The sequence below is a fragment of the Brachyistius frenatus genome, unplaced genomic scaffold (assembly GCF_029030835.1).
Source record: "Brachyistius frenatus isolate BFR_SWC_R1_liver_20210118 unplaced genomic scaffold, ASM2903083v1 Contig_525, whole genome shotgun sequence".
NCBI classification, from domain to species: domain Eukaryota; kingdom Metazoa; phylum Chordata; class Actinopteri; family Embiotocidae; genus Brachyistius; species Brachyistius frenatus.
Window position 1 is genome coordinate 1 of NW_027211124.1, and position 69,124 is coordinate 69,124.

General features: G+C 46.1%; 5 protein-coding genes across 7 annotated transcripts in view; 3 read left to right on the plus strand and 2 right to left on the minus strand.

Moving 5' to 3' along the window:
- Nucleotides 1–290: 290 nt before the first annotated feature.
- On the plus strand, nucleotides 291–18,643 carry nt5c2a (5'-nucleotidase, cytosolic IIa). Of its 2 annotated transcripts, XM_069688095.1 has the most exons (19): nucleotides 291–385; nucleotides 2,794–2,907; nucleotides 4,821–4,859; nucleotides 5,896–5,969; nucleotides 7,609–7,726; nucleotides 7,817–7,912; nucleotides 8,890–8,981; nucleotides 9,103–9,160; nucleotides 9,280–9,373; nucleotides 9,477–9,530; nucleotides 9,832–9,915; nucleotides 10,035–10,076; nucleotides 10,286–10,393; nucleotides 10,489–10,555; nucleotides 11,389–11,559; nucleotides 12,254–12,305; nucleotides 13,303–13,363; nucleotides 15,258–15,434; nucleotides 16,495–18,643. In XM_069688095.1, exons 2-19 carry the CDS (start codon nucleotides 2,807–2,809, stop codon nucleotides 16,726–16,728), a joined length of 1,722 nt encoding a protein of 573 aa, XP_069544196.1. In that variant the 5' UTR covers nucleotides 291–385; nucleotides 2,794–2,806; the 3' UTR covers nucleotides 16,729–18,643. The 2 variants fall into 2 exon arrangements, with proteins under 2 accessions (XP_069544196.1, XP_069544197.1); XM_069688096.1 differs by lacking the exon at nucleotides 4,821–4,859.
- Nucleotides 18,644–20,365: 1,722 nt separating this feature from the next.
- On the minus strand, nucleotides 20,366–21,619 carry borcs7 (BLOC-1 related complex subunit 7). Its single transcript, XM_069688097.1, has 5 exons — nucleotides 21,488–21,619; nucleotides 21,046–21,108; nucleotides 20,883–20,926; nucleotides 20,724–20,744; nucleotides 20,366–20,597 (listed from the first exon to the last, which is right to left on the minus strand). Exons 1-5 carry the CDS (start codon nucleotides 21,617–21,619, stop codon nucleotides 20,546–20,548), a joined length of 312 nt encoding a protein of 103 aa, XP_069544198.1. The 3' UTR covers nucleotides 20,366–20,545.
- Nucleotides 21,620–21,628: 9 nt separating this feature from the next.
- cyp17a1 (cytochrome P450, family 17, subfamily A, polypeptide 1) lies at nucleotides 21,629–37,722 on the plus strand. The gene is made up of 11 exons (XM_069688098.1): nucleotides 21,629–22,797; nucleotides 22,889–23,027; nucleotides 24,304–24,539; nucleotides 24,648–24,734; nucleotides 26,213–26,431; nucleotides 27,731–27,900; nucleotides 27,982–28,085; nucleotides 28,710–28,936; nucleotides 31,064–31,193; nucleotides 33,294–33,845; nucleotides 36,794–37,722. The coding sequence occupies exons 1-11, from the start codon at nucleotides 22,483–22,485 to the stop codon at nucleotides 36,970–36,972; spliced, it is 2,358 nt and encodes a 785-aa protein (XP_069544199.1). The 5' UTR covers nucleotides 21,629–22,482; the 3' UTR covers nucleotides 36,973–37,722.
- Nucleotides 37,723–49,837: 12,115 nt separating this feature from the next.
- Nucleotides 49,838–58,982, minus strand: LOC138614569 (E3 ubiquitin-protein ligase RNF166). The gene is made up of 6 exons (XM_069688090.1): nucleotides 58,491–58,982; nucleotides 56,071–56,227; nucleotides 55,734–55,846; nucleotides 54,563–54,677; nucleotides 52,286–52,393; nucleotides 49,838–50,555 (listed from the first exon to the last, which is right to left on the minus strand). The coding sequence occupies exons 1-6, from the start codon at nucleotides 58,673–58,675 to the stop codon at nucleotides 50,490–50,492; spliced, it is 744 nt and encodes a 247-aa protein (XP_069544191.1). The 5' UTR covers nucleotides 58,676–58,982; the 3' UTR covers nucleotides 49,838–50,489.
- A 1,468-nt stretch (nucleotides 58,983–60,450) lies between these two features.
- ctu2 (cytosolic thiouridylase subunit 2 homolog (S. pombe)) overlaps nucleotides 60,451–69,124 on the plus strand; it is a 10,959-nt gene continuing 2,285 nt past the window's right edge. The window contains exons 1-11 of one of the 2 annotated variants that reach the window (XM_069688092.1): nucleotides 60,451–61,836; nucleotides 62,819–62,893; nucleotides 63,827–63,905; nucleotides 64,000–64,059; nucleotides 64,342–64,402; nucleotides 64,483–64,592; nucleotides 64,813–65,048; nucleotides 66,555–66,690; nucleotides 66,836–66,967; nucleotides 68,591–68,682; nucleotides 68,769–68,866. In XM_069688092.1, the coding sequence (XP_069544193.1) occupies nucleotides 61,781–61,836; nucleotides 62,819–62,893; nucleotides 63,827–63,905; nucleotides 64,000–64,059; nucleotides 64,342–64,402; nucleotides 64,483–64,592; nucleotides 64,813–65,048; nucleotides 66,555–66,690; nucleotides 66,836–66,967; nucleotides 68,591–68,682; nucleotides 68,769–68,866 (1,135 nt within the window). In that variant the 5' untranslated portion in view covers nucleotides 60,451–61,780. The remainder of the gene's footprint in view (nucleotides 61,837–62,818; nucleotides 62,894–63,826; nucleotides 63,906–63,999; nucleotides 64,060–64,341; nucleotides 64,403–64,482; nucleotides 64,593–64,812; nucleotides 65,049–66,554; nucleotides 66,691–66,835; nucleotides 66,968–68,590; nucleotides 68,683–68,768; nucleotides 68,867–69,124) is intronic. The other variant, XM_069688093.1, reaches the window with a different exon arrangement.

Consider the following 69,124-nt stretch of genomic DNA (forward strand, 5'->3'; position numbering starts at 1 on the left):
ATAATAAATAGATTGGATCAGACTGCAGATCTGAGCTGATTCTGATTTATTTGGGGTGTTATGTCTTCATGTGGTCCGACTGAGAAATGTTTTGACAGTACGCTTACATCGTTGTTTCGGCAGATAGCCCACCTGTGTGTGGTATTACCTCTTCTTTGCACCAGGTGGAGCCAAACACTACAGTCTGTAACAGAGTTTTACTGACTGCCCGTCCAGTAGGTGGCGGTAATGCACCTGTAAGTTTGTCGACAAAGAAAAAGAAGAAGAAGGAGAAGAAGGAGGAGGCGTCCCTCCCGCTGATCCACTCTAGCACCAGCCAAGAAGAAGGTGAAGGAAGAAGCTGCACAGATCTGCGCATGCTCCGTACACTCGCACAATAAAGACGGTAAGTCCAGGTGGTGTCGTGTGTGCATCGATTTTAACGAGTGTTGTCGGGTGTGTTGAAGTAAAACGGACTTCCGGTTCTATTGTGCCCTGCTGAAGTGAAGCTAACTTCCTCCTTCAAACACAGACAGGTGTGTCGCTGGAAGTCACTGATGTGTTTTGGTCAGGTGTGTTTTGGTCAGGTGTTTCCTCACCATGTGTTTTGGTCAGTGTGTTTCCTCACCATGTGTTTTGGTCAGGTGTGTTTTGGTCAGGTGTGTGGTTTCCTCACCATGTGTTTTGGTCAGGTGTGTTTTGGTCAGGTGTGTTTTGGTCACGTGTGTTTTGGTCAGGTGTTTCCTCAACATGTGTTTTGGTCAGGTGTGTTTTGGTCAGGTGTTTCCTCACCATGTGTTTTGGTCAGGTGTTTCCTCACCATGTGTTTTGGTCAGGTGTGTTTTGGTCAGGTGTGTTTTGGTCAGGTGTTTCCTCACCATGTGTTTTGGTCAGGTGTTTCCTCACCATGTGTTTTGGTCAGGTGTGTTTTGGTCAGGTGTTTCCTCAACATGTGTTTTGGTCAGGTGTTTCCTCAACATGTGTTTTGGTCAGGTGTTTCCTCACCATGTGTTTTGGTCAGGTGTGTTTTGGTCAGGTGTTTCCTCACCATGTGTTTTGGTCAGGTGTTTCCTCACCATGTGTTTTGGTCAGGTGTGTTTTGGTCAGGTGTTTCCTCACCATGTGTTTTGGTCAGGTGTTTCCTCACCATGTGTTTTGGTGTGTTTTGGTGTTCCTCACCATGTGTTTTGGTCAGGTGTTTCCTCACCATGTGTTTTGGTCAGGTGTTTCCTCACCATGTGTTTTGGTCAGGTGTTTCTTCAACATGTGTTTTTTCATGTGTTTTGGTCAGGTGTCATGTGTTTTGGTCAGGTGTGTTTTGGTCAGGTGTGTTTTGGTCAGGTGTGTTTTGGTGTGTTTCCTCACCATGTGTTTTGGTCAGGTGTGTGTTTTGGTCAGGTGTTTCCTCACCATGTGTTTTGGTCAGGTGTGTTTTGGTCACGTGTGTTTTGGTCAGGTGTGTTTTGGTCACGTGTGTTTTGGTCAGGTGTGTTTTGGTCACGTGTGTTTTGGTCAGGTGTTTCCTCACCGTGTGTTTTGGTCAGGTGTGTTTTGGTCACGTGTTTCCTCACCGTGTGTTTTGGTCACGTGTGTTTTGGTCAGGTGTTTCCTCACCATGTGTTTTGGTCAGGTGTTTCCTCACCGTGTGTTTTGGTCAGGTGTTTCCTCACCATGTGTTTTGGTCAGGTGTTTCTTCAACATGTGCTTTGGTCAGGTGTGTTTTGGTCAGGTGTTTCCTCATCATGTGTTTTGGTCAGGTGTGTTTTGGTCAGGTGTTTCTTCAACATGTGTTTTGGTCACGTGTGTTTTGGTCAGGTGTTTCTTCAACATGTGTTTTGGTCAGGTGTGTTTTGGTCAGGTGTTTCCTCACCATGTGTTTTGGTCAGGTGTTTCTTCAACATGTGTTTTGGTCATGTGTGTTTTGGTCAGGTGTTTCTTCAACATGTGTTTTGGTCACGTGTTTTGGTCAGGTGTTTCTTCAACATGTGTTTTGGTCAGGTGTGTTTTGGTCAGGTGTTTCCTCACCATGTGTTTTGGTCAGGTGTTTCTTCAACATGTGTTTTGGTCAGGTGTTTCCTCACCATGTGTTTTGGTCAGGTGTTTCTTCAACATGTGTTTTGGTCACGTGTGTTTTGGTCAGGTGTTTCTTCAACATGTGTTTTGGTCAGGTGTTTCTTCAACATGTGTTTTGGTCACGTGTGTTTTGGTCAGGTGTTTCTTCAACATGTATTTTGGTCAGGTGTTTCTTCAACATGTGTTTTGGTCAGGTGTTTCCTCACCATGTGTTTTGGTCAGGTGTTTCTTCAACATGTGTTTTGGTCAGGTGTGTTTTGGTCAGGTGTTTCCTCACCATGTGTTTTGGTCAGGTGTTTCTTCAACATGTGTTTTGGTCAGGTGTTTCCTCACCATGTGTTTTGGTCAGGTGTTTCTTCAACATGTGTTTTGGTCACGTGTGTTTTGGTCAGGTGTTTCTTCAACATGTGTTTTGGTCAGGTGTTTCTTCAACATGTGTTTTGGTCAGGTGTTTCCTCACCGTGTGTTTTGGTCAGGTGTTTCCTCAACATGTGTTTTGGTCAGGTGTTTCCTCAACATGTGTTTTGGTCAGGTGTTTCCTCAACATGTGTTTTGGTCAGGTGTTTCCTCAACATGTGTTTTGGTCAGGTGTTTCCTCAACATGTGTTTTGGTCAGGTGTTTCCTCAACATGTGTTTTGGTCAGGTGTTTCCTCAACATGTGTTTTGGTCAGGTGTGTTTGGTCTCTATTCTGCCTGACTCCAGCGGTTCTGGGTTTAATCAGCACCTCTTTTCTTCCCAGGTACACTTTGAAGATGACGACCTCGTGGAGTGACCGTCTGCAGAACTATGCTGACCTGCCGGCCAACATGGACGGTGTGGCCATGAAGAAGTACCGACGTGAAGCCCACCAAAGGTACGTGTCACCTGATGTTTCTCTGCTCCCAACACTGAGCTTACAGCCTGTTCGCTGCTCCTCCAGCTGTGAATCATTGAATAAAAACACATCCACACACACTGAAGCAGTGTTTAAATCTGACACATGCTGCAACATGCTTTTGTTTTCTGTGTTCAGGGAGAAACGAGAAATCTTTTTAGTTATTATGAAAATAAACTAACTAATAAATTGTAATAATCTGGGAGAAATGAAAAGTCATTCCCAAAATGATTGCAAGAAAGGAGTTTTTATTCTGTGGTTTACTTTTAATTCTCAAACACAACTTTCCTGACTTCCAGTGTTCCAGTGCACTGCACGGCATGTTTTCTGTGTATTAATTCCAGCTGTTCAGTATTCCACTGGAAGTCAGGAAAGTAAAGAACCAGAACAGATTTATTATTCAGATTCAAAAGAGGAACTTCACTCAGGCTTAAACTTGCCGTGGTGAACAAAGTGTTGTTGTGGAAATTAAAATGTCACGTGTGGAAAACAAACATGTGAAATTGTGTTGGTGTGTGTTTGGGGCACCTGAAACTACACACAGCGGTGATGTCACTGTCCACAGACCTCTCGGGGTCACATGCACGTCACTGCAGGAGGGTGACGAGTGAAAGCTCTGGAAGTCGGCTCAGACATTTGACAGAGGGCACTGCACTGCATGTTTTCTGTGAAATAATTCCAGTTTCAGCTCATGTTTCTCGTTCGGCTTCTCGTGTTTTGCCGTCTGTCTTCTGTTGTTGCCATTTTTGCGTTGTTAAATTAATACGAGTCCAGTTTTAGTCCACTCTGAGAGACGCTGTTTGTTTTTGATCTGCAGCGGTTCTGCAGAAAATGAATGCGTGGAGATTCCCAGCAACTAAAGACTTCTACGTCACTGAGAGAGAGACGGTGGAGCTGTGCGGTGTGAGCACACAGTGCAGCTGTTCAGCAGGAACAGCAGCTTCAGGGGTTTTAGTTTTCAGGCTGTCACTCCAGTCAGCTGTTTCCTCACCACAACGATTCTGCAACAGGAAACGCAACAGGAAGTCAGCGTCTGACTGCTGATGGCGATAAAAAACAGGGAAAACCGTGTGCACGCTCTTTTATACATCTGTTTATTTGACAGATTTCCCTTCGGTGGTTTTATAAACGACATCCAGTCCGTTTATATTTTATCACTTCAAAATCATCAGCTTCACTTTTTCTTGAATCGGTTTTTCAGCAGTTTTTGTGAAGAAGAGTGAAGGTGACAAACGGTTTCCACTCAAGGTCCACTTACTGAACTTCTGGATCTGAGCACAGAGCTTGGCCGGACTCGGTTATCATGGAACAGCAGACTGAAAAATGTTTCTTGTGTTTCTCGTGTGCACCTTCAGTAAAAACTGATCATGTCACTGAAATGAAAACTGTGTGATGATAGTGAAGAACAAGTGGAGCTTTAGTGAGGATGCAGTGTCTGTTCAAAGAAGCAGGGAGGCCCATGAGGACAGGAGGCGGAGCCTGATTTAGTTACATACAGCGGGTAGGGTCCTGGTCTCTGGGTCTCTGGGTTCTGGATCCTGGTCTCTGGGTCCTGGTCTCTCGGTTCTGGATCCTGGTCTCTGGGTCCTGGTCTCTCGGTTCTGGATCCTGGTCTCTGGGTTCTGGATCCTGGTCTCTGGGTTCTGGATCCTGGTCTCTGGGTCCTGGTCTCTCGGTTCTGGATCCTGGTCTCTGGGTTCTGGATCCTGGTCTCTGGGTTCTGGGTATCTCTTGAAAAAATGCTTTGAAATGTGTGTTGTGTCTGTTGATTCTATTTCTATGTGCATGTGTGTATCAGCAGCAGTAGAATTTAGAGCAGCAGTGCATTGTGGGTGTTGGAGGCAGCAGCTCTGAAATCAGTGGTAATCCTGCATGTATTTTCTATTACAAAGCTGTCCAAGGGATCTGGCTCAAAACCACCCAGCAATGAGGTACGCCGTCCTTGTGTTGTTGAACCCGACTACTGACTGAATGACTCTGTTGGTGTCCATCCGACTCTCATGGCCTCCATCCGTTACTGATCCTGACTGGGAGCCGCTGTCATTCCTCCCCGTCGATTCCCCGTCTTCCTTCATCTTTCCTTTTAATCCTCATCCATTCCTGTCCAGTCCCAGATTATGCCGTCCGTTTCCACCGTATAATCTGCACCATGTGTGTCAGTCTGTTTTTCATCAGTTTAATGTGTCGGAAGCAGCACTTCTCTGAAAGAGCAGGACAGAAGTGATGGAGATTAAAACAGAAGGTTTCCTCCCGGCTGTTTGCAGCTTCTTTAATTGGACAAGCTGAGAGGTCATGTGATCGACGCTAGATGTGAAAAGTTTCTCAGTATCGGTTTCAGAAAATAAAACATTCTGACAGAATTTCAATTAGCAAAATATCTGAGCCAAATAAAACCTCCTGTAAAGATAGATGAGACAGACAGACAGACAGACAGACAGATAGAGAGATAGACAGATAGATAGATAGTTTCTCCTGATAATCTCTTTAAAGACTGTCCTCCCAGAAGACTCACTGACTGGGAGAAGACAGACTGACAATTGAAGATGTGTTTTGTCATTTTATCATTTATATTCTACTATTTATGTATAAGTTTATGCTTTGGCAACATGTTGAATCCAAACGTCGTGGCAATAAAGAGAATAGAACTGAATAATATGCTGATTTATTGACCATGAGAATGTGTTTGCAGCTCTAGTCAAATCTATACTCCGATTTTGATCATTGGTTGATCTGTAATTTTTTATGCCGTAGGCGGCAGAGATGATTTTATTACTCCACATCTGGAACGTCCTGATGTTGTGAACTCAAACAGCCCGACCTCCTGTAAGCTGCAGCTCTGAGCAGAACGTTTCCACGGAGACATTTCTGCAGAAGTAGAAGTGTGCTGCAGGAAGTCTAGACAGTGTAGTGATGATGTCATCTCCCAGCTGCTCCGGATGGATTGATGAGGTGTTTCTCCCGTTGCAGAGTGTTTGTTAACCGAAGCCTGGCCATGGAGAAGATCAAGTGTTTTGGTTTTGACATGGATTACACTCTGGCAGGTGAGTGCACTCATTCTGTCTAACTCCAGTTTCCTCTGCTGTCTGCATGTTTTCTCCCAAATTAATGAATCACATTGGATGTGATGAAAAAGTTGCAGGGAGTGAACATTGATATCGTCCATCCATCTGGTATTTTCAGTCCTACTTGATTTGTATTTATTGTTCACACAATAAATCCTCACTGCAGGCTCACAGGTCTGTAAAATGGTTCCGATACTGAAGTGTCTTCAGCTGCAATACCAGCGAGTGCCACTAGAGGTCGGCTCCAAAAAGCCTCCGGCTCCATAGACTCCCATTCAACTTCTCTCATCAAATCCAAAGTGAATAAAATGTGTCCATCAGTTATCTCGGTGTTGTTAGCTAAAGTCACTCCTTCTTCTTAGTTTTCTGGAGGTCCATCTGAAAATAATCCCTCATTCATTAGAAAAGAAGATTCAAGAAGACCTGTTTTTGGGGGCGTGTCTGTTTGATTGACAGGCCTGCGGTGCAGTCAGGTTACAGCTATCGGTGGGCGGGACGTAGTATCGTCAGGTTTCCGATCAGATCGGTCAGATCCACCGCTGGCTCCTCCCCCAGCTCGTCCAAATATGGTCACTTCCTGCTTCAAACCGCTCCAAACTAACAAGATGGTGACGGACAGAATCTGAACTGGAGGATTCATAACGTTCACAAACCAACGATGACATCACTGATGGATGATGACATCACTGATGGATGCTGATTGGTCCTCAAGTCTACAAACAAGACAAGCTGAAAATATAAAGCTTACATCCAACACAACTTCATGAAAACCTTCCTTAAATCTTTGTGATCACATTCAGTTATGGTGACGTCTTAAATTAGTTTTACAATGAAAAAAGTTTTGAGATCATACGGACCGGGTTCCTCTCTGTTTACTGGAGCAGCTGCCGTACGCAGAGCTGCAGCTGCGTGGGGATATTCCCGGCCTGCAGCCAGTCTGTGATCCCTCACATGATGGAAGGCTTTAACACCTGATACCCGTATGTTCCAGTATTCATCCAGCCGCCAGCGTCACAGCTCAGAGAACCACTGGTTTTCTCGATGAGCTCGTGGACAGCTTGTGTGTCGGCTGTATTTAAGAGCTGACACATGAGTCATATGTCATACAGAGGTGTCGGTATAATGCTGGAATGAAATGAAATAAAAAGTGCAGCATTAATCCCAACAGAGCAGTTTGAGCTTTTGACGCGGCCGTCGGGTTTTTAAACCTCCGGTTCGGTGTAAGCAGAGCGGCGTGCAGGAAGTCCGATGGAGACGCCTCGTGGGAGTTAACGGATGGAGAAAGATTCACCAGCTGATCGAGGCCAACGCTGCACGTCGTAGCTGATAGGAGGGAGCTGGTGCTCCTGACAGAAACTTTCTGGGTGGAATTTGCTCTAAAATTTCTGTTTCCAGGAACGTGTGAGCACGTAAATAGACTTCTGACAGGAACAGTTTGGATCAGAGCAGCTGTTTGACAGCAGCCTCATACCGAACCAAACGGCCCGATCAGTCCAAGTTCTGAATGCTATGAACTGGTGTCTGATCGGCGTGTTCAGCTGGCGAACATGACAGGACGTTTCTGCACAGTGATCTCTGGATGTGTTTTTTGGTGCACTACCTGTCCGTCTGTCTTCAGTGTATAAATCTCCTGAGTACGAGTCGCTGGGCTTCGAACTGACGGTGGAGCGCCTCGTCTACATCGGATATCCACAGGAGCTGCTGAACTTTGTGTACGACCCCTCCTTCCCCACCAGGTACGTCCTACATATCCCACGTCCACAGGTTCTCCCTCTGACGTGTGCTGTCAGCGTTTCCGTGTTCACTCGCCTGTTTCCTCTCCTCAGAGGTCTGGTGTTCGACACCATGTACGGAAACCTGCTGAAAGTGGACGCCTACGGGAACATCCTGGTGTGTGTGCACGGCTTCAACTTCCTGAGAGGGTGAGGTCAACAGGAAGTTATCCACGCTGTTACATCTTTCCTCCGTCTCTCCTTCCTTCACATTCATCTTAAACCAGACTAGTGCTGTCTTCCAGATGTTGCACTTGTGTTCCAGATGTTGTACTTGTGTTCCAGATGTTGTACTTGTGTTCCAGGTGTTGTACTTGTGTTCCAGGTGTTGCACTTGTGTTCCAGATGTTGTACTTGTGTTCCAGATGTTGCACTTGTGTTCCAGATGTTGTGCTCGTGTACTAACACTCATCAGTGTGTTCTCACTGTCAGTACAGAAACATCAGTTCACTACAAGTACCAGGATGATGCACTTAAAACGGTCCAAAAAAGAAATGTGAAACCTACGTGTATCCTTTAGGATTTTCAAATTAAAAGCGTGTGAGGAAGCTGCAGCTGTTCCTGAACACAAAGTGTTTCTTTTCCACTGCTGCTGCTGGACAGAAGAATCAGTGTGTTTATTGAGTGTTAAACAGAGGACACAAAAACACACTGATTTCTGCTGCAGATATTTTGGAGGGTGACATGTTCACATGCTGATGTCATTTTCTGTCAGTGCGGAACAGACAGTGAGATTTAAAACAACACTACTCTGTCAAAATTCCTGCACTACACAAGTATGAGTACTATGTAGTAGTGTACTTGTGTACCAGATGTTGCACTTGTGTTCCAGATGTTGTACTTGTGTTCCAGATGTTGCACTTGTGTACCAGGTGTTGCACTTGTGTTCCAGATGTTGCACTTGTGTTCCAGATGTTGTACTTGTGTTCCAGATGTTGTACTTGTGTTCCAGATGTTGTACTTGTGTGAGATCGGACCAACGTGTGTAATAAGCACAAGCACGGCAGAAAACCCGATTTGTGAGCGCTGCAGACGGAGATCATAGAAATGTAGAACATAAAGCAGGAAATGAATCTGTGAACGGTGGAAGTCACGTCTCCGTTTGATTCGTTCCCGTCTCTGCACAGACCCGACATCAGAGAGATTTACCCCAACAAATTCATTCAACGCGGAGACACCGACCGCTTCTACATCCTCAACACACTCTTCAACCTGCCGGGTGAGTGAACAGTCACGACACCGCTGTGAATACGATGCAGCTGCTTTCTCTACACTTATGATTCGATGCGTTGGATGCATGTGGACGTCGTTTGCAGTCACTCGGTGTCCTTTCTCCACAGAAACATACCTGTTTGCCTGCCTGGTGGATTTCTTCAGTAACTGTTCCAGATACTCGAGGTACTGCACACTCGCTGTTTATCCTTTCTGTGACTCTTTCAGAGGAGTAACTCCAGGAAACACAGCATCTTTGTCCTCTTTGACTCGGACGCTAACATGACTTTTAACTGTCTCCGTAGTTGTGAGAATGGCTTCAAAGACGGCGACCTTTTCATGTCCTACAAGAGTATGTTCCAGGACGTCCGAGACGCCGTGGACTGGGTGCATTTCAAGGTACAATCTTTTCTCTGACCCGTGTCCAGGCAGCTGCAGGTCATCTGTTACGTCAATGTTTAATTCATTCACAGCCCTCAGTCACCTGTTTTTTATTCTGCAGGGCTCCTTAAAAGAGAAGACGGTTGAAAACCTGGAGAAGTATGTGGTAAAAGATGTAAGTGGAGCAGCATAAGAAGGTCTGCTTAAACCACTGAGTAGATATAAAAGTGTTCGTAGCTTCAGGTCTGTAAAATGGTTCTGATCCAGAAGTGTCTTCAGCTGCAATACCAGCGAGCGCCACTAGAGGTCGGCTCCAAACAGCCTCCGGCTCCATAGACTCCCATTCAACTTCTCTCATCAAATCCAAAGTCAATCCAACTTCTACCTGATAGTTTGGGAGACAAACTGAATTACGGTGTTGCATTTAAGTTCTTTTCTACATAGTTGATGTTTGTTCTGTGTTTTTTTCCCCCAAGCCGAAGCTTTCTCTGCTGCTCAGCCGCATGAATGAAGTAGCCAAAGTGTTTCTGGCCACCAACAGTGACTACAAATATACGGAGGTGAGGTCATCGTCGACAGTCAGGCATGGCTGCGCTGGCTACTCCATTATAAACAGATTACCACCTGACTGGAAGGTCTTTTCACTGTGTTGATGTTAAACTCTCCTGTTTTCTTACAGAAAATTATGACCTACCTGTTTGACTTCCCTCACGGTCCAAAGGTAACTCTGAGGATTTATTAGTGTGTATGTTGTCAGGTGTTAATCATGAAAGATGAATGAGATGTAGATGTAGCATTTACTTAAAAACCATTGATATCCTAAATTGTGTGTGTGTGTGTGTGTGTGTGTGTGTGTGTGTGTGTGTGTGTGTGTGTGTGTGTGTGTGTGTGTGTGTGTGTGTGTGTGTGTGTGTGTGTGTGTGTGTGCAGCCGGGATCCCCCCACAGACCCTGGCAGTCCTACTTTGACCTGATCCTGGTCGACGCCCGTAAGCCTGTGTTCTTTGGAGAGGGAACCGTGCTGCGGCAAGTCGACACGGTGAGTGTGGAGATCTGCGTGGACCAAATACTCCAAACTCCTCCTCCTACCTGCGGTGTTTAACCACATTTTTATCGTGTCCCTTTTTCTCTCAGACCACAGGTCGGCTGAAGATCGGCACGTACACCGGACCTCTCCAACATGGTATCGTTTACTCTGGAGGTAAATAAGAAACCCTCGCACGGAGCAGCAGGAAGATAAAACCCTGACGAGTCACTGCTACAAACTTCATCTCCTGATCATCATCAGTTCCTGAGTTACTCGTGTTTGTGATCCGTGTTCTGGTGCGTCTGGGATGTTTCACACCTGAAACTTGATCAGAGAGCGAACATCAAAGTTTGTGAAACATTTCTGGGGAACAGAGAGACGTCTCAGAGAGACGAATCCGGTGAGGAGCTACGATTGTGTTGTTGTGGGTAGAAACTTGTGTTTTCATTGCGCTGTTGTCGTGTTGGAGAACCCTGTTACCATGGCGACACAGTCCGGGTCATTATAAGTGAGCGTGTGTCCTCAGACCCTCAGAAGGTCCAGCAGAGCTCCGTGGTTTCACTCCGACCCTCAAATAGAAGCCAGCTGGTTCTCCTGATGTCTTCTTCCAGAGTTGGACGGAGACGTCCTGAACGTCTCTAAGAACACGTCTCCAGGTGTCTTCGTGGTCTCAGACCTCCTGAAGCATCGTCAGAGTCTCCGTTGATGATTTCCAGAGTTTGATAGTAAACCTGACGTGTTCCCTCTGGTCATGTTCACGGAGAAATCAGAACCAGAACACTGAACAAACATGAGGAACTCAGGAACTGATGAGGATCAAGAGATGAAAGTTGTAGCAGAGTTTTATTATTTTATTATTATTATCTTTTAGTTCTGATAAGTTAAGAAACATCAAAATAACCTCAGTGAAATTATTTATGTGAAAGTATCTGCACGGTGTTTATGGTTTGAAGAGGTGTTGATGGTGTCGATGAAAGATTTGAAAATGGCACGTTGTGTCCTCCCAGGTTCTTCGGACATGGTCTGCGACCTGCTGGGTGCGAAAGGAAAAGACATCATCTACATCGGAGATCACATTTTCGGTGATATTCTCAAATCCAAGAAGCGTCAGGGCTGGAGGACCTTCCTGGTCATACCGGAGCTGGCCCAGGAGCTGCACGTATGGACCGACAAGAGCTGTGAGATGAGGCACACACACTCATCACGCATGCACGTAAAGCTTCATACCGCCTCTGTTTGAATAGAATATAGATGTGTTATGAAGCAATAACAAATAAATAGTTGATCTGCACAAGTAAAAATCGAATTTGTTACATGTTTAGGTAAAACTAGAAATACCACTTGAAGCTGTAGTTTACATTCACATCCGTCCAAAGAAGCTATAAATTCTAAAACATGGATGTTACACACAACTTCAGTCCTGACCTCACAGAAGATCTGTCCAATCAGCAGTTTAAAGATGGACACCCCAGGATGATGTCACCAGTTTAATATCTGTCATCAATGTGAAATATGATCTCAGGCTCCTCTTCTGCTGCATGATGGACAGAAAAGAATAATAATAATCATTTCATCCTCTTAGACATTTGTGTGAAATGTCTAAACCCCCAAAAATCGAATCAGTGCATCATTAGTAGAGAGAATGTTTTAATCACCTCGAGGTGTTCTTGAGATGTTGCGTTCACGAGAACGGGACGGACGGCCAAACCAGAAACATGATGCGACGGTGATCCTTCTTATTCTGATTTGTTTTATTTACTAGGTGTGAATAAATGTGACGACGTGACCGTGAGATAACTCAGTGAGCTGTTGTGATGTTCTGGACGCCGATGAGTGTGATGTGGTTTGTTAACGCCAGTGTTTGTTTTTCAGCCATATTTGAGGAGCTTCAGTCGCTGGACTGTTTCCTTGCTGAACTTTACAAGTGAGTTCCTCTTTAAAACAGCTGTTTGTCATGTAATGTGTTCTTTAAACAAAAAGAACGCTCTAACACACATTGAAGAGATTCTGAAATTAGAAAGATTCAAATAAATGGTGATACATTCATTTATAGAAATTGTATCCCGACAAAAAATGCAGTCGGTGGTCAACACTTAAGCAATATCACACTCAAGGTTGCTCTTTAATATCGTTATCGGTACATCAGTGATGTGATCAGGACTGAGGCGCTTAAAGAACACCCTCCAGTGTAATACTGGGATCATACAACAAGTTAGCAACTGAATAAAACATGTACTCTAAATGTGTTCATCTTGTGGAGCGATTCACCCTCAAAATATAAAACTTTTTGTTAGTGTGATCTCTGTTTCCATGGCAACACATGGGGTACAACTAAAAACTGAAAAAAAAATCAGTAGACTCTTATATAACATACGTAATGTTTACTACTCCAGGAAGTAGTCCGGCCCTTAGCAACCACCTAGCAACAGAGAGGATTTCTAGTCTCCAACTGAATAAATACAGAAAATAGAAACACTAAACTGATCAGCTAGTTCAGTCTGGTTGGAACAAAGATATCTGATGAACAAAGATATCTGATGAACAAAGATATCTGATGAACAAAGATACCTGATGAACAAAGATACCTCATGAACAAAGATATCTGAAAAACAAAGATATCTGATGAACAAAGATATCTGATGAACAAAGATATCTGAAAAACAAAGATATCTGATGAACAAAGATATCTGATGAACAAAGATATCCATGGACTCTATGTTTTTAACATTCTGTGTATAAAGTGTCGTCCCCCTCCTGAAGCCCTTCATGGTTCTGAGCCGTACAGTTTGTGTCGGTGTGATGCTTCTGGATCTGTACCGATGGCAGCGTGTTGGTTCTTCCCGCCTTGCAGAGCGTGTGCAGCTGATGTGGGAGCTGTATTTGAACTCGTGGGTTTGCGTCCATCTGTGTTTTGTCCTCAGACATCTGGACAGCAGCAGCAACGAGAGGCCGGACATCAGCTCACTGCAGAGACGCATTAAGGTACAAACTCCTCCAACACACACATTTCTGCCCCGTCCTCCTTTTTAACGGCTCTCCACCTACAACACGCTCCGATTCTTCTGTTCCTACTACTGCTGGAGGCTGAGTAGCTTTTAGTGGCTGCACTGTTCACTAACATACAGAAACACAAGTCAGCCCTTCATTCATCACACCGTCCATTCAGAACCGGATCACTGAGGAATAGATGGATGGATGGATGGATGGATGGATGGATGGATGGATGGATGGATGGATGGTAGGTAGGTAGGTAGGTAGGTAGGTAGGTAGGTAGGTACTTACTTACTTACTTACTTTATTAATCCCCAAGGGGAAATGTTTTCGCTACAGCAGCATTTATAGATACAGGAAAGCAATAAAATAACAGTAAAAAATATTAAATATAAAAATGCACAGTATATACAATAAAATAGAATAAAATCAAATAGAATAATTAAATTAAAACTAACTCAACAATAGTGCAACATTTTTATTTTTTATTTTTAATATATTTAAACAAACAAGAAAACAGACAACCAACGGTGTTATTGTTGTGTGATGGATTTTGTCAGAGGTGAGTTATTGTACAGTCTTATTGCAGTGGGCAGGAACGATCTCCTGTATCAGGAATGATCTCCTGTATCAGGAATGATCTCCTGTATCAATGATCTCCTGTATCTGGAATGATCTCCTGTATCAGGAATGATCTCCTGTATCAGGAATGATCTCCTGTATCTGGAATGATGTCCTGTATCTGGAATGATCTCCTGTATCGGGAATGATCTCCTGTATCAGGAATGATCTCCTGTATCTGAAATGATCTCCTGTATCTGGAATGATCTCCTGTATCAGGAATGATCTCCTGTATCAGGAATCATCTCCTGTATCAGGAATGATCTCCTGTATCAGGAATGATCTCCTGTATCAGGAATGATCTCCTGTATCTGGAATGATCTCCTGTATCAGGAATGATCTCCTGTATCAATGATCTACTGTATCAGGAATGATCTCCTGTATCTGGAATGATCTCCTGTATCAGGAATGATCTCCTGTATCAGGAATGATCTCCTGTATCTGGAATGATCTCCTGTATCTGGAATGATCTCCTGTCTCAGGAATGATCTCCTGTATCAGGAATGATCTCCTGTATCAGGAATGATCTCCTGTATCTGGAATGATCTCCTGTATCTGGAATGATCTCCTGTATCAGGAATGATCTCCTGTATCTGGAATGATCTCCTGTATCTGGAATGATCTCCTGTATCAGGAATGATCTCCTGTATCAATGATCTACTGTATCAGGAATGATCTCCTGTATCTGGAATGATCTCCTGTCTCAGGAATGATCTCCTGTATCTGGAATGATCTCCTGTGTCAGGAATGATCTCCTGTATCTGGAATGATCTCCTGTATCAGGAATGATCTCCTGTATCTGGAATGATCTCCTGTCTCAGGAATGATCTCCTGTATCAGGAATGATCTCCTGTATCTGGAATGATCTCCTGTATCTGGAATGATCTCCTGTATCTGGAATGATCTCCTGTATCTGGAATGATCTCCTGTATCTGGAATCATCTCCTGTATCTGTCCTTGTGACAGCAGCTGGAGGAGTCTTTTGGAGAACGTCCTCCTCTGTCCCTGCAGCAGGTGGAGAGGGTGGTCTGGATTATCCAATATGGATAATAGTTTGTTCAGCGTCCTCCTCTCCACCACCTTTTCCAGAATATTACAGCTGCTGGTAGTTTTGTTTAATAAATGATTAAAAAGAAGTTCATTTTTCTTGTGCAGATGTTCAAGTATATCACCTTCATCTGTTGGCCATGTTTCAAAAAAGCTTTTCCACAGGATGCTTATTTGTCTTGTCTCATGACTCCCAATGTCTCTGTGTCCTCCGCAGAAAGTGACTCATGACATGGACATGTGTTACGGCATGACGGGCAGTCTGTTTCGCAGCGGGTCCCGACAGACGCTGTTTGCGTCCCAAGTGATGCGCTACGCCGACCTGTACGCCGCCTCCTTCATCAACCTGCTCTACTACCCCTTCAGCTACCTGTTCAGAGCCGCACACGTCCTGGTGAGAGTTTACATGAACGTCAGGCCGCTCGATGTTCTGCTGACAGACACACTGAAACCAGAACCGCCCTGCTGCAGCTCGTCACTCAGGTTCATTAGAAGGAAGCGGATTTTTCTTGTCAACACAATGGCTGGTTGAAAATTCTGACTTAAACCTGCGGGACTCGTTCAGTCTCTCAGTTTGATCGGATTCAGAATCGAGTCTCGAATTAAGAGGATCATTGATTCAGAGTCGCTGCGGCAACTTTGGTCCTGAGGAAAGGCCTCATATTCAGAACCGTTCTAACCATCCCTGAAAAATGGTTCCGATGCAGAAGTGTCTTCAGCTGCAATACCAGCGAGTGCCACTAGAGGTCGGCTCCAAAAAGCCTCCGGCTCCATAGACTCCCATTCAACTTCTCTCATCAAATCCAAAGTGAATAAAATGTGTCCATCAGTTATCTCGGTGTTGTTAGCTAAAGTCACTCCTTCTTCTTAGTTTTCTGGAGGTCCATCTGAAAATAATCCCTCATTCATTAGAAAAGAAGATTCAAGAAGACCTGTTTTTGGGGGCGTGTCTGTTTGATTGACAGGCCTGTGGTGCAGTCAGGTTACAGCTATCGGTGGGCGGGACGTAGTATCGTCAGGTTTCCGATCAGATCGGTCAGATCCACCTCTGGCTCCTCCCCCAGCTCGTCCAAATATGGTCACTTCCTGCTCCAAACCGCTCCGAACTAACAAGATGGTGACGGACAGAATCTGAACTGGAGGATTCATAACGTTCACAAACCAACGATGACATCACTGATGGATGATGACATCACTGATGGTTGATAGATCATGACATCACTGATGGTTGATGGTTGATGACATCACTGATGGATGCTGATTGGTTCCAACATTTTATGGGGACTTGCTGCATAAAGTTTCATATTATTGAGGTTAAAATTATTTATTTAGACTCCCAAGTATTCTTGATGACACATGTCTCGTACTGTGAGTATACAAAATGTTGTCATGGAGACCGGTTCGAGTGCTTCCTACTGATTTCTGTCCTCCCGTTAAACCCCTCCTCCCCCCAGATGCCTCACGAGTCGACGGTGGAACACGCACATGTGAGCATCATCGACACCGAGTCGCCGCTCGCCACGCGCAACCGCCACGAGCTCAACCTCAAGGAGGAGTGCAAACGGCACCAGCTGACCCGGTCCATCAGCGAGATCCAGCCCCCCCACTTCTTCCCCCAGCCCCCACAGGAGATCACCCACTGCCACGATGAGGATGATGACGAGGAAGAGGAGGAGGAGGAAGAGTAGGAGGAACACCAGCCTTTCCCTCCCATCCAGTCTGAATGTTTGAAAGTTTAGTGAATATCTGCAGCGTTGTCGGGTCATCAGGTCCAGAACAGCTGCAGGTCTGCTGTAGATTTATGTGCTCTTTCTAAATCAACAGGTATAAGAGATTTCTGAGGTGAGTTTGGATTCCTGTGTGTTCGTAGTGAGATTCAGGTGAAGAAGTCCGTCTCGTTCAGCGGTCCTTTCTCTGCTGCTGCTTCTGTTCGGCCGTCAGCCATCGGTGCTGTTCGCTGCCCTGCTGCTCCGTCCTGCATGCCTGTGAAACACGCACAACCAAAGAGGTTCATCTCGCCCTGCAGCCGGGGTCTCCGACCCACAGATAGACTCACTTTGTCGGGCCGCTCAGGTACATTTGGCGATCCATTTCAGTGTACTTTATTAATTTTTTTAATAGAGAACGACGATCGATTAGCGAGTAGACAGTCTCAAAGTAATGGGGGTGGCGGGGGTTAAGCTCCGCCCTTCATGAGACACAGAGATCAGAGGACTGTAACACGACCTGCGACGTGCCCGCAAAACTGCAAACTCTTTTTATTACATGAATTTAATATTTTCGGCAGGCAGTCCCAATCGAAGAGAAAGTTTTTTTTCTGGTTAAATCTTAATTTAAAACACTTTAATCAACACTTTTCAAACCAGTTTGGCCACAAAATAGTTGCATTGTGGGAACATCTGTTCAATTTTAGATAAACAAAATGTATTTTGAGTATCAGTTTGTTATTGTTCACATAAAAAAACAGCTGATTCTGCTGGTTTGGGTGGAGCTCAGCTGTGAATAAACGTTACTAAGCATGTGTATCTCTGAGGGGAGAAAGCTTGGAGACTCCTGATCTGAAGGAATATTTCCACCCTGAAACTCCCAACTCTGACACGTTAGTCACATACTGCATTTTTTGGGACCATACTTTTTTTATGTTTCCATTTTATTTACTCGGTACTTCCCCTCGCACTGTTGATAGGAGGACCACATTTCCCAGGCTCCTCGGGGTGTAACCGACCCAGGGGGCCCGCGGTCATCACCTGGTCCCTTTAACTGTCATGTAAGTTATGTGTTTTTAAAATAACACAGTCTACATACAAAGGACTGTGTAACGGTTACTGCCTTACTCATCTCACTCTAACTGCTTGGAGCTGCAGTGAGAGTCCTTCATAAAGAGTTTACATGTCTTTAATCTGAAGCCTGACATGTGAATTATATGGAAGCAGATGAAAGGTTCAGACTGACAGAGACGTTAGGTCATTTAAAGGTGGAATAAGTACGGTTACAGTTTAAAACTGCAGTGTTAACGTTTCACCAGAGACATCCAAGTATTGTCTTGTCATGTTTCTTTGTACCACCAGAGGTGATAGTGAGTCGCTCTAGTGTGAAGTCTGCTCTCAGAGGAAGAAAAGGAGTCCAACTTGTGATGAATGAAAGTGTAAACGGTGACGGTGTCCACAGAGGACTGAAGGACTCACCAGGTGGACTGTCGGCTGTGTTTCTATGCTGCTGAGGTTTTGTGTGACTAAAGGACCTGTGATGAACAGACTGCAGCAGGTTGTGTGTTTTATGAAGCCAATGAGCTGCAGCTGCTCCGTCCTGCTGGATGAACCTGTTGCTCTCCTCCTCCTGGCTGCAGGTCGGATGTGTTTCAGTGAGGATCCACTGATTTCACATGTTGTCAAAGTGCTCATCAGCTGCTCTGAAAGCTTGCTTACATTTTGATAATAGTTTGACTGTTTACTGACTCATACCAACATTTTAATGCATGTGTTGATGTTTAATTTAAGAAGTTCCTTTGTGCTGTAGAGGAGACGGTTTGATTCGTGGCTGTTCTGATGTCTGTAATACATTTCCTGATCTGATAGTAAAGTTTTGATTTTTCATGAAGCTCCAGTGTTGTGTGGCAGCGTGTCCATCTGTGGGTCGTCATGTTTCCATGTCAGCTGTGGTATGTTGTTGTCTCAGTCTCATCAGATGTGAGAGTTTCTTTACTGCCGAGACTCGTTTGGAGCGAACATCATTTCCAGAAGCGTCAGAAAAACTGAGGAGGCAAACCAGAAGAAATAAACTAAATACAATACACCTGCTCATTCATGCAGTCATGTGTCCTGCAGACGGAGTTCAGGGCCGAGTTATCGTTCCCATCAGATCACTTCTGTGCATCAGAGCAGGAGGACGTCAGGCTGCAGGTGAGCGACGTGTCACCTCATACAGGAGCACAGGGCTGTGACGGAGCAGCGACGGGCCTCCAGCAGGGGGAGCTGCTGAGGCCCAGAGTCTCTGTGGAGCTGACACTTAATCAAAACTGTTGCAGGAACAGTCGAAGCGGAGGGAATGAAATTAAAGGCTCAGTTCACCCAAATCTAAAGACAAAATACACTTCACTGTTTCATCCAGGACCGGACGTCTTCGGAGAGGTCACCATCGTCCCCACACAAACTGACGGGACGGGACGGGACGCTCCTTCCTGCGTGGATGCATGAACACGCTTCGGTAAACGAGAGAGGAGGCTGCAGAGCTCTGAGAGACCCGAGATGTGAGAAACTCCCTGACGGGCCTCCGGCCTTGGACCCGCGTCCTCGCAGACGTCAGGTTCTGATAAGACACGTGCTGTCGTAGAGGAAGACCATTATTTAGACTCAAGGTTTGAGGAGGCAGGCAGCGGTGAGGTTTCACAGATCCTCTGACCCGGAGACATGGGTCAGATACAGGCCAGAGGTCAACGGGAGTCTGAAACTGATGTGAGAACATTCAGATGCTTTTTTTTCTTTTTTCTATTTAAAGCCAGTTTGAAGACACAGCTGAGGTCCAAACGCTTTGTGAGTGACATCACAGCAGAACCAGGACATCGCCTTTTTACCTAAACACACACACACACACGACCAGAACAATGAAGTCATGAATGCAGCGCTTCACTTCCAGAGATGAGCGTTTCCAGAAGGAAGTGAACCTGGATCGGATCAGAGGCGGCGGTCAGCAAGCGGCGGGACACGTGCAGCGTGAGGTAACAGGCGGCCTCAGGGACGCCGTCAGGGTCAAGCAGCTGTCGGGCCTTCAGCCTGCTGATAACTTTGTCCTTTTGCTTCTTATCAGGACGGATGCTGAGCCAACGGGAGCTCTGCCGAGGAGGATTTTTCATGGAACACTTCGCTTCACTTGCAGCTCTCCGTGTGTGCAACACGCCGTACGTGCTGATGCACTCTGCTCACACTGCGTCTTCAATGAAAGTGCCGGGCCGGGGCGACCCCATGTCACCAAACACGAGGTTTCTTATTCATCTTATTCCAGTGTGGAGAAAATCCTACTTTCATTCCTGTTCTCAAACGAGTGCTCATAAAATGAGATCCCGAACCAGACCGAGCATCTGTTTTTACTTTTATCATGTTGTTTTTGACCATTTTAACCTGAAAAGCGCTTCATAAATGAAACATATAATTATTATCATTATTATTATTATGATCACTTGAAAGCAGAACTGTAGTTTCAAACATCAGGGAACACCTCTGTGTTGTGATGGGAGACATGTTTCCGTCTGTTACTCCTCTTCCTCCACCTCCTCTTCCTCTGCTCCTCTCACAGCTGATCCTGAACCTTCTCACCACTCAAGACGAGCTGTTGAATCATTTCATTTATTACAACTGATCAAAACATTTAACAGAACTCAGTGTCCCACATCTGTGTGTGTGTGTGTGTGTGTGTGTGTGTGTGTGTGTGTGTGTGTGTGTGTGTGTGTGTGTGTGTGTGTGTGTGTGTGTGTGTGTCTCAGAACGGCGTGTCTTCCTCCGTCCTCCTCCGTCACTTCAGCAGGTGTCTCAGCTGGTCCTGCAGGTTCTTGGAGTGCTCCACGCTGCCGGGTGAAGACAGTGAGCAGCAAAGTGAGTGCACGTCATCGGTGCGTGTTGTGTCTCCCTGCCCAGACTGTGATGTCAACCGTTTCCATGTCAGCATAAAAATGTGTGGTGTTTAGACTTACTTCTTCTGGATGGCCTCCTGCCTGAGTGACACACACACACACACACACACACACACACACACACACACACACACACACACACAGGCTTTTTCAGTACCACTCTGTGATATTATTATTAATGTGATGATTGACAGGGTGTCCCAGCTGACTGACACTCACTGGTACTGTAGATGCGTGGTGATGATGGACATCTTCCTCAGACTCTGGAAGACAGATGACAATCATGTAGCTCGTAGAAAACGACATCAGACAACGTCACCGCTCACGCATTTCGGCTCCTCCCCCTCACGCGTTACGTCATCACAGGTGTTCTGATACTCACGTCCTCGGAGTGCAGGATGGCGTCCTCCTGAATCACCATGTTTCTGGCTGCTTGGCCGAGAAGCTGAAACAGACACCAGCATTGTTTACTATCAATAAATCTGCCAGGTATTTTTCCAGATTCGGCATAAAGTGACAGAAAAAAATGGGAAATAGATCAAAAGAAATAGATAAAAACGGACTTCGCGGTGCGTTCAATGTTTAGCGTTAATTAAAAAGGAGAAGTGGAAGCATCAAGTTCACCAAAGTCAGAACTAAGCTTCATTTTCAGAATTAAATCCTTTCTGATGCTGTCAATAAAAATGATGTTGGGTGTGGTGGCAATGCTTTTATTTTGAAAACAAAAATGCCTGTTCCGGTGGTGTTTCCGGTTTGTATCCGCGTCAACCAGTATCAGGATGTTTGCATCAGCTCGCCCGTGTTTGTTGTTAAATCCGCTTTACCTCCTGACTGCGGGATCCCTTCAGCACCTGGCGGGTCAGCGCGATCACGTCCCCGCTGCAGGAGCCCACCTTGTCGGACAGGAGACCTTTGACAGACTGGCCGAACCGCGGCTGAGAGTCCGCGGCAGCCATCTTCTGTTGTGATCGGCGACGGTGCGCGGGAAGGGACAAAAAACACCGCAGCGCGTGAACCACACTCGAAACGAGATTTTGATTTCTCTTCATAACTCATACAACTCTACTGATGTGATCACGTGCAGTAATTACATCTGACTCCGTCTTTTCTATAATTGAATGCAGTGAATCAGTCTCTAGTATTTCATAGATTTTCATTTAATCATATACATCTATAAAGCGTTTCAACTATTCAATAGAAGCTGAAAGTGGAAAAATTTGATATTGATATTTTGCAAATTGTGAACCTTACTGTTGATTTCACTGAAGTAAATTCAGAAATACCAACAAATGTTATATGTAAAATAATGGTCCTGGATTCTATTTTTAATGCTGACAAGGTGTGATCAATGAAATGCAGTTTCATGTTTAGAAGAGGGCAGATTGAGTTGCATCATTGTGCTGTGTTTTGGGCAGCTGTTGTGGCTGCAGCAAGTTTAAACTTCTTTATCTGAGTGTGACACCTTTTACAAACTGATCACATGCTTCATGTTGAAATGTTCACCTGCATTTTGCACAGAAAAGTTCATCCCTCCAGTAAAATTCAGGGACCTGTGAACTGTGTGAATCCAGCCCTGTGCTGCTGCTGACTGCTCTCTCTCTCTCTCTGTGGACATGTCTCGTCATGATTTCCTGCAAGGGTCCATTGAGTCAAGCGTCTTATCTTGTTCATGTTGTTAAATATTCAGAGTCAAGGATGTGGCATTGAAGTTGTAGCATAAAAGCGCGTCCCTGCAGCAGCTGGGCGCCTTCCTGCACAGCTCCTCTCTGGCAGGCTGAGTCTGCAGCAGCAGACCCTGTCGGGGCCCTCTCGTGCGGACATGGCTTGGTTTCTGTGTCTCTGTGTGTTCGTGGTCGTGGGTCTGACTTTGTTGGCGCTGCACTTGAAGCTCAGGATGTCCGTACGTGGCCCCCAGGAGCCCCCCCGCCTCCCAGCGCTCCCTCTGATCGGCAGTCTGCTGAGTCTGCGGAGCCCCCACCCTCCTCACGTGCTCTTCAAAGAGCTGCAGCAGAAGTACGGGCAGACGTACTCTCTGATGATGGGCTCCCAAAGCGTCATCGTCATCAACCAGCACGTGCACGCCAAAGAAGTCCTGCTGAAGAAGGGGAAGACGTTTGCAGGAAGACCCAGAACTGTGGGTACCGCTCCGAGAACGTGTCCTCTGGTCCGCGGCCGCAGTAGTAATCTCTGTCTGTCTTCCATCCCTGTCCTGTTCTGTGATGAAGGTGACCACAGACGTCCTGACCAGAGACGGGAAAGACATCGCCTTCGGAGACTACAGCGTGACCTGGAGGTTCCACAGGAAGATCGTCCATGGAGCTCTGTGCATGTTCGGAGAGGGCTCGGCCTCCATCGAGAAGATCAGTGAGTACACTTCACTCCGTCTCCTCCTGCAGGATTCCTCTCAGCACTCTCACTCCTCCCTGCAGCAGGTCAGCTCACTCTGTGAAGCGGTCGCTGTGAAACGTGTGAATGTGTACGAGCAGCATGAACCAGCACAGACTGCTGAGGAGAAGCAGTTTTTCCTCCATGTGGCTTCAAGTTGATCATGATCACAAAACTAAATCGTTCCTTTTTGTCCACGTTAACAGTCTGAAACCCAAAAAGATTCTCAGAAGTTTTTTGGAGGGCAGCGGCAGGATGAATGCAGGTGTGCTGGAGGATCGTGGAAAGAGTTCAGACCGTTTGTTTCTACGTCAGTGTTGTTACTTTGCTGCCATAAAGAAGAGCTGAAGAAGATTCCCATAAAGAGCTCCCTGTTTTATTACTTTCTGATCCCATTTCACAGCTTTTATTCCACTTCATTAATCTTTCATGTGAAAAATGATGTGATCAGTCTATAAAATCAGACTGTAGCTGCTGTGATGTGCACGAAGACATCTGTAATCTTTTTTTAATTTTTATATGGAAACTCCAGAAACATAATCTCACACAGACACACGTCATTCTGCCTAGTGACATCTTTTACTTTTAACCGAGTCACATCTCGAACTCTCTGGTTAACTGTGAGTTCATCTGCTGCCGGTTTATTGGAGGTTCAGCAGCTTCTGAACAAACGACCTGCAGATATCGGAGAAACCAGCTCAGCACATACTTTTGAAAAGAAAAGCTCAAATCATATCTCTTTGCTTTAACCTTTAACTAGCTGCTCTTAATTCATGCATTTTATCTCTTCTTATGCATTTGATTTCTCTTCTATATTTTTAAATGTTCTTTTATGTGAAAAACTTCATGAATTTCTTGTATGAAAGGTGGTCTACAAAGTTTATTATTATTATATTTATTATCATTATTATCATGATACTTAAAAAACATTCTTTGGTTTAGTTCTTTCAGCGCCATCCTCATCGCTCTGTGGAGGTTTTCACCTTGAAACACGCCTGCTGATATTCTGTGTTTTTGGGACTTTCAGGGATAAAAAGATGTAAGTTAAGAGTGTTAATGCGTCCGGCCCTCCGGTTCCTCCTGAAGATGGAAACCTCTCATAAACCTTCATCAGTCCGAGTCCTGCTCAGCGGTTCTGATCCAACGTCACTCCAACAGGAGGAGCTCTGAATAATGATCTTAATGGCTGCGTTAAGTCCGTGTGGTGCTGCAGTGAGTGTGAGTCGGTACTGAAGGTGTCCTCTGTCCCGCTCAGTCCACGCCGAGGCCCAGTCTCTGTGCTCCGTCCTGTCCGAGGCCGCGGCCGGCGGACTGTCCCTGGATCTGTCTCCGGAGCTGACCCGGGCCGTCACCAACGTCATCTGTTCGCTCTGCTTCAACTCGTCCTACTGCCGAGGAGACCCCGAGTTCGAGGCCATGCTGCATTACAGCCAAGGCATCGTGGACACGGTGGCCAAGGACAGCCTGGTGGACGTCTTCCCCTGGTTACAGGTGGGACATGCAGAGATCCGGCTTCTTTCTTTACAGCCTCAGATATCTGGATGTTTAGAATGTATTTACAGAGAACAGATTCTGTATATTTGTGTGTCCTTGTTGCAGATGTTTCCCAACGCAGACCTTCGTCTTCTGAAGCAGTGTGTTTCAATCAGAGACAAACTTCTGCAGAAGAAATACGATGAACACAAGGTACAATCTGCAGTTTGAGTTCTAATGACCTGTTGGGGAAAATCTCAAATCACAAGTTAGCTGCAGGAATCTGTGTTTCTGTGCATTCGATTCAAATATTCATTTCTAATAAGTAAGTTATATTTATTTCAGTTGAAACAGAGTTTTGTTATCATGTTTCATGACCTCGTCTGCCTGCCGTATCAGAGGACGGTCCTCCAGCACTGAGCTGTCGTCCACCACGTTTGAGGTGATGCCAGCGGTTCCGTCTTGGGTTTAAAGATCGAAACGCTGTCGGCATCAGAAAGATTCATGATCGATATCTGGGAGATGAATTAAAGTGTTTTCAGCAGTTACCTCCAAATCAAGAGTAATTTATCAAAACAACAAAATGTTGTTGATCATCTTATGAAAGCAGCAGCTTTCTGTATGACCAGCTGTACATGAGTGACGGGAGAACAGCTGATATCAAACATCTTTGTAGTTTACCTGCATGACCAGACGGGGAGCAAAGTTTAGTATACAAAACTGGTTCTTCCTGGTTCTTCCTGTGCATGTTGAGGAACATCTGATGAGTTTGTATGTGTTTGTTTGTGCAGGAAGGGTTTTTGCAGTCACCTGTACTGGAAGAGATTGAGCTGAATTTACTGATGCAGCGTTTTTCTGTGACGTTGAATCAGCAGTGTGATGTAACGAGCGGTACTTGTGGGTTTCCCTGTTTTCTGTTTCCTGCTCAGTGATTGGTGGATGAGCTAACAGATAACAGATCAGGTGTGAGCGGTGGCTTTAGTTCTGCTGTGTAGGAGGCCGGAGGAAACGTGTGATGCTTTAAGAGTTTGATGCCAGCGTGTGAATTGTAATACTGAAGTCTTCTGGACATTGCAGTGCGAGTTCGCCAGGAAAAGTATTTCTAGTGTGCTCGAGGAAATGTAGCAACACATACTGTTTGTTGCTGTTTAGTTTTATTGTGGTTTTAAATGAAACTTATTAAAATAGTTTTTGTTTGGTTATTTGCTGATGTGGTAATCGTTTTACAGTGATTCTTCATTACAGTGGTGGTTTTATTTCGCATCTACTTGTTTTAGTTAGTTAGTGAAGATCTGTGTGTGTCCTGTGAGGGCGGACGAACTTCTTCTGGTTCATTATTTAGTTTGTTGTTGTCATGTTTTAGTCTCTTCCTAACTGTGAGCAGCATTCAGCCACTCGCCGTCCTGCTGCTGAGACACCGACATGTTTGTTGGTCGCACTCGAGGTCGAAGTGTTTGCGGCGTCTTTGTATACTCGTTGTGACACTGTGTGTGCAGTGCTGTGATTTATCGCTACTCTTCGGCCTCCCAGAGACAGCTGAGCTGTGAGTGCAGTAAATGATTGGTCCCTTTTAAGAAAGGTTAAAATGTGTTTGCTCTCTCCTGCTGTGTTCTGCTCTGCTGTTTCAAAATGATTAAAAGCTCTTTTGAGTTGCCTCATTATCATTATCATACCCGCCGCCCCCCCTTCAGGCAGACTACAGTGACCACGTGCAGAGAGACCTGCTGGACGCTCTGCTCCGAGCCAAACGCAGCGCTGAGAACAACAACACCGCAGAGATCAGCGCCGAGTCGGTGGGCCTCAGTGAGGACCACCTCCTCATGACCGTGGGAGACATCTTCGGAGCCGGCGTGGAAACCACCACCACCGTGCTGAAATGGGCGGTCACCTACCTCATCCACCACCCGCAGGTAAGGCTGGAGCAGCAGCAGGAGGCCAGAGGGCGTCACCACACTCTTCTTCTTCTGTCTCGTCTGCAACATGTTTAACTCTCTGATTTATGGCGCAGAGCAGGAAGCTGCTGTGAACTCCAATAGATGGAAGTTCTTCATTGGTTTCATTTTGTTTTCACTTTTTCCACCACAGACTGTTTAGAAAAGTGTTCGTAGCTTCCAGCTCTGAAAAAAGTGTCTTCAGCTGCAATACCAGCGAGTGCCACTAGAGGTCGGCTCCAAAAAGCCTCCAGCTCCATAGACTCCCATTCAACTTCTCTCATCAAATCCAAAGTGAATAAAATGTGTCCATCAGTTATCTCGGTGTTGTTAGCTAAAGTCACTCCTTCTTCTTAGTTTTCTGGAGGTCCATCTGAAAATAATCCCTCATTCATTAGAAAAGAAGATTCAAGAAGACCTGTTTTTGGGGGCGTGTCTGTTTGACTGACAGGAACATGAAACTGCCATAAGTCATAGAAACCATGGAAACCATGCAGCTCATGAGGGAACATTTAATTTGTGTTTCTAAAGCGTGAAATTCTTTCAGGTCGTCCAGACAGCTGATTTATTCAAATACACACCACATATTTCATTTCATTGTTATTTATTTTGCTCATGGTAATGCACAAAATTCTCTAGAAAAAAATAAACAGAAAAGTGATTTACCATCAAAACTCAATTCTTATTTATACCTTCCATGATAGAAAAGGAGCAGCAAGAAGAAACATCTTGTTTTACCCGCCTCTTACTCAAAACATTAACGACAGAAAAAGATAGACGGTCTGTTCAATTACAGCTACGTACAACCATTCAGGAGACGCTCACAATACTTCACCGTCAGTGAAGGAAACACGTCTTCATATAAAAGAGTCATTCTTTCTTTAACTGAGAGGTATTTTTTTCAGCTACTGAAATACACATCTGCTTTAAAGACATCTGCTGCTGGTCTTCATCGTCTGAACTCAAAAACAAACAATTTTTCTACATTTCCTGGTGACATCCTGCTTTTTGCTGTCTGCATAACTACTAAAATGTGTAACTCAATGAAGTCTTTTAGTTTCAACAGCCCCACCGGTGTGCTCTCTCTTTTATCCACGTTATTAATAATTCCTATGAAGAGTGGCTTTATGGCTCATGTATGTAGTATGTGAAAAGCACAGAACTCGCAGACATGAAGCTTGTTGCATGTCGAAATAATGTGTGTGTGTGTGTGTGTGTGTGTGTGTGTGTGTGTGTGTGTGTGTGTGTGTGTGTGTGTGTGTGTGTGTGTGTGTTCAGGTGCAGAGGCGGATCCAGGACGAGCTGGACAGGAAGGTGGGGGGGGCCCGCTCCCCCCAGCTCAGTGACAGAGGCAGCCTGCCCTACCTGGAGGCCACCATCAGGGAGGTGTTACGGATCCGGCCCGTGGCCCCCCTGCTCATCCCCCACGTGGCGCTCTGTGACACCAGGTACGCTCAACGCTGCGGTGACGCACCCCGTCAGCAGCCGTCGTTACGCTCCTCACCGGGATGTTTGTGTCTCCTCTGTAGCGTCGGGGAGTTCACGGTGAAGAAAGGAACTCGCGTCATCATCAACCTGTGGTCTCTGCACCACGACGAGAAGGAGTGGAGCAGCCCGCAGCGCTTCGACCCGGGTGAGAGCAGAACTCTGAATCCTGGAGAGCGACGCTCCACACATCATGGCTGAGGGCCCTTCATCACTGGACTCAGTGATGAACCTGATTAATGCTGGTAGAAAGAAAAAAGGCGTCTCTGACTGCTGTTATTGGAGTGAAAAGAATGTTCACCTCATTATTGTGTGATTGGTGATCTGATGCAGGAAAACATCTGGATCCTGATACAACTTCAACCTTACTTCACCTGATTACAATCAAAGAGAATTCAACTACAGAAGTTATGGAGCTCATATTAAACAAGATGAGGTCAAAACCTGCATTAATCAATAGAGAGCTTTCAATTTGAAAACTCATTCACTCTCTCACTCTCACTCACTCACTCATTCACACACACACTCACTCTCACTTTCTCACTCTCACTCTCCAACTGATTCACTCATTTAGGTTCTGTAATAACTTTGAACAGCAGCACTGTGTCTCTCAGGAGAATCCAGACCACCTGGTGGGGACTTTTATTCTGAAAATCCACGTTGTTCCAGTTCCATTCAGCTCCATTGTTTTGGGGCTGAAACATATGAATTTAAATGTGGTACATATAAGAAAGAACGAGATGAACCTGAACCTGCTGTTCTCTCCCTGCAGGCCGCTTCCTGAACCCCGAAGGCTCCGGTCTGACCATCCCGTCATCCAGCTACCTGCCGTTCGGCGCCGGGGTCAGGGTGTGTCTGGGCGAGTCCCTGGCCAAGATGGAGCTCTTCCTGTTCCTGTCCTGGATCCTCCAGCGCTTCACCCTCTCCGTGCCGCCGGGCCACCCTCTGCCCAGTCTGGAGGGCAAGTTTGGTGTGGTCCTGCAGCCGGCCAAGTACCAGGTGAACGCCACGCCCCGACCCGGCTGGGAGAGACACACGGGCCCGGCCCGTTGAGGCTGCAGCTAGGAGATCAGCCATGCAGCAGTGCATGGAACATTTTAATGTTTTATTGTATGTAGAACTTTTATTATTGTTATTTCTTTGAAGTGTAACACACACAGTAACGAACATTATTTATGAAATCAAATCTGGGCTCTGAGATGCCATAATTGAACCAACCGGAGGGCAGGCTGTCATTTCCTAATTTTAACGTGTGATTATGAGCTTTGTCCCATGAGAGGAAGATAAATAAAACAGCCTGTTGCACCATGTTTCACCACATCCCCTCACAGATTTGTTTGCTCTGCTTATTGGTGAAATATTAGAGAATGAAACCATGAGAGAGGTTGTATCTCTGTTCACTGCTACAATCCCAAATATGACAGACAAAACAGACACTGGTCTTCAGTGAGGTAACAAGTGTGGAACCATTTCATTTTTATTCTATAACATTTAACACATACGTTCCCCTGCAGGTGTTTAATGTCAAATCTTTGTCTGAACAACAACTAAAAACTATTTAAACTAGTGCAGAGTGGTGTAAAAGATAGTGAAAGTATTTTAAACTTCAAACAACATGTTTCAAAATCTTTTTAATGCCACCAATCATCATCCATCAGTGATGTCATCATCCATCAGTGATGTCATCGTTGGTTTGTGAACGTTATGAAGCCTCCGGTTCAGATTCTGTCCGTCACCATCTTTGTTAGTTCGGAGCGGTTTGGAGCAGGAAGTGACCATATTTGGACGAGCTGGGGGAGGAGCCAGAGGTGGATCTGACCGATCTGATCGGAAACCTGACGATACTACGTCCCGCCCACCGATAGCTGTAACCTGACTGCACCACAGGCCTGTCAATCAAACAGACACGCCCCCAAAAACAGGTCTTCTTGAATCTTCTTTTCTAATGAATGAGGGATTATTTTCAGATGGACCTCCAGAAAACTAAGAAGAAGGAGTGACTTTAGCTAACAACACCGAGATAACTGATGGACACATTTTATTCACTTTGGATTTGATGAGAGAAGTTGAATGGGAGTCTATGGAGCCGGAGGCTTTTTGGAGCCGACCTCTAGTGGCACTCGCTGGTATTGCAGCTGAAGACACTTCTGCATCCGAAACCATTTTACAGACCTGAAGCTACAAACTCTTTTATATCCAGTCTGTGGTGGAGACGCTGACTTGTCTGATTCACTGTGATTCACTTGTTTTATCACGTGACTTTGGTGTCCGTTCTTGATGTCCTCGTTGCTGCAGCAGCTGCAGCTTACGGCCTTTTCATGCACTGATCTCACTGCATCTGGACATTTATCTTGTTACTTTCTTACTATATGGATAAAAGACCTTTTGTTATGCAGATGATCCCAGACTCTCAGAGTATAGGTAGCCGTGTGCTCATCCCCTCACCCAGTCACAGCTGAGAAGCAAAATTTAATGCACCAGAATCTTGTAATTACCATTCGTGGCCACAGAGGTTGCTGTTTTCTTGCTATAAAGTTGAAGTAACTTAAAAACTGTACTTCAGTCCAATTGTTCTACTCTGGTTCTGTCTGTAGGTCTGATTCTGTCTCTAAAAGTCTGGTTCTGTCTGTAGGCCTGGTTCTGGTCAACAGGCCTCACCAGTTGCCCAACACTGATCTGCTGTCTTCATATTAAAGGCAGAATTCAGGAGGAACTTTATGATTTGCATTTGATTTTTAGATTTCACATCCATCAGTCGTTCATTCAGGCTGTCTGAAGTGCTGCTGTGAACACTGTTTTTATTTATTATCAGACAAAGAGTGTCCCTGCTGCCCCGTGAGTGAGTGGGGGGGGGGCGCTTTAGTGAGCGCCTGCCACCATTCATACACCTGTTTTGTTGGGGTATGCTGATTGACAAGCAGGGCCCGCCCCCTGCACTTGTCCTTTCATTTTAATTGGTCTGACACTGTCGTGGATGGAAATTCCCCCGCGCGACCCTTTGGCTCACACCTGACGGTCTGCAGTCAGCGCGAGAACGCACGAGGGCCGCAGACGGACAGACGGACAGACACGCACACACACATACAGTCGCGCGCCGCTGGGACTCCAGCACTCTCCCGCCCACAGCACCGGCGACAGCTGCCTCCGTTAACCGGCGGCCGTGGACCGAGCGACGACATGCCGCGGTCCTTCTTAGTGAAGAAACAGCAGGGCAGCAAGAAACCGAACTACGGGAGACTGAAGGCAGAGACGGACGGTAAGAGTGCGCGAGTAACGGAGATGTAACGGAGGTGAAGTTTCACACTCAAGTGTTCCTATTAAAACATAGTCAAATAAAGAGGTGTTCAAAGAGCCTGTTGCCCATATTTGACTTGTTATACATTGTAATGTTTGAACTGCAGCTTAAAGTTGTAATAATAACTGATGATAATAAAGGTGGATGTAAACAGAGTTTTGGTGTCATTTGAGATGAAAAACAAACATTTTGAAGGAAAGTCTTTGGACTTTGTAGTCGTCTTATAGTTATTCCACTTCAAGTTTATCACATCGGATTTTGTGTTTAGCTCTCTAAGGAATGATGTGAAGGACATGATGCTGCATATAAAGGGAAATGACAGATTTGTCTGGCCACAAACTAAAATGTGGTTTTGTGTTTAGCAGGTGCAAAATCCGCAGCAAAAGAGTTGCAGCTTTGTCTGCAGGTCCTTGAGAGAGCAGAAGGGCCCCATTAAGCAGCCTGGAGAGCCTCCCAGCGGCCTTCCAGGCTCCTACCCACAAATCCCTCCTTCCAGCTTTGTGTTTGTTCCATTGCAGCCCTTAAAGTGAGCCTGAGCCGCCCCCCCACCCTCCTCCCCGCTGCAGCCATGAACTAACATTACCATCAGAATAGAGGAGAGAGGAGCTGCTGTACGACTGGAATCATATTCAGTTTGTGATGGAAGTCGGTCGAACCGAGTCAACTTAGTTTGGAGTCAGATAACACACGTTTCCTTCCGGTTTTTAAAGATGGTGTCGTCTTGTGTGTTTGTTTGTCCGCGTGTGTGTTATAAACTCCTGTAAGAATGCGTGGACTGTTTGTTTGATTTTTGAGTTTTGGTGCTCGTGGCAACCGTCAACCATCAGTGATGTCATCATCCATCAGTGATGTCATCAACCATCAGTGATGTCATCGTTGGTTTGTGAACGTTATGAATCCTCCAGTTCAGATTCTGTCCGTCACCATCTTTGTTAGTTCAGAGCGGTTTGGAGCAGGAAGTGACCATATTTGGACGAGCTGGGGGAGGAGCCAGAGGTGGATCTGACTGATCTGATCGGAAACCTGACGATACTACGTCCCGCCCACCGATAGCTGTAACCTGACTGCACCACAGGCCTGTCAATCAAACAGACACGCCCCCAAAAACAGGTCTTCTTGAATCTTCTTTTCTAATGAATGAGGGATTATTTTCAGATGGACCTCCAGAAAACTAAGAAGAAGGAGTGACTTTAGCTAACAACACCGAGATAACTGATGGACACATTTTATTCACTTTGGATTTGATGAGAGAAGTTGAATGGGAGTCTATGGAGCCGGAGGCTTTTTGGAGCCGACCTCTAGTGGCACTCGCTGGTATTGCAGCTGAAGACACTTCTGGATCAGAACCATTTTACAGACCTGAAGCTACGAACTCTTTTATATCCAGTCTGTGGTTCTCTTGCTGCTGCACGCACCTGGTTGGTTCAGAGAGTCGCTACACATCTGTCAGCATTAAAACACTTCAACATTTGACCCTAGTTGTGATGAATGAACAGATGTGGATTAGATCCTCTTCAGGTAGTCGGCTCCATCAGCAGGTGTGTGGGTCCGATGTGAAGTCACTGAAACTCTTCCAGTTTTGTCCAGAAAAGTGTTTTCATGCCGTCATGCAGCGATGAACTGTGTTCACAGACGATGGTTTTCACAAGTGTTCCTGAGCCCATGCAGTGATTTCCACTCCAGAATAGTGTGTTTTTAATGCAGTGCTGCCTGAAGGCCCGAAGATCACCACCATCCAATATTGGATGTTCTCTGAGGAGTTTATTAGTCCTGTGGACACAAACATGAACCCCACGACCCCAAATGAAAAGTGATGTTTTGTGTAACTGCTGGATGTAAATAGAGTTCTCTCTGGAGTAAAAGGTGATCATACAGTACGACGATGTTGAGTTCACTACTTGTTTCTGCTGCTCCCGAACAGACCAGCTCCCAGTGACTGTAGGTGGAAGTGCACTTTCTGTCTCATCTCTTCCTGAAGGAATCATCCCAGAAAACTCAGCATTGAAGTCGCATGTGAGAAATCTGTTCAACTATAATGAGCTTAATGTGTTTGTTTCACAGAGGCTCCACGCAGCACCCATGAAGACCCTCTGCTGCACCGTCATCATCCGTCCCCGGGGCCACAGCAGAGAGCCCCGAGTCTCTCCTGTCCTCTGTCTCTCAGAGCGTCTCCTCCAAACACCCCCCCCCCTCTCTTAGACAGGAGCCCTGGAGAGGCCCCCAGGCCCGCTGCGCCCTGTCCCCAGGTGAACCTGGACATCCAGCGTGTCCCAGGAAACTACAGGCGGACGGACAGCGTCTTCCCCCCGTCCCTCCCTCTCCTGGCCCTCTTTCCGGCCGTCCCTCCAGGCGACGGCAGCCAGGACGGCTTCGAGTGCGTGGACTGTCGTAAAGAGTGCCTGAGCCTGCCGGGCCTGGCCGAACACAAGCAGCTGCGGTGCGAGTGGAGCAGCAAGAAGTTCTTCAGCTGCAAGTTCTGTGAGAAGGAGTACGTGAGCCTGGGAGCGCTGAAGATGCACATCCGGACGCACACGCTGCCCTGCGTCTGCAAACTGTGCGGCAAAGCCTTCTCCAGACCCTGGCTGCTTCAGGGACACATCCGAACACACACAGGTCAGTCCAACACACACCGGTCCGTCCAACACACACAGGTCCGTCCAACACACACAGGTCAGTCCAACACACACCAGTCAGGTCGGTCAGTCCAACACACGTCCAACACACACCTGTCAGTCCAACACCAACACACACCTGTCAGTCCAACACCAACACGCACAGGTCAGTCCACACACACACCGGTCAGTCCAACACACACACAACACCTGTCAGTCCAACACACACAACACACACCAGGTCAGTCCAACACGCACCGGTCAGTCCAACACGCACAGGTCAGTCCAACACACACAGGTCAGTCCAACACACACCGGTCCGTCCAACACACACCGGTCCGTCCAACACACACAGGTCAGTCCAACACACACCGGTCAGTCCAACACACACCGGTCAGTCCAACACACACCGGTCAGTCCAACACGCACAGGTCAGTCCAACACACACAGGTCAGTCCAACACGCACCTGTCAGTCCAACACCCACCGGTCAGTCCAACACGCACCTGTCAGTCCAACACACACAGGTCAGTCCAACACGCACAGGTCAGTCCAACACGCACAGGTCAGTCCAACACGCACCTGTCAGTCCAACACACACAGGTCAGTCCAACACACACAGGTCAGTCCAACACGCACAGGTCAGTCCAACACGCACCTGTCAGTCCAACACGCACAGGTCAGTCCAACACGCACAGGTCAGTCCAACACGCACCTGTCAGTCCAACACGCACAGGTCAGTCCAACACGCACAGGTCAGTCCAACACACACATGTCAGTCCAACACGCACCTGTGTTTCTGGAGGAGTTTTGTCACGGGTGAGGAAATAAATCTGATGATGTCATAGTGATGTCATCAGTGCTATTTCATTTTGGGTTTAGAGATTACAAATGTATGAGAGGCAGCTGTTTTCAAAGTGTAAGTGCAGGCAGGTGTTTGAAAGGCATGGGAATGGGAGGAGACGATGCTGGTTGCATTATGGGAAATGTAGTCATACTCACAGAATGTATACAAAAGTGTTTGTAGCTTCCAGCTCTAATAAAAATAGTTCTGATCCAGAAGTGTCTTCAGCTGCAATACCAGCGAGTGCCACTAGAGGTCGGCTCCAAAAAGCCTCCGGCTCCATAGACTCCCATTCAACTTCTCTCATCAAATCCAAAGTGAATAAAATGTGTCCATCAGTTATCTCGGTGTTGTTAGCTAAAGTCACTCCTTCTTCTTAGTTTTCTGGAGGTCCATCTGAAAATAATCCCTCATTCATTAGAAAAGAAGATTCAAGAAGACCTGGTTTTGGGGGCGTGTCTGTTTGATTGACAGGCCTGTGGTGCAGTCAGGTTACAGCTATCGGTGGGCGGGACGTAGTATCGTCAGGTTTCCGATCAGATCGGTCAGATCCACCGCTGGCTCCTCCCCCAGCTCGTCCAAATATGGTCACTTCCTGCTCCAAACCGCTCCGAACTAACAAGATGGTGACGGACAGAATCTGAACTGGAGGATTCATAATGTTCACAAACCAACGGGTGACATCACTGATGGTTGCTGATTGGTCATACTAGTAACTAAAACAAATCTCTGACCTTGTTTCCACCAGGACGGTTCCGGTGCCCTGTGAGGATTTCGAGAATGTCCCGTGATAAATAGTGGAGACCTGCACTCTGGGTCAGATGAATTAAAACAGTCCAGCGTACATTAACTGTCCAACAAACAGGTTCCCACTACATGCTGTGTGTGGACACACAAATTGAGTGGGAGGAGCTTTAGGGACAGATATGACATGCACACACCACATGTATGAACAATATGTATGATGTTGCTCTATGCGACATGTGTCAGGAACAGTCAGATAAGACTTCAGGCTGCAGAGACGCTCCTGAACTTCACTGATAAACTGTGGAAGTTCCTCCAGGACAGGAAGTCCTGCAGGATGAAGAAGAGCACCAGAGAGAAGCTTTTACTTCCATCTCACAATCTGTCCACAGGACCAACCGTTCTCTAAATCAACATCCTCATTTCTATGTCCCTCTGTCTCTCTCTGTCTTTGGCTGATTGGTGTTTAAATGTTGGGATCACTGTCAGCAGTCTCCTGGTGGTGAGAGAGAATTTATTTTTTAACATATTTAGAGTCACCAAAACCCCCAAAAGAAACACAAATTACTGCAGCAGCTGCAGCTCTCTGGTGGTCTGCTGCTCCTTTAATAGCAGTACATACGATGTGCTCAAACTAAATATCACAGCTGGACCAGAGTTGTTGTTGTTAGCGTAGCCACAACAGCCAGTCTGACTAATCGATCACAGATATGGATGTGATCGGTATAAAGCATCACGTGCAGCTGGATTGTAAAAAACGATTGTGTAGTTTTCCTCAGTGAAAACACACACTGTGATCAGATAACAGAGCGAAAACACCCCGACGTCTTTCTCAATAGTTTCAATGCCGCGATAAAACGTCTTATGCTACAATAATAATAAGCAATCGTTTGCTCACTCAGTGTATTAATACTTAGTACAGTCTCTATAGTAGCCTTTAAATATGTCATCAGCTACACTAACAACAAGGTTTGACAACCACTCAGTTAACTAAACAGCTGTAATGAAGGGATGTAAAGGATTATTGTTAGTAAAAGGCATTAACGATGATATTGACAGCTTGTGGATTATATTGTTGGCAACATGCTGACTTTGAGGATGTTATCAACGTTATAGTTGGTAGACTGACAGTTGAAGGAGGTGCAGTGAACTTCATACTGAGAGGAGAAAGAAACTTGTCTCCTGGCCTTGATTTAGTATTTTGTGCGGAAGACTCCGTACACAGCAGCCCTGTTCAGAAGGAGGACATGAAGGCGGGACAGGGTAATACGTCCGTCTACATGTGGTGTAGTTCTTGTGTGCTTGTGATTGGTCAGAGGGTTTGTTGAACGCCATCGTGCATCCCGTGTGCTCCTTCTCCAGGAGAGAAGCCGTTCTCGTGCCTCCACTGCAGCCGAGCTTTCGCCGACCGGTCCAACCTGCGAGCTCACCTCCAAACCCACTCCGAGGTGAAGAAGTACCGGTGTGCGAGCTGCTTCAAGACCTTCTCCAGGATCTCCCTGTTGGCCAAGCATCAGGAGGCCGGCTGCCCGCTCTCCTGACGGCCGGCCGACTCCACCTGCTCCCACATGCATCCGCGGGATCTTTGGGTCACAAACCTCCATGAAGTGCTGGAGGAGTCTGAACGTGACATCAGTTACTCAAACTAACGTGTGCTTTTATCGAGTGTTTACAGCAACTGAGCATCAGACCGACTGACGAGCGCTCGCTCCATCACTGAGGCGACCGCCCTGCTGTGATGGGATCCACAGCTTTGACCTCTTGTTCTCCATATTTCACTTTTTGAGTTGGAGTTACACTTCTGTGTTGTTGATGTTTGAATTTGTAGTTTCAGCTGATGATGACTGTGGTGAGCAGAAAGCTTGCAGTGTCCTCGTGTGTTTCTGAAAGAAGATTATCCAGTCTTTTTTTTTTTTTTAAAACCAATGTCTCGTCTTCACTCTCAATTGTCTCCCCCGTCTTCACACACTTGTTGAAGAACACAGAGGACAGAAGTCTCTGCAGTCACAGAACAGGTACAGAAGGACATCTGTGGCTCCGCCCACACAACAGCATTTTTCTGGCTTTGGAAAGTTTCTGTCATGAAAAAATCTGAGTGAAAACACAGAAAAGTGAAGATGTTATCTCTCCCGGTGTTGTCAGAGGGACAGGAGGAGTATTATTCAAGGCTACACTTCAAAGTACCCAACAAACAGCTGGACTGAGAGTTCACTTCCAGTTAGTATTGAATCACATCAACATTGAGATGTCTCATCAACCTTTCTCGTTTCTGTTTGAATTCAAACTTTATTCTGTGACCTGAGAAGTGCTGAAAAAAATAATGCTTTGTTGAAGCTCTGCATTAATGTATATTTTTGTATTAAAATGTTTGCTGACTTGGTAAAAAAAAAAAGGATCCTGACCTTTCATACGTGTGTTTTATTGTGTTACAGTTCAGTGTTACAGTCAGTGTGTTACAGTTCAGTGTGTTACAGTCAGTGTGTTACAGTCAGTGTGTTACAGTTCAGTGTGTTACAGTCAGTGTGTTACAGTCAGTGTGTTACAGTCAGTGTGTTACAGTTCAGTGTGTTACAGTTCAGTGTGTTACAGTCGGTGTGTTACAGTTCAGTGTGTTACAGTCGGTGTGTTGCAGTCAGTGTGTTACAATTCAGTGTTACAGTTCAGTGTTACAGTCAGTGTGTTACAATTCAGTGTGTTACAGTCAGTGTGTTACAGTTCAGTGTGTTACAGTCAGTGTGTTACAATTCAGTGTGTTACAGTTCAGTGTGTTACAGTTCAGTGTGTTACAGTCAGTGTGTTACAGTCAGTGTGTTACAGTTCAGTGTGTTACAGTCGGTGTGTTACAGTCAGTGTGTTGCAGTCAGTGTGTTACAGTCAGTGTGTTACAGTTCAGTGTGTTACAGTCAGTGTGTTACAGTCAGTGTGTTACAATTCAGTGTGTTACAGTTCAGTGTGTTACAGTTCAGTGTGTTACAGTCAGTGTGTTACAGTCAGTGTGTTACAGTTCAGTGTGTTACAGTCGGTGTGTTACAGTCAGTGTGTTGCAGTCAGTGTGTTACAATTCAGTGTTACAGTCAGTGTGTTGCAGTCAGTGTGTTACAGTTCAGTGTGTTACAATTCAGTGTGTTACAGTCAGTGTGTTACAGTTCAGTGTGTTACAGTCAGTGTGTTACAGTTCAGTGTGTTACAGTTCAGTGTGTTACAATTCAGTGTGTTACAGTCAGTGTGTTACAGTTCAGTGTGTTACAGTTCAGTGTGTTACAGTTCAGTGTGTTACCGTTCAGTGTGTTACCGTTCAGTGTGTTACAGTTCAGTGTGTTACAGTTCAGTGTGTTACAGTCAGTGTGTTACAGTTCAGTGTGTTACAGTCAGTGTGTTACAGTCAGTGTGTTACCGTTCAGTGTGTTACAGTCAGTGTGTTACCGTTCAGTGTGTTACAATTCAGTGTGTTACAGTCAGTGTGTTACAGTTCAGTGTGTTACAGTCAGTGTGTTACAGTCAGTGTGTTACAGTTCAGTGTGTTACAGTTCAGTGTGTTACAGTCAGTGTGTTACAGTCAGTGTGTTACAGTTCAGTGTGTTACAGTTCAGTGTGTTACAGTTCAGTGTGTTACAGTCAGTGTGTTACAGTCAGTGTGTTACCGTTCAGTGTGTTACAGTTCAGTCTGCACTTATGGACTTTTATTTTGAAAAAGCGCTGTAACTACTCATAGATGAGGCAATGGTTCAACAGTTATGGTTCTTTTTTTGGAGTATGACGACAAATTATGAGCTCAGACACACAGCTATTCTTATTAACACATTGCATTGACTTCTATTCATTGTAGACTGTCCAATCCAAACCGTAACCAGGATCTCACAAATTATGTTTTGTCTCATTCGAACAGGCTGAGTTCCTTTGAGGACGACTGGTCCCAACAAGTGCAGTGATGTCAGCTGGTTGACCTTGGAGAAGGGGAGGAAGTCTGATATCAGGAAAAAAAATTCTCCAGCTGTGAGCAGGTCGTGTTTTTAAAGTTTACCTTTTGAGCAGTTGTTTGCTGGGTTTATCTTTAACCTTACTCTCGTGTTGCATTTGAATGTCGTCATTTGGAATTTATTTACACATTATAAATTCACATGGCAGTGTTTTGCTCAGTATGGGACCTGTATGATTGATCATTCATGTTTAAGATGGGACCTCTTGTGATTTCAGTGGCTTGTGTGCTGATTTTAAGTTCGGAGCCAGAGCATCAGTCTTGGCCTCAGTGTGTTGAATTCTTCTTCTCAGCCAGCTTCAGTAACATTCCTGCACAATGCTTAGAAATCCCTCCAACACAGACATGTGTGCTGTGTTTTAAATCAGCAGAAATTTGCGATTTAATTAAAAGGCATTTTTTTATCATTGACGTGATGACTGTCTGAATCTTCGTTTGACACTCGTACTGTCGCTGCACTTCTAAAGTGTAAATGCTCCGCTATGGTGCTGACTCATTATTTCTTTCACAATCTGTCTTCTAGCTGTAAAATCACCACATGCATGTTAACACTAGAGGAGGTCTTTAAGAAATAAACAGTTTGGTCCAGCAGGCATTCAGCACTCTGTTAAAGTTTGCTTTCATGAATATAACCATAAATATTTTCTTTTTTCAGTTAGCTTCATACAACATACAGCAAAGAGAAATAAACAAAATTAATTTCTGCTGTCTGAAATGTCATTGTAGAGGAAAATGACTGTTTGTGCAGCGTTGATGCGCTAACAGTGTCTGCAAAGAAGAGCTATCAGAAGGAAAACCTTACTGACTCATCACAAAAATCCATGTCTTAAGTCTCCAAATAACATCTGGATAAACCAGAGTGGTTTTGGAAACGTGTGTTTTGGACAGATTATGTGAAAAATGAGTTCAAATGTAGCTCCATGGACACCTACACTTTGATAAAAACTCTAAAATCTGTGAGTAAGATAGTAAAGATGCTCAAAATATGTCAGCTGAAAAATCCCGAATGAAAAACTGAGATTCTTAGCTGACTGCACACTGTGTTTATAAGCTGTGATATCCGTCACATACCAAAATTACAGTTTGATGCTTTGAATTGAGTGCAGAGATGTTGAATGTCTGTTTGCAGCAGGGCTTGAGTTCACTTCTTTCACTTTAAATATCAGCTGTTGCCCAGGGGTGCCCAAACCTTTGCTCACAGCTCCGTACATACAGTCTCAGTTTAATGAGACGATGATCCGAGTGTTTCCACCACGGAGCAGACCCACTCGCTCTGCCCTACACCTGTACCACAGCACCTGTTGTTTGCCCACCAGAGTGGCTCTGTTGTGATGTAATGGAATGCTATGAATAGTAACTGTCTGTGGAACAAGCTCTAAATATTCCCGACCAATCAGTCAGGTTCATTTTCAGCTCACACAGATGTTATTCTGACTCCCGGCAGGCCTATAAATACACGGAGAGCTGTTATATTCGGTATGAGGGCAGCTCTCCATCTCACAGTGTGTCAGTAATACAAGACTGTGCTGCCGGATTTAGCTGCTGTCAAGACATGAGGCCTATTATTAGGTTACAATATGAGGGCAATGAATTCAGTAGAAAAAATGTGTGTGTGTGTGTGTGTGTGTGTGTGTGTGTGTGTGTGTGTGTGTGTGTGTGTGTGTGTGTGTGTGTGTGTGTGTGTGTGTGTGTGTGTGTGTGCGCTAATTAGGGCTGAAGGCTGAAGGTCAGATGCTGTGGTGAAGTCAGATCAATGAAAGATTTCAACTCTGTTTAAAGCTTCATGAGTTAAATTGGGATGAACCCTGAACATTATAATAACATTTAAACATTTCAAATAATTTGGTTGTGAGTTTGAAGGAAAAAGCCTTCTGGAGCAAAGTTTTATGGTCAGATGAGACACAGACTGAGTTGTTTTGCCACGATGATCAGAGGTATATTTGGACACAGCAAGCTTTTTAAAGAGTAATTACAGCCTGGAAGTAAAAACAATCATGTAATAAAGCTGTCCTCGAGACGTCAAAGATGTCTCTAAGGATTTCGATTTAGTATCTCGTGGCCTCGATTTAGTATCTCTTGGCTTCGATTTAGTATCTCTTGGCTTCGATTTAGTATCTCTTGGCTTCGATTTAGTATCTCTTGGCCTCGATTTAGTATCTCGTGGCTTCGATTTAGTATCTCGTGGCTTCGATTTAGTATCTCTTGGCCTCGATTTAGTATCTCTTGGCCTCGATTTAGTGTCTCGTGGCCTCGATTTAGTATCTCTTGGCCTCGATTTAGTATCTCGTGGCTTCGATTTAGTATCTCTTGGTTTCGATTTAGTATCTCTTGGCCTCGATTTAGTATCTCGTGGCTTCGATTTAGTATCTCTTGGCCTCGATTTAGTATCTCTTGGCCTCGATTTAGTATCTCGTGGCTTCGATTTAGTATCTCTTGGTTTCGATTTAGTATCTCTTGGCCTCGATTTAGTATCTCGTGGCTTCGATTTAGTATCTCGTGGCTTCGATTTAGTATCTCTTGGCCTCGATTTAGTATCTCTTGGCCTCGATTTAGTGTCTCGTGGCCTCGATTTAGTATCTCGTGGCCTCGATTTAGTATCTCGTGGCTTCGATTTAGTATCTCTTGGTTTCGATTTAGTATCTCTTGGCCTCGATTTAGTATCTCGTGGCTTCGATTTAGTATCTCGTGGCTTCGATTTAGTATCTCTTGGCCTCGATTTAGTATCTCTTGGCCTCGATTTAGTATCTCGTGGCTTCGATTTAGTATCTCTTGGTTTCGATTTAGTATCTCTTGGCCTCGATTTAGTATCTCGTGGCTTCGATTTAGTATCTCTTGGCCTCGATTTAGTATCTCTTGGCCTCGATTTAGTATCTCTTGGCCTCGATTTAGTGTCTCGTGGCCTCGATTTAGTATCTCTTGGCCTCGATTTAGTATCTCGTGGCTTCGATTTAGTATCTCGTGGCTTCGATTTAGTATCTCGTGGCTTCGATTTAGTATCTCTTGGCCTCGATTTAGTATCTCTTGGCCTCGATTTAGTGTCTCGTGGCCTCGATTTAGTATCTCTTGGCCTCGATTTAGTATCTCGTGGCTTCGATTTAGTATCTCTTGGTTTCGATTTAGTATCTCTTGGCCTCGATTTAGTATCTCGTGGCTTCGATTTAGTATCTCTTGGCCTCGATTTAGTATCTCTTGGCCTCGATTTAGTATCTCGTGGCTTCGATTTAGTATCTCTTGGTTTCGATTTAGTATCTCTTGGCCTCGATTTAGTATCTCGTGGCTTCGATTTAGTATCTCGTGGCTTCGATTTAGTATCTCTTGGCCTCGATTTAGTATCTCTTGGCCTCGATTTAGTGTCTCGTGGCCTCGATTTAGTATCTCGTGGCCTCGATTTAGTATCTCGTGGCTTCGATTTAGTATCTCTTGGTTTCGATTTAGTATCTCTTGGCCTCGATTTAGTATCTCGTGGCTTCGATTTATCTCGTGGCTTCGATTTAGTATCTCTTGGCTTCGATTTAGTATCTCTTGGCCTCGATTTAGTATCTCTTGGCCTCGATTTAGTATCTCGTGGCTTCGATTTAGTATCTCTTGGTTTCGATTTAGTATCTCTTGGCCTCGATTTAGTATCTCGTGGCTTCGATTTAGTATCTCTTGGCCTCGATTTAGTATCTCTTGGCCTCGATTTAGTATCTCTTGGCCTCGATTTAGTATCTCTTGGCCTCGATTTAGTATCTCTTGGCCTCGATTTAGTATCTCGTGGCTTCGATTTAGTATCTCTTGGCCTCGATTTAGTATCTCTTGGCCTCGATTTAGTATCTCTTGGCCTCGATTTAGTATCTCTTGGCTTCGATTTAGTATCTCTTGGCCTCGATTTAGTATCTCTTGGCTTCGATTTAGTATCTTAGTATTCTCTCTATGGCCACTGCCAGGCTCCGTAGATACGTTCATCAAAACGCATCTTTTAATGGGAATAAAAATGTAAGTAGGTGTCAGTGATGCTGAGAATAATCATAAACCACGCAGCCACATGGCTGAAGTCATGAACATCTCTACTTGTCCAATTTTCTTGTCAAATGTTAGTCGTCACTCAGCCAAAGAGCAGCCACACATTTTACTGCCATAACAAAAGATTATTCATTAATTATAGATGTAAAAAAAGAACAATGAGAAACAAACAAACACTGCAGGCTTCTTTCCACGTTTCTAACAGGCAGCACGTTCCTGTTAGTTTCATATTTAGACCAGCCTGTTTGGAGAGAATATTTTTTAATCATCCAGGAACAATATACATGCAATACATACATGGCAGCCATTTGTCTTCTGTCATCATGGATAACAGGCCTAAGACTTCTTACTGCATGTTGTTGTTGGGAAAACAACACAGAGGAAGTCCACATGTAAGATGAGGTGTGTGAGGTCATGTTTACACAGATGAAGAATGGAGTGATATTTTTTCCAGAGAGGGAGGAGTGTTGTGCTGGTGTAAAGACGGACAGGAGAGATGGAGCTGGATATATCTGTGGATATATCTGAAGTTACAACAGGTGCTCTGTGCTAACATTTCCAACTATGCCAAACCAAGTCGCTGCGCCCCCGCCTCTTTTTCCACCACATCAGGAAGAGAGTGCGTGCGTGCGTGTGTGTGTGTGTGTGTGTGTGTGCGTGCGTGTGTGCGTGTGTGTGTGTGTCTTTGCAGTCACCACTGTGGAGCCTTCGTATCATTTAATTGATCTATTAAAGGCCGTCTCCTGTGGCATCTTCTCCATGCAGATAGTTTCGGCCTCATCTGTCCAGGTTCGGAGATATCTGCCTCTGAGACATGTGTGTTTATTCCACAACACTGGAGGTGAAAGGAATTTCAGACCTGGTTGAATAATCCACAAAATGTATTGACAGAAACATCACAGCCGAATATTAAAATCCTGGACGACTAAAAGTAAAACCGATACAGTACAACGGGACAGGAGGGAAACCTGCCCAGTAGAGCTGCATAAATCTGACGTATTATCACCACAGTAAAGTTTAATTAAATACATTCACTTTAAATTAGGCAGGTTTTGATAACAGCTAATATGTAATTAACTTTAACCAAACACTATAAAAAATACTAACTGCCATTCACAAGTATTTTCTGACTTAATTTGATGTTATTTGGTTCAACTAGAGTGTTTGAGGAGATGTAAATAAATTCTAGTATAATAGACCTTTAATGTCTCTACTTCTTTTTAAAATAAAGCATGTTAAGGCCGCAGAACAAAATTACACCAACAAATATTCTGTGTTTTTCATTTTATTTCAGGGGAAAAGAAAAAAAAATGCTACAAAACATCCTACTGGTGTTTTTTTTTTATTTGCATTTATTGAACCCCAAGCAGTGCAACAGCTGGAAAACCCCGACGACATCATCACCTCCACCTCCAGCAGCAGGCTCACTGCTCTTATTGTATTATTACTAGGTTTAGAGAGAATGCATATTAAAGCACACTGAGTCTGCACTTCACACATTTGTCTTCACACTTCGGTCGCTTTCCACACAAACACTTCAACAGTGAAACTCACTCCGGTGAAGTGAGTTCACTCATTTCAGTCTTGAGAAACAGGAATGCTGATTTGGATGTATGTAGTATGAAAATATTTCTTATCTTAGCAGTTGTAGCCCATGTTTGGAGGTAAAGGTTTTTGTCATGGTTTTACTTTGTAAGGAAACTTCCCCTGATGTCCGACCAGTCCTCAGCTGTATTATTATGGGATGTGTCGTAGTCTGGTCAATGTGAAGCTGCTCCAGAGACACTCCAGTGATGAGTGAAGCTCCAAAAACACTGGATCCTACATTTCCCAGAACTCAATCTTCATCCAACCTTTCTTGTCCTCAAACTGTTTCTTTTTTGTTTGAAAACTGATGATGTCATTGTAATAACATCACAAGGATATCAGTCATGAGCAGGACTTTCATGTGTGAAATCAGTGCAGTGCTGGTCGGGACGGTCAACGAGTTTGAGATCTACATGGTGAAAATATCAGACTGAAAGAGGCTTTTTTTTTTAGACTTGATGGTGTCATACAGTCTTACAGTCCCTCTGTCAGCCAGCTGGTGGCGTGGTTTCAGCAGGCTACAGTTCGACACGGGAAGTTGAAAATCTTCAGAGTTTTCTTTATAATGTATTCAGCAGGTTAAACACAGTGAGTAGAACGAACCATCAGCACGTTGGTGCTCAGACAGGCTGCTTGACAATCAACAGTGTGTATGTCACGCGATCTAAATGACAGGTTTGGATTTTTCTCATCTGTCACGTCACCACGGTAACCCTGGAGCAACTACCGTGGAAGGTGAGGCTGCAGCAGTGGGCATCAGGCATGTTAATGAAGATCTCCCAAAGCTTAAAATCCTTCTTGGTGTTTCTACAGTCAGTGTTTCCCTCCTGAAGCCAGACAGACGGATACATCCGGGTCTAATCCCAAATAAAGATCCCAACGTGGCTGACTCACTGCTGCAGCCGTCAACTGGACTTGTTGTCTTTATAGCACACTGCTACTTGGCCTCAACGTGTTTGGCCTTTTCAGGTCTCGGTAGCAGCAGGTGGAGCAGGTCAGTCCGGACCTCCATCTCCTCAGCAACGTTTTCTCTCCTCCTGGAGGATCCTGAAATGGGCCAGCTGAGATCTAGAATCCTTCCAGCGTGTCCTCGGTCTCCCCCTGATGTCTCCTACCAGCTGGACATGACTGGAAAACCTTCCACGGAGGCGTCTTATTCAGATTCTGAGCCACTTCAGATGTTCTACTCCTCACTCTGAGGCTGAACCCGGCCACGCTGCAGAGGAAACTCTGAAGACCAACATGTCCTCTGGGGAGGAGGCGGAGTCTGAAGACTAACACGTCCTCCGGGGAGGAGGTGGAGTCTGAAGACCCGGGGGTTTTACTCGTAGCTCTGCAGAGGTCTCTGAGGTAGTTGGGAAGCTCCTCGTGGCGAGGCGCTGGGAGAGGATGAGGTCCGAGATGCTGACGGCTCTGAGCGTTGTTGGGTTGTCATGGCAATGCGTCTCTTCAATGACACATGGAGGTGGAGAACGGCGCCTGTGGACGGGCAGACCGGGGTGTCGGGGTATCACACGGTGCTGGAAGGAGGCTCCATGAGCTGTGTGGACTTGGAGAGGACCTCCGACCGGGTCCTCGCGGGCGGTCTCGCAGGAGTTGGAGGTTCTGAAGCTGTTTGAACCGCGTACGGCCGAGTAGCGTCGTTATCAGTCCTGTTTGTGATGTTTGAATGTGTTTCATGATGCTATTTGCAGATGATGTGATTCTGCGAGTCTTGTTTTGAGAAAGTCTTGAAAAAAATCTGAACCTATCAGTTTTCATGCACCTGAACGTTTGCGTCCAGTGTGGTTGTGAACGTCTTGGTGACGCGTGGAGCCGTGTGACTGCTGTCCTCCATGTTATCTCTGTGGCGCTGCTGGAATCTGGATGACTGCAGTTGAAGATCATCAGCGATGAACAGTTTCACAAAATATCAAATGCAACAGCAACATTAAACCCAGATTATGTACATTTCTTGGGGAAATGTGTTTGAACTGAGCAGCAGAAAGACGAAACAAAAGTAGAATCTACGAGTTCTGCGAGCAAGTAACGAACATTTCTAAAAGACGGCTATTCTAACGTGAATATCAAAAACAACAAGAGAAATTCTACTGACTGAAATGTGGAGACAGCTTTCACTCATGGGAAAGATTTTTATATTTTGAGCAAGATTTGCAAATCTACAGAAGAGGAAATCTAACATTTGATCGTTTCTCAGTTTATTTGCCAAAAGTATGACTCCTGCATTTTTGTGACTTCTTCAGTATTGAAAGGTGTTTTCAGACTGAACCTGAAGCTGGTCTTAGAAATGAAATAAGTACAAATGTGAAAATGTACAGATTTGCTCGGACGGGGAAAAAGAAACTGACACAAATATGTGAATTAAAAATGTATCAACAAGATTCATGACTGTACAGAAAACCAGGAAATGGAGAGCAGGAAGATGAGGATGAATTGATTCCTGGTGAATTCTGACACCAGACAGACTCCAGTGTGACACAAGCACAGCACAAAGCATGCTGGCATGCAGAATTTCCTGCAGTTAGCTACAGTTAACATCTACATCAGAGGTCTCCAACCTGTAGCCCACCCTGGAAACTGTTAGTGCAACAGAGCAGGCTAACACTGGATTTTATTATAAAATTGTACATTGGAACGATTTATTTGAGACTTTTCCAACCAGTTCGGCCACACAATGTTGTGCGTACTGCAGTTGGCATTTAGGGAAGAATTGAAAACAGACAGGAAAAAACATGCTGTTGAATTTAAGCTGTTCTGATACAAAATGTGTGTTGAGTTTGTTTGTGTTTGTTATTGTTCACATAAAAGAAGCTGATTCAGCTGGTTTGGGTGGAGCTCAGCTATGTGAATAAATGTTGGAGACCTCTGATCTAAACATTCTTCAATCATCTGTTCGAGGTAAAACTGAAGACGACAACAACACTTCATCCGTCCACGTCACACCAACAAGGTGACGCTTCATATTCAGTCTCAACACACCTTTAATTAATCTTCCAATTGTGAATCTTTGGATGCTGCCGTGTTCACATCATTATGTCATTATGTTTACATCCACATCAACGTGATAGTTACGACCAGTCTTGTCCTCAAAGTTTTGATGTATCTGACATAAATCCTAAACAGATTTGAGCTCCTCACGTCAGCTCGACTCTAGTGTTGTTTAAATCAAACCTGACTGTGAATTAAAAGGATTTTAACCGTCACACAAACAACTCCGGTCATAATGACGTGAACACGGGACAGCAGGGTTCTTCCCGAGCTCTCAGTCGTCCTCTTTGGGATTCATCCTGCTTCTACTTCACCTCGGTTGTTGCCTGAAGACTTTTCTCGCTTATTTTGAGCACAAAAACATTATTGGAAGAAAAAAAAAATGGCACATGCTTCCCATTTAAATTCAAAAATCTGTCAACAATTATTCAAATTTTTTTGTTACACTAAAAAAAAAAATTAAAGGTACAATTTTATACTCCTGACACCTTCTACAATATACAGACCTGTTTTTTTTTATATAAAAGAAATGTAACTGTAAAACCATTAAACAGGAGTAAAATTATACAAAAAGAATTAAAACTATTATCAAAAAACTGAGTGAATTAAAGTGCAAACGATGAATGCATTATTTCAGTGGAAACATTACCCAAAGTTACCTCTTCTCCACGGCCTTGTGTGTGTGTGTGTGTGTGTGTGTGTGTGTGTGTGTGTGTGTGTGTGTGTGTGTGTGTGTGTGTGTGTGTGTGTGTGTGTGTGTGTGTGTGTGTGTGTGTGTGTGTGTGTGTGTGTGTGTGTGTGTGTTGGTTTCAGTATGGCTCTGCATGTCTGGAGACAGACTGCCCCCTATAGGTTAAACTAGAGAAGTGTAACGTTAACAGCAAATCAAGTGAGTGAACCGGCGTGTTTCCAGACGTTTACCTGACTGATATTAGTCCAGTGGTTTGTTTCCAAAAATATATCTTTTTTTTATACTCGTCTGTCTTGGCAGATGCATCATAAAAATATTCCTTGTAAGAAGAGTTGAAGCAGAAAACATTATAACGGAGGAAACACCTCGATCCGTTCTGAATGACTCCCCACCAACATCGACACGCCAACCTGGTAGAAAAGAATGTTAAGACGAGCAAACAAGAGCGAGGAAGAGTCCTCTGCTGTCAGAGGGGACGCTGAACGTCCGGTGCTGCGAACGTGAGCGATGGATGCAGGTCCTGACGGTACCGTCGGCCCTCCGAGCTGCTCGTCGCTGTAGCTGGGGTGGGTTTGGATCTGAGGTTGACCCGTGAAGCTTCAGCACTGAAACACCGTCTACGATCTGAAGGTTAGAAACTCGATCGGTCCCTCAGGTCCAGATGTGGTTCTCTGCCTGCTCCTTTAACACCATCATTGTATGTTTTTGGGGGCTTTACTAATATAAATCCGCTGGTCTGGGAGGTGGTTAAAGAAGTTTTATGAATGATCAGCTCCTCAGTCCTGACTCTAACTGAGGGGTTCTGAGTTTGAATAGAAAGCTTGATTATTCTCTTTGGACCGGTTTTATATTTCCAAGTCTGACGACTGTCGTTGACCGACGTCTGGACTCGAGGCGGACCAGAACCATCTTGCGCCAAATGGAAGTTTCCACATCTTTGATTTCTGTAGCTTTTTTTGGGGAGTAAACCGTCAGGTCTGATGGGTTTGTTGGTAGCAGTAAAAAGGTCCGACATGGATGTGGACAGTGAAGGTGGTTCTGGGTGTCTGCCACATCTTTAAGTCTGCTGAACAGTTATGAAAACATCGTTACGCTAAGTGTCAGTGCCGAGGCCCGGCCCGGCCCGGCCCGGCCCGACCAGCGAGGTCGCGTGGAGCCAAGTTACTGCAGTGAAACGTGACAGTGGAGCGCAAACGGATCGTCCTGAAGTGCAGGACGTTTACAAGCAGCTCGGTCCGGTCAGCGGAGAACCCTGAAGGTCAAAGTCTTCTGATGTGTACGGGGTCAACGGGCGGGTCGGTGCTGCTCAGGAGCAGCTGCATCCGCCTGTGCAGATGATCAGAGGGGCTCCTGATGCATTGTGTTTTGGACTTTTAACTGTTTTCTGATGAAGTTTCCTAATTAGACCAAGTGTATGTTAATTCTTTTCAAATGTGTGTGTTTGTCAGATCCAGCTCGGTCGCTGGAGAATAAACTGGAGCCCGATACTTCCTGTGAACCAGGAGTTCATAGGAAGAGCCAGAACCAGGGAGGAGGATGTGTGTCAGGACGTGGGTGGGGGAGGGGGTCATTGATCCCCTCTGAAACCACACAATGACGTGTCCTCAGATCCTCATGAAGCAGACGTGTCCTGTCACGGTGGGAGGCAGCAGACTACGTCTCCGTGACGCCGGTCCGGTACGACTGCATGGACCCGGCGGGGTCCGTGTGTCTGTTGGGTGGATGTTACCTGGAGGACCAGCAGTGGTGCAGGTGGAGGAGGGTGAGGAGGAGGAGGAGGAGGAAGAGGAGGGTGGTGGTGGGTGGTGCTGGGGTCAGTTTTCAGCCAGTGACAGGGCCAGAGCTGCTTGCAATGCTGCTTCTTCATCGATGCTGTAGTCCTGATGGGATGCAGAAAACAGCAGCTGGAGGTCAATGGAACCACACACACACACACACACACACACACACACACACACACACACACACACACACACACACACACACACACACACACACACACACACACACACACACACACACACACACACACACACACACACACACACACACACACACACACACACACACACACACACACACACACACACACACACACACACACACACACACACACACACACACACACACACACACACACACGGCTCCTCAGGGAGCAACATACATGAAACCCGGTGTGACCTGAGAGGTCCGGGCCACCCGGGTCTGAGAGTCACACTTTGATCTGATCGACCTGAATCCTTGTGACGATCTACGTCCTGAAACTCATCCAACTTCAAAAGAAGTCCAACGCGGTGTTTCCTGGTTGAGAACCAATGAAGGCCACTGATGGAGACGCCGTTCACACGTGGAGGATCCTTCTTGGTTAAAAACCGATGTTCTGCTGTGTTACAGTAACACTACAGCAGGAAGGCTCCCTGTGCTCATCAACACTCACCTCCTCCCACACCGAACTCTCTCTGGATTTAGGAGCTCTTTGATTATTTATTTGTTTAACACGATCACTCCCTGACTTTAGAAACATGCTGCATTTATTAACTTTAAAACAATTGTCTTTGAACTTTAAATATCATTCGGTTGAAAAACAAATACAAATAAATACATATTAAGGGATCCATGAATAACATTAATGATATTTACCATATCAATACATGAATGTCATTTTTATAGGTCGGTGACTGAATGAGGAAACCCGCTGGTCTGCAGACACCACAGTATCTGTTCGTGCTAGCCTGTTGTCTGAAGGCTCGGCTTCAGGCGTCTTGGCTGGAGCTGAACTAACATCAGTCATAAATTATTTAATGGATCTATATTTGTCACATCTTTGTCTTTCTAAAATGTTCTAAACCTGCATGTTTTGTTTCAAATAAATTGCCACCCATCAACTGTTTGGCAAAAACATTGCGTGAATGACAGGACGTTAGCGCAAGCTGATGGAATCTTCTTTAAGAAGCAGAACGGGACGAAGAAGACTCAGTGGATGATTCTCTGCAGAGGACAAGCAGAGAGTTTGGACCCGAGCAGTGCTGTTCATGAGTTTCCTGAACGAGAAGCCCACAAGATGAACTTCTAATGGGTGAGTTCAGGTTTCTCTTTGTTATGAAGTGGATCAGTGATTTAAATATGTGACAATCAAACAGTTACCTCTCATATGTTGGAAAATGTGCACATACTGTGTCTGTAGTAACATTTATTGTGCAAGATATTCTGATATTTATGATTTTGAGTCCAGGTAGGGATGTTAGAGTAGTGATGTGAACCAGCCTCGATCAGCACCACGGACAGCAGCTGCAGCTGATCGCAGGCTGGTTTGCAGGATGGAAGTTGACCTCTCAGTGATGAGATGGAGTTGTCTACCTTTGTCTTATTTGACAAAACAAGCGGTATTAATTATTCTAATGATGACAACCATCAGTTTTGATCAGATACAACATCCAGGTTGTAGAACAAGCTGGAAGCAGCTGTCATGACTCTCCGGGGAGACGCCACTCAAGGAGCAGTGAGAGGACGGGTTTTCTTCCTTCATTGTTAAAATGCTGATTTGATTTTCGTGCTATTGAATTTAGAAGTTTCTTTTTTAAAGACAAAATGATGAGAGCGCTGGACTTACAACGAAGGTGTCGTACGAGAACTTGTGTCTGTGGAGGAGATGCTGGAGGAAGTTGGAGCTCTTGTAGCTGGGGTCGCCCCACGGCATGGCTGAACACACCGGACACACCTGCAGGGACCAACACACGGCTCACAGTCAGTCATTCATGTTAGGTTAGGTTAGGTAGGTACTTTATTCATCCCTGAGGGGACATTTTTTAGCTACAGCAGCATACAGGAAGCAATAAGATAATAATAGAACAATAGAAAAGCAATAAAATAGCAGTAAAAATATAAAATATAAATATAAAATGCACAGTATATACAGTATATACAGTACAGTATATATCTATATATATTATATACAAACAACCAAGAAACACAGTCAACAGTGTTATTGTTGTGTGATGGATTTTGCCAGAGGTGAGTTATTGTACAGTCTTATTGTGGTCGGCAGGAATGATCTCCTGCATCAGGAATGATCTCCTGTATCTGGAATGATCTCCTGTATCTGGAATGATCTCCTGTATCTGGAATGATCTCCTGTATCTGGAATGATCTCCTGTATCTGGAATGATCTCCCGTATCTGGAATGATCTCCTGTATCTGGAATGATCTCCTGTATCTGGAATGATCTCCTGTATCTGGAATGATCCTGTATCCTGTATCTGGAATGATCTCCTGTATCTGGAATGAATGATGTCCTGTATCTGGAATGATCTCCTGTATCAGGAATGATCTCTGTATCTGGAATGATCTCCTGTATCTGGAATGATCTCCTGTATCAGGAATCATCTCCTGTCTATCTGTATCAGGATCTCCTGTATCAGGAATCATCTCCTGTCTGAATCATCCTGTATCAGGAATGATCTCCTGTATCAGGAATCATCTCCTGTATCAGGAATGATCTCCTGTATCTGGAATGATCTCCTGTATCAGGAATCATCTCCTGTCTCAGGAATCATCTCCTGTATCAGGAATGATCTCCTGTATCAGGAATGATCTCCTGTATCAGGAATGATCTCCTGTATCTGGAATGATCTCCTGTATCTGGAATGATCTCCTGTATCAGCAATGATCTCCTGTATCTGGAATGATCTCCTGTATCAGGAATGATCTTCTGTATCAGGAATGATCTCCTGTATCAGGAATGATCTCCTGTATCTGGAATGATCTCCTGTATCTGGAATGATCTCCTGTATCTGGAATGATCTCCTGTATCTGGAATGATCTCCTGTATCTGGAATGATCTCCTGTATCTGGAATGATCTCCTGTATCTGGAATGATCTCCTGTATCAGGAATCATCTCCTGTCTCAGGAATCATCTCCTGTATCAGGAATGATCTCCTGTATCAGGAATGATCTCCTGTATCAGGAATGATCTCCTGTATCTGGAATGATCTCCTGTATCAGGAATCATCTCCTGTATCTGTCCTTATGACAGCAGCTGGAGGAGTCTTTTGGAGAACGTCCTCCTCTGTCCCTGCAGCAGGTGGAGAGGGTGGTCAGGATTATCCAATATGGATAATAGTTTGTTCAGCGTCCTCCTCAATGTGTGCAGGATGTGTTTCACACTGAGCTTTTGAACTCCTGCTGAGGTTTATCCAGCTCATGGGTTTCTCCGAGAAGGTAACTGGGCTCGCTCGAGGTTCTTGAGGACGTTTCATGTCTCATCTGAAAGGTTTCTGTAGTTCTAACTGATGTTGTGGGAGCATCCAAACAACTAAGGAGGATTTTCAACAATTACTGAGTCCCTCTACACTTGAAGCTTGTCCACCCCGAGGACAGAACAGCCAGGCATCAGCAGAGCAGTGTAGTGTACTGTAGTATAGTGTAGTGTACTGTAGTATAGTGTACTATAGTGTAGTGTACTGTAATATAGTGTACTATAGTATGGTGTACTGTAGTGTAGTGTACTGTAGTATAGTGTAGTGTAGTATAGTGCATTGCAGTGTCCTATAGTATAGTGTAGTGTACGGTACTGTAGTTTAGTGTACTGTAGTATAGTATGGTGTACTGTAGTGTAGTATAGTGTACTGTAGTGTAGTGTACTGTAGTGTACTATAGTATAGTGCAGTGTAGTGTACTGTAGTTTAGTGTACTGTAGTATAGTATGGTGTACTGTAGTGTAGTATAGTGTACTGTAGTGTAGTGTACTGTAGTGTACTATAGTATAGTGTAGTGTAGTGTACTGTAGTATAGTGTACTGTAGTGTAGTATAGTGTACTATAGTGTAGTGTAGTATAGTATAGTGTACTTTAGTATAGTATAGTATAGTATAGTGTACTGTACTCTCACCACTTTGTTGGGGTCATTGCGGTGGTTGTCCATGCAGTGCTTCACCAGTTCCTGCTGGTCCAAGTTTCTGGCTCCACAGAACGGACACACAAACGTTGACCGGTTTGGAATATTGCTGCATATGGGAGGAAACACACACACACACACACACACACACACACACACACACACACACACACACACACACACACACACACACACACACACACACACACACACACACACACACACACATAAATACAGACACACAGTGCCACCGCAGCACTAATTGTGAGTGTCACACAGCAATGTGTGAAACAAACATTCAACACACCTGTAATACTGTGTTTATGACCTGAAGGTCACTGAGTGGCGGCTACCTCGCTGTCTGCTGCTCTGCTGCTGCCAGCCCCGTCTGTCTACAGTATACTGAGTCTCCCTGTGATAGCGACCATCGGTAATGAATGTTTGAGCTGTAGCCACTTGATTCCTGTTGACCCTCGTTCAGAGTGAGACACAGACACACTGGAAACAGCCTCCACTGGGTTCCTGCTCTGATCATATGTGATCACAGATCTTTTCCCTGTCTGTATTTGTTAGGAAACGAACAAAGGAAGTACGTTGCTCCACAGGCAGGTGGGGATCAGTTCATTTCTTACTTCTTTGTGATGGGTATACATCCTTATGGTTTTGAGTCGTAGCCTTTTTTTTTATTTTACTATCTTTCATATTAGTCTTTATTGAAATGTTCCAAAACTGCATGTTTCATTAAAAAATGAAGACCATTTCTCCCCATCGCTCAAATCTATTTCATCTGGTTGCTGTATTCTGGGCCTGCTGGGAGAACTGGTTTGTCCGGTGACTTCCTGCAGCAGGAGACAGGGGGCGCTGTTCTGACGCGCACACGTGTGTTTCGGCGAGATTGATGGGGCAGTTGAATGTTATGAAAGAGATTCTTGGTTGTTTATGTGCTTTAATGTGGTCAGATGTTTTTCTCAGTGCACGTGTCCATGTAAACAGCCTTCACGGAGCCGGTGAGCCGTGCAGGGACATGGCTGCAGTGCGTGCGTGTGTGTGTGTGTGTGTGTGTGTGTGTGTGTGTGTGTGTGTGTGTGTGTGTGTGTGTGTGTGTGTGTGTGTGTGTGTGTGTGTGTGTGTGTGTGTGTGTGTGTGCGTGAATGTGTGTGTGTACCTTGGTATAGGCTGGGAGGTCGGTACCACCGGGACAAACTTGGGACAGTTGGCAATCTGCTCTTGTACTTTGGAACAGGAAGCGATGTGGGACCTCATCTTCACCAGAGCTACCTGAGGACCAACACACACACACACACACACACACACACACACACACACACACACACACACACACACACACACACACACACACACACACACACACACACACACACACACACACACACACACACACACACATTCACTGCTGTGGTCGTACCGTAACAACGGTTATATAAAACTATAAAGCTCCTCCTAACGGATGGTTTTCTAACAGTGATGAAGTCAGCGTCTACCTTCTTGCTACAGCCCCTGCAGGGTGCCTTGTAGGAGGCCAGCTGCTTCTCCACGCTGGAGGAGCGCTCCACTTTCTTGGGGTCAAAGGGCACGCGGCAGAGAGGGCAGAGGGGCGAGGTCACCTGGAGACAAGGCTGCAGACACTCCCCACAGAACCTGGAGGGACAGAGGACACACAGCAGGGGGTGAAGCTTTGTCCACCTCCCCTCAGGGGGGAATTTATTTTCTTGACAGGAAGGTTGTTGATGAGAGTTTATATATTTCTGACTGGTGAATGTCAAAAGTGAATTTCATCAACCCAAACAGATACCAGTTTGACAAACAATCCCAAAGAATCTGCAAACCAAACTGTTGGTGATGGAAAAAAAGATTGATCTCTTCCTCTTGTTTGCATTGTGGCTCCAGAAAGTCTCTTTTGTTGTCTCTTATTTGCAAGCGATTCCTTTTGTTTTACTTTCCGCATCTAACTGACGACTCCCCTGTGTCCTTATCTACCTACAACCAACTCTGTATTACCGTACGGAAGCAGATACAAAGGGAATGGGAGTGACTGTCAACTGTTTGTCACACTGTATAAAGCTGCCCTACGGAGGAGTGACGTGAAGGACTGCTGGGGGGAGCACTGCTGGACACCCCTCTTTGAGGGTGCATGTAGTTGCTCCTTCTTGCAAGAATAAATGTCCGATGTGTTTGATTTTGAACCAAACCTCTGAGTCATTTTTCCAACAGTTGGAAACGCTGCAGCACGCGATGAGTGTTTCCTGAAGCTTCATCCGGCCATCAGCAGCAGGGGAGTAAAAATAGTTTTCCCTTCAACCAGGAATAGAGCTGCGGGTACCTGAGGTCCCTCTGCTCTCTGCAGCTCCCTTCAGATCCACACCGAGCAGTCACAGCTGATCGCGGTGTCACACCATCAGCTGTTCACGGCCTCAGATCATCCGGGCCGAAGACGTCTGTTTCAAACACTCTGCTGGAGGTATCTTTGTTGGTTTTTTTCACTTGTGTACCTCCAGCACGCCACGTGACTTGACTTCCTGTTTAATCTGTGAAATGACTGACGGCTTCTTTCTATTATTCATGATTCATTGTGCTTGAATGTGCGCCTTGTTTTTTTTCTCCCCGCACAGACGCGACGGCCGTGATGTCACCCATCAGTGAGGAGTTCACGGCCGAGGTCGGTCTCAGCGCACGACTCAGCGTTATTCTGGAACGACGTCATCACATCATACGTGTGACGTAAAGGTGTAACACCTGACATATTTTATTTGTTTCATCAAAACAGCAAACGTGGACTTCGGAAAAATAAAATAAGACTCACATCTGTTTTTCTGTCCTGTAATTTAAAACTGTAAAACAATCTGAGGGTAGTGGATTTATTTTCCAGCCCTCTGAAGAACGTGAGAAATAAAGATTTCAGTGTTTCCCCTGAACAGAAGCAGCAGAGGCCCGCTGGCACACGCTCACCTCACACAACCAGAAACAGGAAATCATCATCACTGTTTTCTTCACAGCTGCAGTGACGAAGCTGATGTGATTTCGTTGTGTAAAATTCAAAATTCAACGTGCAGAAAACAGAAAAACAAAAACAGTTTGGATTTACTTTCCTGGAAAACGTCCAGTTTCTGCTGCGTCTCACCTCCGCAGGTCAGTGCTCAACTTATTTACCACAACAGCTGAAGTTACTTTAAAATGATGATTTTACATGGAAACAATCAGATGATGAGTTTATAAAATACAACAGATTCTGGTTTCCAGTGGTTTGGGCCTCTTTTACAAACTCAACATGTGTTTGTCTGATTTCAACATTAGTTTTAATGTCCAGAGAAGAAAAAGTATCTTATATTTATTAAAAACAACAAAAACTCAATAAAAGTACTGTAATAGAAATGTGTGTTTTGGTCTCGGCCGCTCAGCCACAACAGTGCTGCTCACATACTGATAATAAACTGGTAATAACAATCTGTCAGGATTATATAGAATATATTCTGGTGAAAATATTGACTTTAACTTTAGTAGGATGGAGCTGTGTGAACTCTGACCAGACTCTTTATCTGTCTTTTTTTCTATTTGCATCATGAATACCACGTGTAGTTTGAACTGGAAGGTAGATGGTGGATCATTTGATATATTTGTGATTTAAAAAGTTATTTTTAGCACCGAGGTTCAGATGAATTATTGTTGGATTTATGGCACACATGCAGCCTCTCAGGTCTCCGGGTGTTTTTGGGTCCACAGCTGGAGCACCGTCAGCTGGAGCACCGTCAGATGGCGCACCGTCAGCTGGAGCACCGTCAGCTGGAGCTGCTGCCTGGTGTTTTCCAGCTGACACTGAACCCGCCGCAGCTGCACACGACGCGACATGAACTTCCTGCGTGTGCACACACAACAACACAATCCAAACAACAAGGAGCTACTTTACGTGTGAGCGCAGCTGGCGATGCTGACGGGTTTGTGGTAGACCTCCAGGCAGATGGGGCAGGAGAACTGGCTCTCGATGCCCTCCGCCGGGGCGGCCGGCGCGCCGGATCCGCTGCCGGGCTGCTGCTGCTGCTGCTGGCGGAGCTGGGCGCTCGCAGAGACAAAGCTCCGAAACATCGCCATCATGGAGCCGGAGAGGACCTGCGACAGCAGCTCGCTGGCCGAGAGAGGACGCGGTCAGGTGTTCACGCCGCCGCTAGCCGCTGCAGAGTCCGCTCAGCGGGCTGCAGACGTGTCGCACGAACATGGTGGCGTTTAGAAACACTCGTCTGAAAATCCGGTCCAGCGCAGCGCAGCACCACTCGTCGGACGCAGGGCAGACATGCCGGAGAAGTAAACATTGGCAGCAGCTCGTTGGCGCGTGTCCGCGCGACGCTGCGGGATGACCTGAATAAAAAGCTCGATCTCCAAACCGCGCGACGCACCTGACGCCGCATCCGGGCGGGATGGAGATCCGCGCTGCTGGAGCAGCACCAGAGAGCAGCAGAGAGCAGCACCAGAGAGCAGCACCAGAGAGCAGCAGAGAGCAGCACCAGAGAGCAGCACCAGAGAGCAGCAGAGAACAGCACCAGAGAGCAGCACCAGAGAGCAGCAGAGAGCAGCAGAGAGCAGCAGAGAGCAGCAGAGAGCAGCAGAGAGCACCAGAGAGCAGCACCAGAGAGCAGCAGAGAGCAGCAGAGAGCAGCAGAGAGCAGCACCAGAGAGCAGCAGAGAGCAGCAGAGAGCAGCAGAGAGCAGCAGAGAGCAGCAGAGAGCAGCACCAGAGAGCAGCAGAGAGCAGCAGAGAGCAGCAGAGAGCAGCACCAGAGAGCAGCACCAGAGAGCAGCAGAGAGCAGCAGAGAGCAGCACCAGAGAGCAGCACCAGAGAGCAGCAGAGAGCAGCAGAGAGCAGCACCAGAGAGCACCAGAGAGCAGCAGAGAGCAGCAGAGAGCAGCAGAGAGCACCAGAGAGCAGCAGAGAGCAGCACCAGAGAGCAGCAGAGAGCAGCAGAGAGCAGCAGAGAGCAGCACCAGAGAGCAGCAGAGAGCAGCAGAGAACAGCACCAGAGAGCAGCACCAGAGAGCAGCAGAGAGCAGCACCAGAGAGCAGCAGAGAGCAGCAGAGAGCAGCACCAGAGAGCAGCAGAGAGCAGCAGAGAGCAGCAGAGAGCAGCACCAGAGAGCAGCACCAGAGAGCAGCAGAGAGCAGCAGAGAGCAGCACCAGAGAGCAGCAGAGAGCAGCAGAGAGCAGCAGAGAGCAGCACCAGAGAGCACCAGAGAGCAGCAGAGAGCAGCAGAGAGCAGCAGAGAGCAGCAGAGAGCAGCAGAGAGCAGCACCAGAGAGCAGCAGAGAGCAGCACCAGAGAGCAGCAGAGAGCAGCAGAGAGCAGCACCAGAGAGCAGCAGAGAGCAGCAGCAGAGAGCAGCACCAGAGAGCAGCAGAGAGCAGCAGAGAGCAGCAGAGAGCAGCACCAGAGAGCACCAGAGAGCAGCAGAGAACAGCACCAGAGAGCAGCACCAGAGAGCAGCACCAGAGAGCAGCAGAGAGCAGCAGAGAGCAGCAGAGAGCAGCACCAGAGAGCAGCAGAGAGCAGCACCAGAGAGCAGCAGAGAGCAGCACCAGAGAGCAGCAGAGAGCAGCAGAGAGCAGCAGAGAGCAGCACCAGAGAGCAGCAGAGAGCAGCACCAGAGAGCAGCAGAGAGCAGCAGAGAGCAGCAGAGAGCAGCAGAGAGCAGCAGAGAGCAGCACCAGAGAGCAGCAGAGAGCAGCACCAGAGAGCAGCACCAGAGAGCAGCACCAGAGAGCAGCAGAGAGCAGCAGAGAGCAGCAGAGAGCAGCAGAGAGCAGCACCAGAGAGCAGCAGAGAGCAGCACCAGAGAGCAGCACCAGAGAGCAGCACCAGAGAGCAGCAGAGAGCAGCACCACTGCGCGCGTTGCTTTGTGGGGGTTGAAGTCCTCCCGTTCACGTCTTCACACCACCGCGTGGACCTGGACGGAACTGCAGTCCCACAGCTGGGCCGGGTCAGAGGAACGGGACCGAAGCCCTGGTCCAAACCACGGACCGGGTGTCATCAGGGTTTATTAATCATCTCTATTAATCTCACATTAATGGGAGAAACAGAAATAAACCACCTCACTGCTGCTTTATTATTCATTTATACCTTTCTCTGCACACCTGTGAGATCCAACCAGCAGCTCTGGTGACGTCAGCCGGCTTCATACAGATTGTTTATGTTGGTATTTGTGCTCTTACAGGCTGGACAGACAGACGGACCACGCGTTGCATTGACACCACGACCTGATGTTTTTCTGCTGACATCTGGAATCCACTGTTGGCTCTGAGGTCGAGCAGATTTCAAACAAGTGGAGCAAAGAGTGTGTTTGTGGGACAATGTGGGACACGTCGTCTAAAATGTTCATGTCCAACTTAGAACATAAAAACACATCACAGCTTAAAGGTTTGGGCCGTTAACACGTGATGCACGAAATACAATACATTAGATTTGATTTTGGTCTCGTGGTGCCACCGTCCTCCCACAGTCTGCACACCTGTGGTCGCCAGCAAAATGTGGTGAACAAAAGTTATTTCAATTACTGTCTCCTGATCTGTCTGCCAATCATCTTCTGGTTTCCGTGGTAACGTCTTTGTTGGAGCAGCATTTCCAGGTTTTAGAAGAGAGTCTGTCCTCCAGTGTTCAATCAATATGTGGGACGCAGGACGAGTGCAGTCCCTCTTAAAGTGGGACACCTGGTGTCTGAACCAGAAGACGTGGATCTCTTCCTCTGCTGCAGCCTCACAAACTGATCACTTCATTAATAATGAGAACCGGAGGAAGGATGGCGGCAACCTGTGAATGCACAAGTCAGAAGATAAAACCAGGTCAGGAAGACAGACGTGAAGTGTCTCAAGCAGAACCTGAGGGACAGACTGCAGGACCTGAAGAGAGCGGGTCTCAGGCTCGGTCCTCCAGCTTCAAAAGAACCAGCAGGTGGCGCTGTGGACCGGCATGTTGTTTACGTTCGCAAAACGTCGCGAAGAAGATTTCCTACGTCATCAAGGAAAGCCACCACGATTACGAGCGCACGGGAGTGAGTGAGGCACGTTTTCGTGTATAAATATTTCACGACATTTAACGGAAGCGTCGCGTCACTGCGCGGCTCGCGACGGGAAAAGTAGTACTTTAGTCCGGCTGACAGACTTGTCCCAGCAGACTGGTCCCAGTCCGGTCGGACATCGTCCAACAAGTCATGTGCCAGGTGGAGGAAGACTACCAGCACGCGCTGGGGCGCGCGGACCTGCCCAGGTAGGCTTTCATTAACATCGCGACACAATCCTGCGCTTTACGGCAGGAGGTGGCCTGGGGATGTTGAGTGTTGCTAAGGTGTCTGGAGCTCTCCTCGGGGGTCCAAACCTTGGTCCTGTTCACCTGGAAGGACGTGGAGGCAGCCGGGGGAAGACCAGTGTGAGGGTCCGGGTCACCGGAGCCTGAGGGAGACCGACTCCGGTGGATCACGAGTTCAGGACTGCTCCTGTTGCGCGTGCACAGAGTGCAGCACTGCCACGTGCACGGAGCTCAGGGAAGCTGTCTCATCACCTCTGAGTGGTTTTGTTGAGGATGGTCCAACAAGACCCACCTGATGAGAAGTCACCTCACCACCAACCAGCTGCTGTTTATTCAGGATGGATGATGGATGATAGATAGATGGATGATAGATGGATGATAGATGGATGGATGATGGATGGATGGGTGGATGGATGGATGATGGATGGATGGGTGGATGGATGGATGGGTGGATGGATGGATGGATGATAGATGGATGGATGATGGATGGATGATAGATGGATGGATGATGGATGGATGGGTGGATGGATGATAGATGGATGGATGGATGGATGGGATGGATGGATGATGATGATGGATGGATGATAGATGGATGGATGGATGGATGGATGGATGATAGATGGATGGATGGATGGATGATGGATGGATGATAGATGGATGGATGATGGATGGATGATGGATGATAGATGGATGGATGATGGATGATAGATGGATGGATGGATGGATGATGGATGGATGGGTGGATGGATGATAGATGGGTGGATGGATGGATGGGTGGATGGATGGATGATGGATGGATGGGTGGATGGATGGATGGGTGGATGGATGGATGATAGATGGATGGATGATAGATGGATGGATGATGGATGGATGATAGATGGATGGATGATGGATGGATGAAGTGTGATGAAACGTGAACGTGCTGCTCCTCTTGTTTCTTTAGTGCCTCCAAGAAGTGTGTGAAGTGCAAAGAGGCGTCTGCAGCCGTGGTGATCAGAGCAGGAGACAGGTACTGCAGGTGAGTCTCTGAATGATGCAGGTCTTCCACCACCGACCTGACCGCTTGTCTGAACCTGAAAAAGAAAAGATGCGGAATAAATCCTCTAAATATGAGTAAAATGGTGAAACACGTTGTGTTCCTCATGTTTGTAGTTTCCTGTCATAGATGTTGGCGCAAAACCAAATACTCCGTTTATAAAACACCCAGTTCTGTAGTTTCAGGTCAAATCCTGCTTGAAATGCACCGAACAGTCAGAGCTGGATATTTGATGTACTGAACATCACTTCAACTGGCTGCTGTTTGCTGAACTAAACAGGATCAGATCATTATCATCGGAAACATCTTCATGTATTCAAGGAGTTGAACTAGAGATGAAGCTCCAGCATGAATCTGTTGCTCTGCAGCTGAGTGAATATTATTTGAGAAATTAAGTGTAAATGTACTTTGTTTACAGTAAAAACCAGTTATGAAGGGTTTGTGTCAGAGTTTCACTGTCTTCACTCAGGTCCTCTCTGTCTCTCCATCTGTCCGTCTGTCTGTCTCCATCTGTCTCTGTCTGTCTGTCTGTCTGTCTGTCTCTGTCTGTCTCTGTCTGTCTGTCTCTCCGTCTGTCTGTCTCCATCTGTCCGTCTGTCTGTCTCTCTGTCTGTCTCCGTCTGTCTCTGTCTGTCTGTCTGTCTGTCTCCATCTGTCTGTCTCTCCGTCTGTCTGTCTATCTGTCTGTCTCTCGCTCCGTCTGTCTCTCTGTCTGTCTGTCTATCTTTCTGTCTCTCCATCTGTCTGTCTCTCGCTCCGTCTGTCTCTCCGTCTGTCTGTCTGTCTATCTGTCTGTCTCTCCATCTGTCTGTCTCTCTGTCTGTCTCTCGCTCCGTCTGTCTCTCCGTCTGTCTGTCTGTCTCTCCATCTGTCTGTCTCTCGCTCCGTCTGTCTCTCGGTCTGTCTGTCTGTCAGGAGCTGCTTCCAGGAGTTCTTCATCCACAAGTTCAGAGCGGTGCTGGGAAAGACCCGAGTGATTTTCCCCGGAGAGAAGGTCAGCTGTGCTTCACGTTGTCTCCCGACACAACACGACAGAACTCACCCGACTGATTGGATGTGTTTGTGACGGCGAGTGTCTCCTGTTGCAGGTGCTGCTGGCCGTGTCCGGAGGTCCTTCTTCCTGTTCCATGCTCCGTCAAGTCCAAGAGGTTTGTGTCCGTGTTCCTATCAGAGAGTGTCTGCTGGATGTGTTCACACCAACCATCATCCATCAGTGATGTCATCATCCATCAGTGATGTCATCGTTGGTTTGTGAACGTTATGAATCCTCCAGTTCAGATTCTGTCCGTCACCATCTTGCTAGTTCGGAGCAGGAAGTGACCATATTTGGACGTCTAAAAACGTGGAGTCAGTGAGCTGCTGTTGGTGGATTAAAGGTGTGATGTTATAAATTCAAACTCTCCTCCTCTTCCTCCTCCTCCTCCTCCCAGGGTTTGAGTCACACTGCTCACAAGAAGCTGCGGTTCTCACCGGGCCTCGTCTACATCGACGGTAAATGAAGAGCTGTGTTTTTCACACTCGACTCGGCTGGAGGAGTTCAGTTGTGTGAAAACGTTGCGGTCTGTTCCCAGAGGGTGGCGCTGTGGGTCAGTCTGCGGAGGAGCGGCGGAGGACGGTGGCGGAGCTGCAGGTGGTGTTCAGAGCGACCGGGTTCCCCTTCCACGTGGTGCCTCTGGAGCAGGTGTGTGTGTGTGTGTGTGTGTGTGGGGGGGCGCACAAAGCAGCTAACAGGAAGTTGAGCTTTAAATGTCGGGCTGAATCATCCAACATCAAAGTCTCCCTGACGAGGCTGAAACCTGCAACACTGGCAGCAGTACAGTCAGAAGTGTTGGAGCTGATGGTTGAACGTGTCGTCCCCTCTCCCCCCCTCTCCCCCTCCCTCCCCCTCCCTCCCTCCGAAGGTCCTGGACCTCCCCGCGTCGGTGGTGGTGCCGGGCGCGTCCCCTTCAGAGCGCCCGGCCAGCGCCTACAAAGCCGCCGTGGACCGCTTCATCCAGAGCGACAGCAGCACCCGTCGGACGGCGCCGGAGGAGACGACGGCGCCGGACGTCCAGGAGTCCCACACACACACTCTGCAGCGGCTGATCGGCTCCGTGAAGACGCTGACGGCCAGAGACGACCTGCTCGCCACGTTAAGGTCAGACTGTCTCCCCGGTACACGACCACGACTCCCATCGGGCTCGGCGGTGATCTGTGGTCGGATCAGAGATGTGGTGACGAGGCTCCGCTGGTTCTCCTTTGTTTTCTGTTTTCATCCTGAACTTCAGACGGATCTCGTGCTCATTTTCCTGCTGCGAGTGTCTTAGTGTGCAGCGACTCACATCCAGAGAAAACAACAACGCTAATGATGTTCTTAAAATCCAAACTGATTTTAAATCCTGGTGTGAAATCCGTCTGTTTTTACTTCAGCTCCCTGTGACTGATCAGCTTTCAGAGCATCTGTCTGCATGTACACATTCTGTCAGGAGTCCCGTGAGCACACAGCCGCAAACAAAAGGAGATTTTTTTTTCTATCATGAATTCAACAAAAATATCAACCTGTTGGAAAAATGACTCAGAGGTTTGGTTCAAAATCAAACACATCGGACATTTATTCTTGCAAGAAGGAGCAACTACATGCACCCTCAAAGAGGGGTGTCCAGCAGTGCTCCCCCCAGCAGTCCTTCACGTCACTCCTCCGTAGGGCAGCTTTATACAGTGTGACAAACAGTTGACAGTCACTCCCATTCCCTTTGTATCTGCTTCCGTACGGTAATACAGAGTTGGTTGTAGGTAGATAAGGACACAGGGGAGTCGTCAGTTAGATGCGGAAAGTAAAACAAAAGGAATCACTTGCAAATAAGAGACAACAAAAGAGACTTTCTGGAGCCACAATGCAAACAAGAGGAAGAGATCAATCTTTTCTTTTTTTGAAGGAGCTTCTGATTGTACAGCCTGATTCTGGTCCGATGGATCAGAAGAAGGGTTGGATTGACCAGAATCAGGCTGTATAATCAGAAGCTCCCTATTGATGGACAGGTGAACCTTGACGTGTGTGATGTCGTCATGCTGAGATTTAAAGAGCTCTGAGACCTTCAGAAAAAAGGTTTTGGACGCCTGATGAAGCCGAATTGAACGTCTTCAGTCACATGTGACTGTTCTGTTTTTTATATTCACCACAAAATGTCAGTTTCCTGTTTATCATCTGTATTAATTCAATAAAATCCTTTTACACTTTACAACATTATACACAGAAACCCAACAATTTCAACAATTCCCAGATAAGCTAAGAGGGAAAAAATCTTTAATGGAGAAAAACCTCCAACAGAGGGGGGCGGAGCTTCTGTTAACAGAACCGGGCTCAGAGGGGGGCGGAGCTTCTGTTAACAGAACCGGGCTCAGAGGGGGGCGGAGCTTCTGTTAACAGAACCAGGATCAGAGGCGCCTCGACCGGTTGGAGGTGAGAGGAGAGCAGAGAGAGAAAAGGATAGTATAGAGATCTAAAACATGAACTGTTGGTGCAGCTCCAGATATCTGCAGAGGAAAGAACAGAAACTTCGTGAGTGAGGGAACTGAATGGACAACAAGCAAAAGTGATGAATTATTATTCGTATTAAAAGTCAGTGTTTCAGAGAGGATGAAATGTTTGTTGCTCTCTCCTCAGGCAGCACCTGCTGGTGCACACGGCCCGCTCCGAGGGTTACAGCAAACTGATGCTGGGAGACAACTGCACCCGACTGGCTGTGAAGCTGCTCAGCAGCATCTCACTGGGCCGCGGAGCACAGCTGGCTCAGGACACGGTGGGTGTCCACGTCCACGGCAGACAGGAACAACCGTGTCTCCGCTCTCATATTTTGTTCGGAGGTTATCGGGTAGAAAAGTTGACGTGACTTCAGTCGATAAACGTTGCCGTGTGTTTGTTTGTTTGTTTGTTTGTGCTTACAGGGTTTCTCCGACTCCAGATACGGTGACGTCACGTCCGTGAGGCCGATGAGGGACTACTCGGCCAAAGAGATCGCTTTCTACAACCACATGTTCTCCGTCCCCTCTGTGGTCACGCCGGGCCTGGACACCAAGGTGAGAAGCAGGAAGTGATGTCACAGTGACACACACACACACCTACACCTCAGACGTGACTCCCGGTTTATACATGAAGCATTAAATCAACGTATCGAACGATTTCATTTCTGTTTTCCGGATGTGAACAGTTGATATCTCACGAACACCTCGAGGGAATGTGATCAAGCTTGGCAAAAAATATTCACTTCATACCAAGGTTGTACTGGTTTTGGGGGGGTTGGGGAGGTCAAAGGTCAAGGACTCTCTGACCCCAATTCGACATGTTTGAATGAATATGACATCTCAGATGGGATTTCTTCAAATGTGTTACGATCGTTCACTCGGCCTCAAAAATGAGCTGGTTAGAGTCTGGTGGTCAAAGGTCAAAGGTCAAGCTCACTGCTCCTCTCATCTGTTCGACACCTCGAGGGGGAATTTGGTTAAATTTGGCAAAAAAAACAAAAAACATTCACTTTGTACCAACGATGGCCTGATAAGATGTTGGTGTTTAAAGGTCAAAGGTCAAGGTCACCATTACCTCACCGTGAACGCGATTTTTAAAGAACACTTTGAGGGAATTTCTTTAAATTTGTCCCACATGTTCACTTTGGATCAGCAATCAACTGTTTAGAATTTGGAGGTCAAAGGTCAAGGTCACTTTGTTAATTAGCTATACTGGTTTGGACAGATATACATGTAAACTACAACTTAAATGTTTAGCGGAAGCATTAATTCTACTTACAATGAAGGAAAACTGAAACGATGCGGAGACCAATCATCATCCATCAGTGATGTCATCAACCATCAGTGATGTCATCGTTGGTTTGTGAAAGTTATGAATCCTCCAGTTCAGATTCTGTCCGTCACCATCTTTGCTAGGTCCGAACCGGAGCAGGAAGTGACCATATTTGGACCGAGATAACTGATGGACACATTTTATTCACTTTGTTTTGGGCAGAAACACTTTGGCTACTTCATTCATGCAGCTCAGCAGCAGAGAACGCTTCGGCTTGGGGGAGAAAAACACAGAACAAACATCAACTATGTAGAAAAGAACTTAAATGCAACACCGTAATTCAGTTTGTCTCCCAAACTATCAGGTAGAAGTTGGATTGACTTTGGATTTGATGAGAGAAGTTGAATGGGAGTCTATGGAGCCGGAGGCTGTTTGGAGCCGACCTCTAGTGGCACTCGCTGGTATTGCAGCTGAAGACACTTCTGGGTCAGAACCATTTTTCAGACCTGAAGCTACGAACTCTTTTATATCCAGTCTTTTGGAGAGACGTCGGGTCAGATGATGTCAGTGGTTGTTTTTAAACCTCTCTGGTCTCCACTTTGAAGGTGTTGAAGTGGACCTGAAGATCTTTCAGTGTTTCATGGTTGTTAATCCAGTTAGATTTTCTGTGTGCAGAACAGATGAATAGATTCTGTATTACAGTGAAGAACATGATGTATTTATCAGCTGCAATGTTTCTTGTATGAAACCTCAGTGGGAGCTGGAAGAGATTTACTGCTGAGTCATTAAAACCTCCAGTGTGTGTACAGTGTGTGTACAATGTGTGTACAGTGTGTGTACAGTGTGTATATACAGTGTGTGTATATACAGTGTGTGTATACAGTGTGTTTGTGTGTGTCCCTCAGACATGTGACAAGGACAGTATCCAGCGTCTGACGGAGATCTTTGTCACCAAGCTGCAGGCCGACTTCCCGTCCACCGTCAGCACCATCTACAGGTCAGCAGCGTTCCCTCCTCCTCCGGACCCCCGCTGACTCAGCACATGTACACAGATCATTAACCAGCGTCTCGTGTGTCCTGCAGGACCAGTGAGAAGCTGCAGACGGCCGCTCGGAGCTCCTCCGCTGCTCACCTGAGCGACAGGTGTCTGCTCTGCATGTGTTCCCTGGATACGGCTGCAGGTGAGCGCGGCTAGCGGCGAACAGCTGATTGTCCCGGGGAATCATTCCAGCGATAAACCTGAAGAGTCTGACAAGAAGCAGATCGGGATTCTCTCGTAACAACCGGCGGTGACACCATCACCTGTCAGACGGATACAGTCTTCGACCGTTCGTTTTATGAGACTCTTACAGTGTAAACTGAATCCTGTGCTCCGTTCCAGATGTTCTTCTTCCCTCAGTACACCAACACATCGTACTCTTCCACGTCAGGACTCCTAC

Bases quoted from the DNA above. Each gene is read 5' to 3' on its own strand.
- nt5c2a (XM_069688095.1), top strand. From the start codon at position 2,807: ATGACGACCTCGTGGAGTGACCGTCTGCAGAACTATGCTGACCTGCCG. The intron at 5,970-7,608 runs GTGAGTGCACTC...GTCTGTCTTCAG, and splicing joins CATGGATTACACTCTGGCAG to TGTATAAATCTCCTGAGTAC. The intron at 11,560-12,253 runs GTGAGATGAGGC...TTTGTTTTTCAG, and splicing joins CGTATGGACCGACAAGAGCT to CCATATTTGAGGAGCTTCAG.
- borcs7 (XM_069688097.1), bottom strand. From the start codon at position 21,619: ATGGCTGCCGCGGACTCTCAGCCGCGGTTCGGCCAGTCTGTCAAAGGT. The intron at 21,109-21,487 runs GTAAAGCGGATT...TGTCTGTTTCAG, and splicing joins AGGGATCCCGCAGTCAGGAG to CTTCTCGGCCAAGCAGCCAG. The intron at 20,927-21,045 runs GTGAGTATCAGA...TCTGTCTTCCAG, and splicing joins CCATCCTGCACTCCGAGGAC to AGTCTGAGGAAGATGTCCAT.
- cyp17a1 (XM_069688098.1), top strand. From the start codon at position 22,483: ATGGCTTGGTTTCTGTGTCTCTGTGTGTTCGTGGTCGTGGGTCTGACT. The intron at 28,086-28,709 runs GTGAGAGCAGAA...CTCTCCCTGCAG, and splicing joins CCCGCAGCGCTTCGACCCGG to GCCGCTTCCTGAACCCCGAA. The intron at 28,937-31,063 runs GTGAACGCCACG...TCCCGCCCACAG, and splicing joins TGCAGCCGGCCAAGTACCAG to CACCGGCGACAGCTGCCTCC.
- LOC138614569 (XM_069688090.1), bottom strand. From the start codon at position 58,675: ATGATGGCGATGTTTCGGAGCTTTGTCTCTGCGAGCGCCCAGCTCCGC. The intron at 55,847-56,070 runs GTAGACGCTGAC...GTTGGTCCTCAG, and splicing joins GCAGGGGCTGTAGCAAGAAG to GTAGCTCTGGTGAAGATGAG. The intron at 54,678-55,733 runs GTACACACACAC...TCCCATATGCAG, and splicing joins ACCTCCCAGCCTATACCAAG to CAATATTCCAAACCGGTCAA.